Source organism: Medicago sativa, chromosome 4 (assembly GCF_051527215.1).
Source record: "Medicago sativa cultivar Bolivia chromosome 4, Bolivia_mono, whole genome shotgun sequence".
Taxonomy (NCBI): domain Eukaryota; kingdom Viridiplantae; phylum Streptophyta; class Magnoliopsida; order Fabales; family Fabaceae; genus Medicago; species Medicago sativa.
Genome location: NC_140752.1, coordinates 56,689,814 through 56,761,902, shown reverse-complemented (window position 1 = coordinate 56,761,902; position 72,089 = coordinate 56,689,814). Strand labels below are relative to the sequence as shown.

Genomic DNA, 72,089 nt, shown 5'->3' with positions numbered 1-72,089 from the left:
TATTGTCCCGAGAATACTTGTTACAAATACATTTATAATAAAGGTGTTGTTAACAAATATCTTAAGAGTATTGTTTAAAGAATACACAAAAATAAAGTTTGTCTTGAACATACAAGTCAAACCAGCGGCGAAGTTAGCCATTTTTTCATGAGGGGGCCAAATTTAAAAAAAGTAAATAAAGTATATTCTATGTGTTGTTTTGACAATTTTTATTGTTAATAAAACTATATTTGTAGCTATTTAAAGGTGCAAAAATATGATGAAATACATCTATCAAACAAGTGGATATATTTTGGGTTTTCTTTTATACTGGTTTTTGACAAATAAACTTATCCGCGGTAGCTAAATATATATTATTGGGGTAGCTAATTACACAATGCACTAAAATTTTCAAATAAAAAAATATGTTATGGGGTAGCCAAAGCTACCTCATGGTGAAGGCATAGCTTCGCCCCTGAGTCAAACACGTCTAAAAGTTATAATTATACAATTTTCAATTTAAATGTTACTATTTTTACATGTTTACCATAAGAGTATTTGTGAGCATTTTTCTTATAATAATGCACCCAATTCATTATAACATTTTTCAACATTTGTATTGAAAACGATTTTAAGCGTCACGCTTACACATCATACTAGTACATGTTCCAAACAATACGTTATAATGAATTGCCATATATTGTTGCAAGGAAGGAATATGTATTTATGACACTATCTTCATTTAAAAAATTTTGAGGGCGTGTGGTTTTAATCAATTCGGTGTTGGCGGGTATCCTTATCTTCTACCTATCGATCATGAAGATACCTAAACGTATTTGGGAAGAGTTGGCGAATTTGTGTACTCTGGGGAATTTGGAAAGTTTAGCCCCGTCAAAGGTCTTTGTGTTTTTTTTGGTAGGATTTCCGAAATTTAAATTGAGAAAAGGGGGAGTTTTAAGGAGGGTTCTGATTCGAATTGCATTTTGTGTTCGGGAGTTGGGTAATCGGAGGACCATCTTTTCGTAAATGTAAATTTGTAGGAGCGGTTTGGTATCAAGACTTTTAAGTGGTTAGAGATCGTATTAATCTTTCGGAAACTAAGATGACTCTTTTAGACTTTGTTTGGAGTTTTGAGGAGAGAGTTTTGGGGTTGGGAAATATAGAGAAAAATGAAGAATTTTTTGGAAGAGTAGTTTTTTAGAAAGGGTATGCTAATTATTTGGCATGTAGTGTTGTGGAAAATTTGGAAAGCAAAGAATGTGATGATTTTTACTTTGGGGAGGATAGCTTTTTTGCTAGACGATGGTTTTTGTCTTCTAGGTTAAGTATTCTTTGTACTTTGTCTCTTTTGATTAATATAATTTTAATGTGTGAAAAATATAAATTATATAATTAGTGCCTTAACTTATTAAGAACGTGGGTGCGCGAGGTGTGATACAGCATGCATGACACATACATATAACGATATTTAAAAGGAACTCTAATCATAACCAAGGGTATCTCGCTCTCTCTTTGGTGGCTATGGGTTTGAGGAATTAGGGTTTTGTATGCTTCAAACTCCAAAAAATAATAGAATCAATCCACATTTTAATTCACCACTTTATACCTTTCATTATATTTGGTTGATTCAAACACCAAAAATTTGTTAGATTTCTTATCAAAACCACCATTATATTTGGTTTGCATCTTTATTTTCTCAAGTAAGTAGCTACAACATCTTTGTCAGTTGAATTAGAGCATTTTCCTCCAAAAAAAAAAATTTGATTTAGAGCCTTATAAGTTATGATTATAATGCATTTATTTGGTTATTGTTAGATTTAGTTGCTTCTATAATGTAATCTAGTCTTCGGTGCTCAACATCCACTTATTATGGTCCCCTCAAAAAAAAAAAAATCCACATATAATGGTAAAGCTTCGGTTAAGATAATGGTGTGAGATGAATTTATATTGGATTACTATTACTAGTGTAACATCCCGTGCTAAACATATGTGCATTTTATATTAACAAAATACCTAACTTCAAAAAAATTGGTGTTGAAATTGGTACAAAGAGCAAGGATTAGATTGTTGTAATTTGTGACACCAATTTTTAGTTAAAATTGGTGTTGAAATTCTGATGGTAAATCCTGTTCTTTTGCTCTCCTTTGTTTCTTTTCCTCTAATCTTTGTTTTTTTTTTTTTTTCTGAATCTTTTTCTTTGTAATCCTAATTCTCTAATGTTCCTCTTTATATATAGAAGTTATTTAGGTTTTAGTTGTTCTAAAACTCTATCTCTTATCTTCTAACAAATTCAAATTTTATTTATTTTTATTTACTCACATAAACTTTAGACATATTTACTACCTGCACCTTCAGGTTTGTTACTATTCCCTTTATAACTACACAACTATTTTGTTGAAACCTCCCTATGTCCAAATCACTAAAACATTGTAAGGCGTGCTACTTACACCTCTCTTTCTGCTCAGTTTTACAAATGCACCACAATTTGCACCCACTTCCCTATTCTCACCAATAGGGTTGACAATGAACCGAACCAACTCGACAGTAGTTCGGAACTCGGTTCGACAATTAACTCGTTGAACTTGGTTCATGAACCAAATGAGCTAAACTTGAGCTGGAAATTAAATTCGTTAAATCAATGAGCTAAACTTGAGTTGTATATAGTTCAACTCGGTTGGTTCATGAGCTGACTCGATAATATATATATTAGGTTAGTAAAAATTAATAAAGTATAATCTCAAATATTATAAGATAAAATATGTAAGTTACTAGAAGCTTCCTCTAGTATTTATGTATGTACTTGTTTTTAGAGGACTTATCAATGGTTTAATTAACAATAATTATAATAAAAGAGAGAAAGAAGAAGAAAAAACAAAAAAGAAGCTAATGACATAGTTGTGTAGGCTTTTAACCAAGTGTAACAAAATTAGTTCCACATCGGTAACTAAACACATTAGAGAGGAGGAATCCTTATAAAAGAGAGCTCATGTATACAAGGTGGCACTACTCTATTACATAGTGGTGCTAAGATCAACATGGTCCACATTTTTATATTAGTTCAATTTTTGTTTTTCTAAAAAAATAAATTAAAAGGTCAAGATGTAATTTTTTTGACAAAAATAGAAAAAAAAAACTTTTGAATATTAAGTAACTCGAGCAAACGAGTTGAACCTATTGAGTCGAATCGAGTTGTTCGCGAACTTTAAACAAGTCGAACTCGAGTAGGGCTGACAATGATCCGAACCAACTCGACAATAGTTCGAAACTCGATTCGACAATTATCTCGTTGAACTTGGTTCATGAATCAAATGAGCTGAACTTGAGCTGAAAATTAAGTTCGTTAAATAAATGAGTCGAATTTGAGTTGTATATGTTGGAACCAAATGTGTTTAACAATGAACCTTTGAGAGTTTTGATGATAACAAGGTATTAAAAATTGTCAATTGGATTAGCTAATATTTGTTCAAGTGTACAGGACCATAGACAAAATTTTACATCTTAAATAGGGTCTGGATGAACAAAAGAGAGCTAAAGTATCAACAAAAAGGAAGCTTAAAGCGTCTGAAGAGAAGTGCTCCTGAAGTTAAAAGTGCTCCTGAAGACAATGTGCTCCTGAAGTGATGACGTCATCAGAAGCTCAAGTTCATCAGAAGCATCTCATCAGAAGCTGAAGATCACCAGAAGCTGAAGTTCATCAGTAGATGCAAGACTTAAAGCTTCAAGGGTTATTCAATGAATTTAATTCGTTTGAGCATTGCAGAAGACTGGAAATGTAAAGTAACGGTCAATTGGAGAGGATTTGAAAGCATTGGATGCTTATCTTCAAAAAGCGTTGACAAAGTACAATTGTACGAAGTGTACAACCACTACCTCCACTACTCTGATGTTGTGCAGATATATGTTGATGATATAATATTTGGTTATACTAATGCATCTCTTTGCAAGGAATTTTCTAAGTTAATGCAGGATGAGTTTGAAATGAGCATGATGGGAGAGCTAAAGTTCTTCCTTGGAATTCAAATCAATCAAAGCAAAGATGGAGTATATGTTCATCAAACAAAATACACTAAGGAGCTTCTGAAAAAGTTCAAGCTAGAAGATTGTAAAGTGATGAACAATCCAATGCATCCAACCTGCACCTTAAGCAAAGAAGATACTGGAACAAAAGTAGACCAGAAGTTGTACAGAGGTATGATTGGTTCTCTGTTATACCTCACTGCATCTAGGCCAGATATTTTATTCAGTGTATGTTTGTGTGTAAGATTCAAATCAAATCATAGAGAATCTTATTTAACTGCTGTTAAGAGAATCTTCAGGTATTTGAAAGGAACAACTAATCTTGGACTCCTCTATAGGAAATCCTTAGATTATCAGTTGGTTGGATTTTGTGATGCTGATTATGCTGGTGATAGGATTGAAAGAAAGTCAACCAGTGGCAGTTGTCAATTTTTGGGTGATAATCTGATATCCTGGGCTAGCAAAAGACAAGCAACTATTGCTATGTCTACAGCAGAAGCAGAATACATCTCAACTGCAAGTTGTGGTACACAACTACTTTGGATGAAACATCAGTTGGAAGACTATCAGATTACTGCTAACAGTATTCCCATTTATTGTGATAATATTGCTGCTATTTGTTTGTCAAAGAATCCAATTCTACATTCAAGAGCTAAGCATATTGAAATCAAACACCACTTTCTCAGAGACTATGTTCAAAAAGGAATTTTAGATATACAATTCATTGATACTGAGCATCAATGGGCTGATATATTTACTAAGTCTTTAACTGTGGAAAGATTTGATTTTATAAAGAAAAATTTGAACATGCACTCTGTGTCTGATAGAAATTTGCTTGCTCCTGAATAGGAATTTAAGTCCTGAAGTCTATCTAAAAGTTGTGGTCCATCAGAAGCTCTTTATTGAGGTTCTGAGGAAAATGTGCTTCTGAAGTCAGCATCTGAAGTCTAGAAGCTGGGTTTTGTGCTTCTGAATAGCAGAGTTAGTCGAAATGCTGGAAGTTACTTTTTGGTGACACCTGACCCACTAACTTGGCAGGTACTATGAGAACTTCTGACGTGGCTTATGTCTATGGTTGTATAACGTAAGAGGGCAATGATGATTATAGCTTCGAAAATACTATCACGCGCCTAGAGCTGTCAAAACGAACGGCCCGGCCCGATTCGGGCTTGCCGAACGGGCGGCGGGCTTTTCGGGGCCGGGCTAAAAAGCCCGGTTTAAATACGGGCTGGGATATTAGTGCCCGAGCCCTGCCCTATACGGGCTCCCAGGCTATCGGGCCAGCCCGCATGTATCTTTTTTTTTTTCAATTCTTATTGTTGATGTTCTTTACATTATAATAAGTCCTCTCAATGCATGCTATTTACAGTATATTTTTTCCTTTGGTCGTCACAACCACTAAACAAATGAAGTATGAAAAATAGCTCAGCATAACACTACCTAAAGAGTGAACACGTGGAACTTCTCAGCATAATTTTACCAAATTAGAACACTTGAAATTAATGAGAATGAGACTCGATATATATACTTGCATATTTCTGGACAGAGCTTTCAAGAAGAATCATGACAGCTTAATTACATAGCCTATCTAGAATCATGGCAGAATAATCACAGCCATCACACAACTACTCAAACATTACCAAATCCAAAAATGAAAGAACAAGTAAAAACAAATTAAATTGAAATGGTGAGAGGTTGCAGTACTGCATACAGAAAAACAAATTAAATTAACCCATTTGTATTTTTTCGCGGGCTGCCGGGCTACCCGGCCCGTTTCGGGGCTGGCCCGAACGGGCCACAGGCTTTTTTCGGGCCGGGCTAAAAAGCCCTGGAAGAATTCAGGCTGCAATTATTAGGCCCAAGCCCTGCCTTTTATTCGGGCTTTCGAGCCGGCCCATACGGCCCGGCCCATTTTGACAGCTCTACACGCGCCCCCTATGTCATTAATTCTGTGTTTGTTTGTCCCCTTTACTAAATTGCAAACGTTTTACTAAAAACACTTAGACAATTCACACACTACTCACTTCACAACAAACACTTTCCTTTCTCAACCTCTCTTTGCGAAGTAAACGCACTATCTGCAACTCAAAACCTAGAACCCTAAAAACTTCATCATCATCAATGGCATCATCAAGCTCTGTTCCTGAATCAAGCATGTAACAAGGAGAGATTCCAGAATCAACTATGCAAGATGAACCAGCATATGAGATTAAAGGAAGGACTATGTCCTTGGAAGAATGGGATTTAAAGATTCACACTGAAAATCCAGTCGATTTCACTTCTCTGGAATATCATGGTTGCGACATCAGAAGCTACTATGAAGCGCAAGGTTTAATAGATTACTTCAACATGTTGAATGGACCAACATACAAAGCATTGGTAAGGCACTTCTGGGTGAGAGCTTCTGTGTATGACAGAAATGTTGCTAAGCACGAGGAAACAGAGAAAGTACTGATTAATCCAAATCTGGAAGGAAAAAGTAGAGAATAAATGGGTATGGAGCCATTCAAATGCACAGAGATTAAGTCAAGTGTCATGGGCATTCCTGTTTTCATCTCAAAAGAGATCATAGCTTGTATTCTTAGAAGAGATGCAACAGGAAGCTACAAAGGTTGGATAAGCAATCCAAAGACCAGCCCATGGAATAAAACTGTTAACCAATCCATGTTCAATAGCGAGAAGAAGGGAGTTTATGCTAACTTGAGCATGAAGAAGAAAATGCTGCTGAAGATTCAGAATGAGAATCTGTTACCAAAAGGTGGTGGCAAGGAAGGAGAAAGCTAATGTGCCTAATAACATCTTCAGGCGAATGATGAAAGAGTTAAGGGAAAGTCAGTAAAACAAGAGAGTCTGGGTTCCCTATGGAAGACTTATTTCAGAAATCCTTTATCAAGGAGGAATTCTGAGGCTTCTGAGTAATGTAAATGCCTTCACTGATGATATGCTGGGCACTGTAACAGGCAAAGTGATCAATGGCAAGACTCATAGGTATATGTCTCTAATTCCAAGAGATGGCTTCAAAGAACTCAACACAGACCTGAAGGAGTCTGATGCCGTATCAAATTTGAGGGAAGACTTTCCACCAATCTGCAAGCAAGAACCTCTGGATGTTCAAATGTATTACATTCAAGAGCACTTTGCTCTAACTGGTAAGCAGATAAGGCTAGAAGATGTCCCTGAGACCATGTATAGTGGAGCATTACCAGTAGCAAAGGGCAGAAAGTCGAAGAGGAAAGCCATCACTAAGGAAGAATACCTTGAAGATGAAGAGCCTAAGCAGAAGAAGGCAAAGAAAAGTAAGAAGGAGAAGAATGTTGTTGGTGGTTCTGGCTTGCCATCAATTGAAGAAGAGGTTCAGGACCTGAGCACTGATGTGGTTATGGACAAGAAAACTAGGAGTGGGAAAACTGCTGCTTCAACTCAAGCTGTTCCTGAACAACCTCTAGTTCAGAAGAAGAAAAGAAAGCAACCAATCAGGAAGTTGAAGAGTCAACTTATGTGACTGGAGAGGAAGAAGGTGTTGAAGCTGCAATTGGGTTGGTTACAAGAGAAATCAAGAAGAAGAAGGTTGTGGATGCTGCAACGCTAGCCAAGATAGGAGAATTGGCTAAAGGTATTGAAGTTCCTGCTTCAAGCCTTACAAGAGAAGATGCTGGAGTTGTAGCACAACAAGTAATTCAAGCATCTGAAGACTTGCAGGATTTGGCTACTTCAGAAGCTGAAAATTTGCTGATGATTGTGAAAGCTGGTGGAACTAATCAGAAGGATGAAGCTACTGGCTCAGAAACTGCTGCTTCAGAAGCTAATACAGGTATTCCTAAGTCTCCACACTCTCATACTGTAATAGAAGTAGAATCTAACTCAACCCAATCCTCATCCTCCCAATCCACCTCATCTTTATACTCTTCTGAGTTAGATGATTTACCCATAGGTTTAGTCTATCAAACCACTAAAAAAGGACATTCATCAACAACCAAGACCTTCAAAAAGCCCTCTCAGACTATTCCTTTTGAGCCTATGATTCCTAGTGTTGATGAAAGGATAGGTGTCGCGTCATTTTTCGTACGGTCAAAGGCCATTTGATTTGGCGTTCGACCCGCTTTTGATTTCACGACTGAACATTTAATTCTTTTCAAATGAAAGTGGAAAAAGGTTCAAATACCACATTTTTAGGGATTAAGGGTTCGGGGGTTGGTTATATTTAGGGAAGGTGTTAAGCACCCTAAATATTCGTTGTACTCTACGAGAACCTCTTGATTTTATTTAACTTTTTTGCTATGAACTTGCTTGCTTTTAAAAATGGAATTTGCAATGATAAAAGAAAATAGAGACCTAATTTATCTACATTTTTATTGATTTGGAAGGACGTGTGTCCTTTGCCTACGTACCCGTGAAGGATCAAAACCTCGTAGTTCGGGGGTAGAAATTGACGTTTGATTTGTTGAGTGCTTTTTTATGAGTTTTGAAAAAAGTTTGAAATAAAAGCCAAGTGGCAAATTGGAACTTGTTTGTATTTTTTATATTAAAAGAAAATAGACTCAAAGTAGAATTAGAATTGATTTGAAATTTGATTTAAGAAAATAAAATAAAATGACGATCGCTTGATTTGAGATCAAGGTTTGTTTATAAAAATATTTTTGTGATTTTTGATATATTTGCATGTTTTTGTTGTTTTTGAATATTGATATGAAAATTATATAAGCAGAATGAGAAAAATAATATTAAGCTGAAATATGAGGTTATTTTAACACGGACCAGAGTACTCTGGAGAACGATTATATAAGCAGAAATATAATATTAACAGTTGATTTGGGACCAGAGCGCTCTGGATTAATTTTAATTAAACAAGGACCAGATCGTTCTGGAGAATAATATAATATTAACAGTTAAATTAGGACCAGAGCACTCTGGATTGAAGTGTGTATTTAATGACAAAATTTAAATATGCATATGATAATAGTAGATAATAGAATGTAATGCGAAAATAAAATAAAAATGCATGAGAACTAAAATGGACCAGAACACTCCGGATTGAGGTGTGTATTTAATGACAAAATTTAAATATGCATATGATAATAGTAGATAATAGAATGTAATGCGAAAATAAAATAAAAATGCTTGAGATTTAAAATAAAAATGCTAAAGAAATTAAAATGCATGAAAGAAATGAAAAAATGAGATGCAGGGAGTGTGAGCATTATAATGGGGGGGGGGGGGGTGCAGGAATTAAAAAGAAAGATGATTGGGCCTAGAGTGCAGGTCTGGTGCGTTGGGCCTGTGTGGTGGGTTTAGGGTCCGGTTCGGTTCAATGGCTGAAACGGTTTAGCCTAACATTATATATAGGCCATGGCTGGTTTTTCTTTCCTTTTTACCAACATTTTCTCTCTCTTCTTTCCCTTCTCACTCAGTTCTCTCTCTTCCCTCTCTATTTCCTTCTTCTTTCTGGGTTCTTCAAGAACATGAAGAAGATTCCGACGAGTGTTCATCAACACCGCCGTGAATCCCAGTTTCCGGTGCGGTAGGTGGTGGATTCCGGCGGTGGTCGGCCGGCCGGTACGGCGGCGCACCACGCTGGAAACCTAATTTTTTTATATTTTTTTCGATCTCTTATCCTACTCTATTCTTTTTTTACTTCTTTTCATTTTTTTTACACAAACAAGATAACCTAAATCTAAAAAAAACACTATACCTTTTTGAAACTGGATCTGTGGATTGATAGAGTTAAGACTCGGTTTGACAATGGGATTTTGCGATTTGTGTTTGGGTTTGTACGGTTTTAGGTGGTGTGTGTTATTCCGCCTGTGTGTATGTCGTTAGTTTTTGATGTCTTTGGTTCAAAACAGTGGTTGTGTGTGTTATGGTTTATGTGTTGTTGTGAATCGGCTTGTGCTGTGTTAAACTCGTTGGTGATGATGTTTTGATTCGGCTACTGGTTATGGGTTTGTAACAGTTGTCTGTTATGTGCTGGTTTGGATCGGTTTAAATGATGGTTGATGTTGTGATGAATTTTGGCTTTGAAATTGGTTTCTTTGCAGGTTTATGTCTCTCTGTGTGTTTTTGCTTGCTGGAAAATTCTCTTGTGTTGGATCGAATATTTCCTCCCCTTTTTGTTGTGATTACAGGTTCATTTATAGAAAGGATTTGAGACATGTAGATTGTTAAAGCGGTAACAGACACTGCCCTGGCCTGGCTTAAGGGGACATGACACTGTTTGGATGAGCTGTGAACAGCTGTGTGGATGAAGATATTTATCGGACAACACTTTGATTAAAAATAAACAATAATAATAAATAATACAATAGAAAGACTAAAATAAAAAAAACAAAATGAGATAAACAATATAAATGTGAATTTAAAGTTAATTAACTAAAAGGGGTTTAAATAAAAGATGAAAACTAAAAATTAAATAAAAAATGAATATTGAGAGGAGAGGGCCCGATTCGGAACCAAATATGAGGTATTTTAAAATACCTCTCTGCCGAATTTTTGCTGAAAAAGCTGGGACCGGTCGGAGTTTAAAGGACACGTGTCGGTGTAGGAATGCATGATTTTTGGTTAAAATTTGGGGTATGACAATAGGTGAAATGTCTGAGATGAGAAACAAAGTCTGTGAAAGACTACCACTTAACCATCCTTTTCAACCACAGATAATTCCACCCCTCAACATGGTTCCACTTGAAGTGAATCCTAATGCCTCATCATCATTTCAACCACAAATAATCAAACCACTCAATATAGTTGATCCTGATGTAACTATTGAGTCATCATCATCTCAATCACCTTCAACCAACCAAACCCAAGAAACAACTGTCCTACACAATATGGTTAGTCACTACTCTGGTGAGCTACCAGAGGTTAGACAAAACTCAGAGAAAGCCTCTGAAGTAGTTTCTATGGAAATTGCTTCAGAAAGCCCCCATCATCAATCACCAAACCAACAAATGACTACAACAACTAGCCCTGGATAGGTATCTACAACTGTTCTTGAACAAATCATACCTGAATATGTTGTCCCTAAACAATATGTTCCTGGATAGGAATGACTTGGTTCACAGAGAGAGCTATGAGAAGCAATGGAACAGACTGAAGGAAAGAGTTGATTATATCATGTCTGCACTCCAAACAACTTGCGTTGATGCTCAAGATTTAGCTCAGCAAAAGCTTCAAGAATGGCTGAAGGGAGTAGATAACAGTCTGCAGGAAGTCAAGATCCTGAGAACTTGGGTGCAGAATCCTCCAAGCATAAAAGGAAGAGAAGTTACTGACTTCATCCTTTCTGGTGTGCATCCAAGAGAACTAGATCTGACCTTCTTGAACAATGTCAATCTCAAGACAGCTTCTCCTGATCTGGGTCTGATGCAGAGAAATGCATTCTTGGAAAAGGAAGTTAAGAAGCTTCAGAAGGAATTATTAGAGCAGAAGCTACTCATGCTGGAATACAAGTCTTCTACTGAAGCTAAGCTGGAAGAAGCTAGAGCAAGAGAAGAGAACCTGATAAAGAGCAATGAGGATTTTAAGAATGAGATGAAGCAACAATAAGAAGAAATGAAGAAGCAACAAGTACAGACAAATATAATGCTGCAACAGATGATGGAGATGTTTAACAAACAAGCAAAACCATAGTTGCACACAGTTTTTTGCTTGTTTAGTTTAAGTTTCTTTGTTTATCATCTTCTGACTTCAATTTTGCTTCTGAACATCTTTGCGCTCCTGATTGATATATATGCTTCTGAACTCAATTGTTTTGCTCTTTTATACTTATCATATTTATGCACTGATATATTTATTGTGTTATGCTCTGATATATATATATATATATATTTGGTTCATGCTCTGATTATAGAATATTTTCTCACTATCTTTTTCTTACTTCTTTCTTTTTGTCTTTATGTTTTAAAACTTTTTGTTGATGACAAAAGGGGGAGTAGTATGTATAGTATTTATAGGCTCTGAGCCCCATTAATTTAATTTTTAATCATTTTAAATTAATAGGACCAACTTCTTATCTCTTAGTCTATTAATGTGAGAATATTCTGAGTGTTATTGCGCTTTTAAATGATGAATTTAATTAACATGAATAGAACTCAGGGGGAGCTTACAAACCTCACCTTAAGTACTATTAGACTCAGGGGGAGCTTGCAAACCTCAAACCCATACAGTCAACTTGTTAATTGGATTAACAACAATTGCACATTTTAAATACTATTGTTTGTCATCATCAAAAAGGGGGAGATTGTTGGAACAAAATGTGTTTAACAATGAACCTTTGAGAGTTTTGATGATAACAAGGTATTAAAAATTGTCAATTGGACTAGCTAATATTTGTTCAAGTGTACAGGACCATAGACAAAATTTTACATCTTAAATATGGTCTGGATGAACAAAAGAGAGCTAAAGTATCAACAAAAAGGAAGCTTAAAGCGTCTGAAGAGAAGTGCTCCTGAAGTTAAAAGTGCTCCTGAAGACAATGTGCTCCTGAAGTGGTGACGTCATCAGAAGCTCAAGTTCATCAAAAGCATCTCATCAGAAGCTGAAGATCACCAGAAGCTGAAGTTCATCAGGAGATGCAAGACTTAAAGCTTCAAGGGATGTTCAATGAATTTAAATTCGTTTGAACATTGCAGAAGACTGGAAATGTAAAGCAACAATCAATTGGAGAGGATTTGAAAGCATTGGATGCTTATCTTCAAAAAGCGTTGACAAAGTACAATTGTACGAAATGTATAACCACTACCTCCACTACTCTGATATTGTCTCTGCTACAAGACAAGAAAAATAGCTCTGCCTGCAACGATGTTCCTTCACAATGGGAATGGATTTGAAATTGATCCTTCATAGGACAACTACCATATCAGGCAAAAGATCATTGGTGATTGATCAAAGCTTCAAACGACTTTTTTTGATGTGCTGGCAATTTCACATCGTCTCTTTTACACCTCTATATAAAGGAGTGAAGACTTAGAGATTGGTAGAGACTCAACAACAATTTACAAGTGCCAAAACTCTGCTGAAATTGTTCTGCATTCGAAGTTCACTTAGAATTTCTGTTTCAAAGTTCATATCTTAGAAATTCTAGAGTCTTAAGAGTCTGTATCTGATTTGTATTGAGAACACCACTGATTGTATATCAAGTGTTCATCTTCAAACATTTTTCTTTGTAATTCTGTTTGATTAGAAGTCTCTTGCAGTTGTCCTTGAGCATTAGAAGTCTCTTGATTGTGTTCAGGCGCATAGGAAGTCTCTTGCAGTTGTGCTTGAGCAATTTGAAGTCTCTTGCTAGCTGTAGCAGTGAGCAGTTGTAATCAGATATTACATTATAGTGAACTCTCCTTGGAAGTGCAAGGGGGACAGGACTACTTTCGGTTTGTGGAAGGAATCTGTATAATTGCTTTGTGTCTTTCTTCTCTCTTTTTCTCTGTTTTTATCCGCTGCAAGTTAGTCCTGAACATCACTTCATAAGCAGTCTCTATTTGCTTCTCGCCAGTGAGTTTCAGCTTAGGAGAAAATGAAGAAAAAGCTAACACAATTCAACCCCCCTTCTTGTGTTTTTTCTCACCTTCAGTATATAGTTCGACTCGGTTGGTTCATGAGTCGACTCGATAATATATATTACTGATTTAATTAACAATAATTATATTAAAAGAGAGAAAAAAAAAACTAATAACATAGTTGTACAAGATTTTAACTAAACACATATGTATACTAAAATTAGTCCCACATCGGGGAGTTTGAAAACATCTAACAGGAGAAGTAGATATAAAAAGAGAAGTGCGCTACACATTATATGGAGTACGCTACTACATGGACTGTGCTACACTACCGTTGATATAGTTTTCATATAATTATAAAGTTCAACTTTTTTTTTCTTAAGTAGTTTTAAGACCAGCATGGTCTGTAGTTTTATTTTATTCAGTTCAATTTTTGTTTTTTTTAATTAATTAAAAGGTCAAGCTATACATTTTGAAAAAAAAAATTTGTCAAATGAGTTGAACCTAACGAGATGAGCCGAGTGGTTCGTGAACTTTAAATGAGCTGAACTTGAGCTAAAAAAATTTTTGTATGGAACTCGAGTCGAGTTTCGAGCCGAGCCCATTCTTATCGAGTCGAGTAGAGCTCATACGAGTTCGGTTCGACTCGACTCATTTCCAACCCTACTCACCAAAAAGGCTATTCTCTTAAAAATTATTTTCTCATTCTCTTTTTAGTTAAACTACTACTATTAATTAAAACTCTAGTTTATCTATACTACCCTTATTAATCCAACGTCTCTACCCCAATTAACTAAATAACCTCACCCAAACATGTCAAAAATTGATTTAATAATAAAAATAATAATATCAAACAATCAATTCTAATAATAATAATAATAATAATAATAATAATAATAATAATAATAATAATAATAATAATAATAATAATAATAATAATAATAATAATAATAATAATAATAATAATAATAATAATAATAATAATATTATCTAATAATAATACTAATAAATTAATATTTAAAATTTGGGGTGTTACAACTTTCCCCCATTTAAAGAATTTTTGTCCTCGAAAATTACATACCTCAAACAAGTACCGACATTGTTGGTACACATGTCGCATACAAGGAAATAACATAGTTATAAACATGGTTTGACTGGACCGACCTGCTTTGATACCAACTATGTAACACCCTAAAATTCCCAAGGTTTATTTTAAATTAAAATAATATAATTATTAATAAATATTATAAGGTGTCACACATTTTAAAGGTTGTCACATAAATACTTAAATAGAAACTCGTAGCGGAAATAAAATAAAATATTAAATAGATGTCTCCAAATAATCTCATCAATTAAATAATTTCACTTAAGAACATATTCTCAAATATCATGGTAATTGCAATAGAAATTAATTAGGTCTGCCCCCCAGTATTATACTATTAGAGTGACTTGATAATCTAACTGATTGAAACAAAAAAAAACGAAGACAATCAACTACGCCATATTTTACGTCCAGGCAGCTTAAGCTTATTCTTCTACCAGAGTATCGATAAACAAAATAACAAAAGGGTAAGATTATAATTGTCAAGGAACTTGGTGTATGAAACAATAAGGATAGACACGAGATTCAACATAGTTCAAATAAGAAAACACATCATGAAACATCATCAAAAGAGCATACTTGGTCAACATACAATCAATAAAACATTCACAAATTAATCAAGGAATAATGTCATATAAAACAGCAAGAGTAGACTCAAAGAGATAGCATATATGAAACACAATTAACCACATACATTATCATCATCATTTAATAATCACGAGAATAAGAACTCAACAATTAAAACAAAGACAAATATTCATTTATGATCCACAACTCATCTAATCATCATTTAATAATCACAAGTAAGCACTCAACAATTAAAACAAAGACAAGTATTCATTTATGATTCACAACTCATCAATAAAATACAAACATGAATGAAATGCTCCTAAACTTGACCAACTCATCAATAAAACACAAACATGGATGCAATGTTGCTAATCTCGACCAACTCATCAATAAAATACAAACATGGATGCAATGCCCCTAAACTCGACCCTATATGCATGCGGTACTTAACCTATACATCATTCTTGAATATCATAGGCATGTTACTGAATTTATCCAATTCATCTTTAAATACTTGGATATAAGAGGTATGTTATTGAATTTAACCAAATCATCAGTAAATACACATCTTCAAATAAACTCGACAATGAATACATGAATGCCACATAATTACTTATCAATACACATCATTATCAACTCATCATTAAATAGTTCAATGTTACACATCGTTAAATATCTCATCATTTCACTTCCTTAAATATCTCATCAATACTCATCATTTAATATCTCGTCAATTCAATTCATCATCTAAAAACATGTCATTATTCATTTCATTTAACACTTCATTAATACACATCATTAAGAACATCGTTAGACACGTCATTAACACAACACATCGTTAACACATCATTAGACACATTATTAACACATCAATAAACACATCACTATACACATTGTTAACACATCATTATAACACATCATTAGCACATCATTATACACACCTCAGTGACGTAATCACAATACACACCTTTTTTAACTATAATAATCATTAACCAAATAAGGTTAACATGTTCATACATCTCATCTTTATTCTTAATCATAAAGGGTCTAATGTTTATCCTTTCATACATAACTTTTCATTCCAATAGTAACAAGTCATAAAAATATATGAGTTAACATTTTGATACAATTATTTCACTTGAAACCAATATACATAGCTCAAGTCATATTTTTTTTCTAGAATCGACAAAATACTTTAAAATTTTGTAACAGAGCATCTATGTTCACAATATTACTGAGACATGTGGATACATTGTAAAATTATGGAATTTAATATGAATAAACTTATACATGTTCTCTTTCAAACTCAACTAGTCCCACTCAAAAATAAGTTTTCTATCTTAATATATAGACAATTGAAGTTGACTAACTCAGAATAAGTTATAAAATAGTACAATCCACTTCGTAATATCACTAAAAATTCTAGAAGTATTATAAAAGTACATAACTTTTCAGTATCATAGAAATATAAGTTAGTTAGCTTTCGAATCCAATTTGTTTCACTAAAAAATGATCTTTGTAACAAAAGTTATAACTAATTTAGTGATAGAGTATCCAGTTTCGAATTTCGAAATTTTGCCCTTTCCTCTAACTTAGTTTCTACACGAAATTTATACATAGTTGGGTCTTGCATGAACCCTAAGCTTATCCCGACAATCAGAATCATGGAAAACAAGTTCTAATCTATATCAAGTAATTAACTTATAAAACACTCATGCATAACATCATTTATGCATGTTTCATGCTTCTACACATTCATAATCTAAAACCCCCTAAAATCCAATATCATAACCCTAACCCATGCATGAGGGGGAGGACCCACTTACTCATCATTGATCACAAAATTGACACATCAATTGCACGAAATTCATATAAAAGCAGAAACAAATTTCATGCATCAATTAATAACACCTATAACCCTATAATTCACAAAAATAAGGGAGAGAAAAAAACGAGGATAAGAACCCCTCATTACCCTTAGTGTTCATAACACCCGCCATAGTAACCAATCTTACCCCCTTACCTTGAATTCGTAGAATTGGTGTTGGAATTCCGATGGTGAATCCTATTCTCTTGCTCTCCTTTGTTTCTTCTCCTGTCATCCTTGTTTTCTGAATCTTTTTCTTTATAATCCTAATTCTTTAATGTTCATCTCTATTTATAGAAGCCATTCAAGTTTTAGTTGCTTTAAAACTCTATCCCTTATCTTTTAATAAATTCATATTGTATTTATTTTTATTTTCTCACATAAACTTTAGACAGATTTACTATTTGCACCCCTAAGTTTGTTATTATTCCCTTTATAACTACATAACTTTTTTGTTCACACCTGCCTCTGTCCAAATCACTAAAATATTATAAGGTATGCTACTTACATGCCCTATTTCTTCCCAGTTTTACTAATGCACCACTGTTTGCACCCTTTTTCTCTATTCTCACTAAAAATGCTATTTTTTCCTTAAAAATTGTTTCCTCCCATTCTCTTTTTAATTAAACTACTAACATTAATTAAAGTTCTAGTTTATCTATATTACCCTTATTAATCCAACATCTCTATCCCAATTAACTAAATAACCACACCTAATCATGCCAACAATTGATCTAATTTAAATAAAAATAATAGTAAAATAATAATGTCAAACAATCAAATACGAATAATAATACTAATGAATTAATATTAAAAATTCGGGGTGTTACATGTTTAATGTTATTTTTGGTCGGTTTAGGCATAATAAACGTTTCATTTGACTGTAGTTACAGTCTAGGATAGGTTTATGGCTATAAACAGTCTTGCATACTTCAACAATTTCATTCATTCTTCAGTTGTCATCCATTATAATTTTTTTGGCTTAAATGGTCAATTAGTCCCTTAACTTGATTTCAAGTATCGGTTTGGCCTCATAAGTAATAAAAGGTCCGTTTAGGTCCCTTAACTTTATTTAAAGTAACGGTTTGGTCCCTTATGTTAATTTAATTCAAAAAAACGTTAAATTTTGGTCCCTTAACTTATTTAATTAGTATTAGTTGGTCCCTTAACTTATTTAATTAGTATTAGTTTGGTCCCTAAACTTAACGGTTTTTTCGAATTAAATTAACAAAAGAGACCAAATTGATACTTTAAATAAAGTTAAGGGACCTAAACAGACCTTTTATTACTTATGAGACTAAACCGATACTTGAAATCAAGTTAAGGGACCACTTGAGCATTTAAGCTTTTAGCGGCAGCTTATGATATCATGGTCATTGTTGCCCATTACAATCATTGTAATTACTTTGCAGTTTATGTGGGGATTGTATAATGGTCAATAGAGACCTTTAATATCAATTACATAACTATTTTCTTGGTTTCATATGTTTTAGGCAAATACAATCTGAAATGCAATTCAGATTCAATTTTCCGAAGAAATGGTATTTTCGAAAAAAAAATAGAACGCGTGAGAAATCAATAGGATGGGAAAGTAATAACCATTTGATTTAGATAAGGAAAATCAATTCATAAAACAAGTAATATACAAATGTGCTCTGTAACAGCCCGATTATCGCTAGATTTATTTTATTATTTATTTATGTGTGTTATATGTGCTCTTATGTGATTATTTGCTTCTGTGTGTATTTTTGGTTGGGAATTGTAGAATTCGGTGTTAGAAGGGTATTTTAGTCATTTTGGATTTAGGGGCAATTTGGTCATTTTATGAGTGGGGGTAATTTTGTAATTAGGTTGAGAATTATTTTGGTGTTTAGTGAGAGTTGTTATTTTACTAAGTGCTAGGGAGTTGTAGTAATTATTTAATTACCGGTAAGTGACCGTTAGTATTACATTTTACCGATAAGTGAGTAGTAACATTTTGTGGGTTAGAATAGAAATGGGTTAGGCCCTTCAAGACTTTGTGAGTTAATCCCAATTAGGTGAGCCTATATAAACTCTTGTTAGTAGAGAAAATAGGTTTTCACCAACATTTTCATTTGAGAAGAGATAGAGATAGAGAGAAGATAAGGGTTGAAGAGGAAGAACAAGAGAAAGGGGTTGGAGGCTAGAGCTAGAAGAGGAATTCATCATCTAGGAGCTAAATTGAAGCTTGGGTTAGAGATTCTTGGTGCAAGAGGTAAGAGGGTTAGAATTCAACCATAATTCATAACTTTTTCTTTTTACCCATTTGTGAAATTGATGAATTGAACCTAATTGTTATAAATTCGTGCATGATTTTTGTTGATATGTTTGAGAACATGATTTGTATGATAATTGTATGATTGTATGAGAATTAACATGTTGAAATGCATTAATATGGGTATATTGTGTTCTTCAGCAAATTTGTTGAGAAATGAAGTTGTGGTGTTAAATTGTGCATGAATTCATGTTCATTAGTTGTTGTTATTGATTTGGAACATGTGGTTGTTGAATGAATACTTTGGGTATCAAGATTGATGAATTGATGATGAGAATTGTTGTTGTTGTTGTTGTTGAAAGTTGAGAATGTTTGGTGAATTGGTGAATTATTGATGAATTGATGTTGCAATCTCAAAATGGGGTATATGACCTATAAACACGTTTTGGGTTAAGTTTTGGGGTTTGGGAGAATCAAAATGGGGATTTTGGGGTGAAAAGGGTTGGATCCCGTAACTGGTTTTTGCAGTTCTGGCGTTGGACGCTTAAGCATGCTCCAAGCGTGCTCCAAGCGTGCTCTAAGCGTGCAAACCCAGAAGCTACTGGAAGTTGGACGCTTAAGCGTGCAGAGGACGCTTAAGCGCAGTTCAGCCATTTTGAATCTTTGTTTCGTGCACTTGGGGACGAATCCGAGACTTCTAAAATAATTCTTTTAACATGTTAACCTCTGTTTATGCACTTGATCCTACTGGAACATGGTTTGAATCGAATTGGACTTGATTTTGTGAATTTTTCTCTTAACTTTGGAAAAACGGTCCAAACATCGATTTTTCCAAAAACTCGTTTTCTCCGGAAATTGAAGTGGGATTTAAGTTGTATATTGTTTATACGATTTCTAAAAATGGTTGTGATTGGTTTCATCAAGTCTTGACTTGTTTTACCTTGAAAACTTAGAATTTTGGAAAAGTGGCAAAAGTGAGACGAACTTCGTGATTTTTGGGAATTCTTCACATGTGGCCGATGAAATGCTTATGTAACCTCTACTACACGCATATGTGACTCGTGAGAATACATGGCATAGGCAATTGAGCTTGTTTACTTGGTTTTGACTTAAATGCTCAATTATTTTCAATGTTGTGATTTTTGGAGACGAACTTGGTAGAAAATGGTTTTGAGAGCCAATTGCTTATGAATCCTTTATGAATAGATTAATATGATTATGAGATGATGTATGAATGGTTGTTGAGTGATGAATATGATGTTTGTGATCATATGTTGTATTTGTTCCTTTATTTGGATTGTAAGGAATTATGTGAGAATGTGGCAACTATATGTTGATTTATGTGGAGATGATTGATGATGTATATATGTGACAACTATATGTTGCTTGAATCATGAATGTTGTTGGTGATTGTATATATGTTAAGTGGTGGTGAATTATTATTGATTGCATATGTATTGGTGATGTTGAGGTGATTATTGTTTGTGTGAACATATGCATTGAGTCGAGTCATATGTTCATGCATTCATGACTGGTGGTGGCGGATTTTATATCCAATTGAGGTGATTACAATGTTTTTGTTGCATCGAAGGTGACGACCTTGAGGTGATTTGATACCGCATGCATCTAGAAGAGTCTAGAACATTGCATGCATTTGAATAATTGATGAGTTGTGTCATAATTGAATATGAGACTTGGTGAATTTGTGCATTGGTGAACCTATTTGATGATAATTAATTTGATAATAATGATGAGGTGAGAATTGTATATGTATATACATAAGATGTGATGATTTCTTTGATAATGATGATTGCTTGCTTATAACCTTGAAATGATGAATTGTACTTGTTGAGTTAAGTATGCTAAGTGAAGAATAAGGTGAGTAATCCTTCTTTGATTGATAATTGATGAACTTATGTCGATGATTTGTTTAGAGATTGGATATACTTGCTAAGCCATGTTAATAATGTGATAGCTTGAAATTTAAGTGATGGGGGATAATAATCATATGATGCTAGTGTTCTAGGAGAGATGGTTATGTATATGTGATACGCGAATGATATACTTGTTGATACGAACTTGGAATGATGATATTGAATGATATGAGTGTCGTTAATACTTGTGAATACATGTAGGATTTGCTATTCTTCGTCCTTTAATATATCTTTCATTTCCAATGTTCTTGATTAAATCTTATATGGATTATGATGATGTAATGCTAACCCTCAGTGGTTTACCACCTGCCTTTCCGTATGGACGGGTAGATGGAGTGCAGGGTGCTTAGATTGTGTGCTTGATGTTGCCGAGGAGTGGAGTTCCTCTTTTTATGTGCAAGTGTCTAGATTAGGGCTCTGATCTAGGATAGTACTTGCATGTTGGATTTTGTTTTGATTATGTAGTTTTGGAGTTGAGATATTGATTGTATCTGAGAGATGTATTTATTGTCATGAGATTTGAAGATGTTATTCACATGATTATATCTATTCCGCTGCTATGTTTATGAGACATGAAAATTTATACATGTATGTCTTGTTTTGTTTGATGACGTAGCATCTATTTCTAGAATATATTTGTATATTCGCGCGTTTTACCGCTTATTAGAAGTAGGGTGTTACATGCTCCATCCATAGTGCTATAAGTTATCATTTTATTTTATTTTTGACAAATATAAGTTATCATTTTTGAGACCACAATCACCACTCTTTGAGACAAAAATCACCGATTTGTCTGCCAATATCTGAATTAGGACCAAAATTTCAATAACTTGTGAAATGGAAGGCTAAAAATATGTTTTTATAAGTGAGGGAGCTAAAATCTTGTTTCATGTAAAATAAAGAGGAATTAAAAATGTATTTAAACTTAAAAAAAAAAAGCAGGGGGCTTCATTTCTAAAAAGTATTTAGAAAGGGAAGCAAAATATAAAACAGGGAACTTTGGGAGTTATTGTTTGAGTTTTGAATAGTTGAAGGGTTATCTTCTTTGTGTTTTTCTTTTATTTTCTTTGTAACTTCGTTTTGCAGGAGATCTGATGATTATTGTTGAAACTTGTTCATTAGTGGTAATCATGCATGGAAGACAAAAAAGGATTGTCAATCTAAAATTGTAACTAAGAATGTCTCTAGTTCAACTTCCAGATCTTGTTTTTTTTTCTTCATAATTATTTCTCAATTAAATGTTGATTTAAAAAAACTCAATGGGAATCGTATCTGGGACATAATGTTGATATACAACACACATTTATACTAGGCTATAGAATTTATGTGTTTTTTGGTCGAAATAATGGTATGTATAGTAGTATTTAATAACCCAAGATAATGATATACATATAGAGAAATGATATTTGAACAACCATTTTTTACAACTTTTGTGACAACTTTCTCTCTCATGCTCACATTATCTTTTTACTTTCTCTCTCTATTGCATTGGTTTTTGTGCCACTACCTCATTTCCTTTGTAAAATTTTGGTTGTCATAAAAGTTGTCATATATGTGGATGTTCAAATAACACAACTCATACATATATTTGACCATGTCCTCCAATTTGTTAAGTTGTCTGTAGTAGTTAGAAGGTAAATATATTCGCATGAAGTTTTATTTTTATAATATTAATTATAATATGGATTTTTTTGTGTTTGTGGATGTTATTTTCAATTTAAATAGAAGATTGCTCTTTTAATATAGGTGATGCTTCAGTTATATTGTAACTTTTTTTTACAACAGTTATTACTCAAAACATTAACATCATGCATCACATAGGTACGCGCTTGCTGTAACAGCCCGATTTTTCGATTAGATTTATTTTATTTATTTATGTGTGTTATATGTGCTCTTATGTGATTATTTGCCTCTGTGTCTATTTTTGGTCAGGAAATGTAGAATTCAGTGTTAGAAGGGTATTTTATTCATTTTGGACTCAGGGGTATTTTGGTCATTTTGAGGGTAGGGGAAATTTTGTAATTTTGATGAGGATTATTTTAGTGCTTAGTGAGAGTTGTTATTTTACTAAGGGCTAGGGAGTTGTAGTAATTTATTTTATTACCGGTTGTTGACCGTTAGTATTACATTTTACCGTTAAGTGAGTACTAACATTTTGGGTTAAAATAGAAATGGGTTAGACCCATTAAGGCATTGTGAGTTAAGCCCAATTAGTAAAGCCTATATAAACTCTAGTTGGTAGAGGAAATATGGTTTAACCAACATTTTCATTTTCATTAGAGAGAAGAGGTAGAGAGAGAAAGAGCAAGAGAAGAGAAAAGGGTTTGAAGAAGAGGAAGCTAGAGAGAGAGCTAGAGGGAGGTCAAGCTTCAAGGATTAGAGCTAGAGTTGTAGCTAAAGTGAAGCCCTAGTGTTGATTGTGAAGAATTAAGGTAAGAGGGTTAGAATTCAAGCATAATCAATAGTTGTAGTTTATCCCTAATTCTTTGTTTAAGTAGTTAATTGAGATTTTGTTGTAGAAATTCGTGCTTAATTTTGATGACATGATTATGTGCATGAATTGAATGTTAATTGTGTTGTTGTTGAATTTGTAGGTCAAAATGGGTTTATATGCATATGTCATGTTTTTGAATGATTATGATGAATAATGAAGTTGTGGTTGTTATATTGTTGATGGAATCATGATTAGATGTTGTTGTTGTTGTTAGATGTGTTGTTGATGAATTGATGCTTTGAGTATCATGTATTGGTGAATTATGATAAGAATTGAATGGTTGTTGAAGGTTTTGTAAAAATGGGTTGATTTGCTAAATTGTGTTGGAATGGTGTTTGATTTCATGTTTGGTTGTGTTTTTCAAACCTTTTGAGTACATATACCTGTAGACAACCTTTGGGACGAGTTTGGGCATTTGGAAGATCAAAAATTGGGTTTTTGGGGTAAAAAATGGTGCCAAACCCGTAACTACAGGGGAATTTCGCTAAGAAACTCGCTAATAGCGAAACTGTCTGGAACTTTTTCGCTCATAGCTAAAATTTCGCTATTAGCGAAATTACCTAGAGACAGCTTTTTCTGTTTCGCGTTCTTTCGTCTTATTCCCTCGTTTCTGTTTTGAATTGACTTTCGGTGTAAACATGAAAGTTGTAGATAATTTTGTTAGCTTTCCAATGGCTTGGTTTGACTTAAAAATGATTTTTGGTTTTTGAGTTATGATGAAAATACTCCAAGGAGGTCTTAGGGAAATTTTACGAAAATTCCGCATAATTATTTCTAAGTCGACCCAAACCTTATGGATTGTTTCCAATCTTCGAAACTTGAGTTTTATGAGTTCAATTTAAATTATAATGGTATTTAAACTATGATGTGCTGAATCTAACTTGTTTTGATTTGAAAATGGAAATTTTTGTGAAAAGTGATAAAGGGAGACGAACTTTGTGATTTTTATGAATTCGTCGTATTTGGCCGGTGAAACGCCAAGGTATCCTCTACTGCACTCATATGTGGCCTAGAGGTATGCTTAGTTGAGGCATTGGAACTTGTTTACTTGGTTTTGGTTAGATGACTAAATTATTTTCAATGTTGTGATTTTTGGAGACGAACTTGGTAGAAAATGATTTTTGAGAGCCAATTGCTTATGAACCCTTTATGAATAGATTAATATGATTATGAGATGATGTATGAATGGTTGTTGAGTGATGAATATGATGTTTGTGATCATATGTTGTATTTGTTCCTTTATTTGGATTGTAAGGAATTATGTGAGAATGTGGCAACTATATGTTGATTTATGTGGAGATGATTGATGATGTATATATGTGACAACTATATGTTGCTTGGATCATGAATGTTGTTGGTGATTGTATATATGTTAAGTGGTGGTGAATTATTATTGATTGCATATATACAAGTATTGGTGATGTTGAGGTGATTATTGTTTGTGTGAACATATGCATTGAATCGAGCCATATGTTCATGCATTCATGACTGATGGTGGCGGATTTTATATCCAATTGAGGTGATTACGATGTTTTTGTTGCATCGAAGGTGACGACCTTGAGGTGATTTGGTACCACATGCATCTAGAAGAGTCTAGAACATTGCATGCATTTGAATAATTGATGAGTTTGTGATCATATGTTGTATTTGTTCCTTTATTTGGATTGTAAGGAATTATGTGGAAATGTGGCAACTATATGTTGATTTATGTGGAAATGATTGATGATGTATATATGTGACAACTATATGTTGATTGAATTGTGGATGTTGTTGGTGATTGTATGTATATCAAGTGGTGGTGAATTGTTGTCGATGCATATATACTAATTGAATGGTGATGAACATGTTTATGTTATGTTGTTTGTTGAACATGTTAAATGTTGATTGTTGGTGGTGAATTCATACATGCTAATATTGATGGTGATCTTGTTGGTGAATGCATGTATGCAAAATGATGGTGATGGTGAGGTGATTATTGTTTGTGTGAACATATGCATTGAGTCGAGTCATATGTTCATGCATTCATGACTGATGGTGGTGGATTTTATATCCAATTGAGGTGATAATGATGTTTTTGTTCATCATGGGTGACGACCTTGAGGTGATCTGGTACCGCATGCATCTAGAAGAGTCTAGAACATCCATTGCATTTGAATGGTTGATGAGTTGTGTCATAATTGAATATGTGACTTGATGAATTGTGCATTGGTGAAATTTGGCAAATGTATTGATTGTGTAGATTGGTGTATATGTACATTAGTGAATTTTGTTGATGGTTGTGAATAATTGGACTATGCTCTAATTTCATGTCTTAGTTGTTTGTACTTATACACTTGGTGAACCTATTTGATGATAATTAATTTGATAATAATGATGAGGTGAGAATTGTATATGTATATACATAAGATGTGGTGATTTCTTTGATAATGATGATTGCTTGCTTATAACTTTGAAATGATGAATTGTACTTGTTGAGTTAAGTATGCTAAGTGAAGAATAAGGTGAGTAATCCTTTCATTGATTGATAATTGATGAACTTATGTCGAGGATTTGTTTAGAGATTGGATATACTTGCTATGCCATGTTAATAATGTGATAGCTTGAAATGTAAGTGATGGGGGATAATAATCATGTGATGTTAGTGTTCTATGAGGGATGGTTATGTATATGTGATATGTATGAATCCGTGAATGCTATATCTTAATATGTGGATTATGTTTGATGTAATGCTTACCCCCAGTGGTTTCGACCGCCTACCTGTCTGTATGGATGGGTAGACGTTGTGCAGGATTAGTCGCCTTGGTGAGTTGCTTGGTGGTTGCTTGGATAGTGGGAGCTATCTCCGCTATCGTGTCTGTAGAGTCTAGGATAGACTCTGATCTAGGTGTCTGTTTATGTTTACTTTAGATTATCTGTTTTGGATTTATTCATGGCATGTATATGTTGGAGTTATTTGATTTGTATCCGCTGCGACTGTTGAGATATGTTTTATCTTGGTTTTCAGGTGTCAAACATTGATTACGTTTGAACCTTTCTAACCGGTGATATCTTATTTTTTCTTGGGAAGGGAAAAAGTAAGCAAAACCCTTGAGAATCGAGGTCCGGGAGTTGTTTTCGCTACGGGAAGGTGTTAGGCACCCATAACGACTATAGTAACCTATAGGAACCGTCTTTAATTTCTACGCGCGCGCTTTATTTTTAAATGCTATTTTGAAAAATGTTTATTTAAACCTAAGAGTTTCTAAGTGAAGAATTGGAGGGAGAAGAATGTTTTTGGATTTTTATTTTAGTTGAATTGAAGGAATTTTGTTCCTTGCCTACGTACCCGTTTAAGGGATCAAATCCACCGTAGTTCTCTTCCAAAAATGTTTTTGTTTTTGTTGGTTGATTTTAAGTTTGAAAATGGGAATTTTCGAGAATGAGAGAAAGAGGCCTCAAGGGCATGAGATTTATGAAATTGTGAGGTTGGATTAGTGATTTGCAAAAGAAAGTCAAAGTATGATTATTTTCATTGGATTTTTGATTAAGAAAATAAAAGGAAAATTCAATGGGATTTTGATCCCAAGGTTTATTAAGAAAAGCATTTGAGTGAAGTTTGTTCATATATTTTTTTGGAAAATGATTTTTTCTAAGGGTAAATCCTAAGCATTCATCTAAACATACAATCCTAAACATACATCTAAACATGCATATTCTAGCCATATACCTAAAGTGAGGTGTGTGCATGTGTCGGTGCTTGTGTCGGTGTACATTATTAGAGTCCATTGTCCTTTACATCATTGGCCTAGATACATTCTATGTTCTTGCAAGAAATTAAAAAAAATTGCATGAAAGTAAAGTACAAAAATTCCTAAGTTTTACATTCTAATCCTTGGTGAAAATTAATATGCAAGAAATTGCGAGGAAAATAAAGCTAGAGACACAAGAAGGAAACAAGGGGGTTAGTGAAAAAAAAATGCATGAAATGATGGAAATATTGCATAAAAAAAATGGTAGGAAAAAAAAACTAACAAAATGCACTAGAAGTATATACAATCACATAGAGTTTTTTTGGAGAGTTTTTATAAGCACTTGAAATGGGAAAAAGCATAGAAACATGGAACATGCAAGAGGCAAATTCACATATGGCATTTCACACATCTTGGAAGCAAGAATTTCAGCCAAGTCATAGGACAAGAAAATTGCAATTAAGCACATATTTGAAGTATTTTTAAGGCAAGAAAAGTATCAAAGCATAGGGTAGAAAAGTTCCATCATAACATTCATTTAGAATTATTTTCGAGTGCAAGAAAAATTAACCAAATCACAAGTAAAAGATAGAACGAATTTACAAGGCAAGAAACCTATTTTTTTGGAGCGTTTTTTATAGGCAAGAAAATCAAACAAAGTGCAAGTAAAAAAAGAATCATTATTAACAAACTTGCAAAGAAAATTGTGACTAACAAAAGATAGTACACACATTTTTTACGTTTTCAAGAACAAGATTCAATCCTAAAAATGATCAAGAGACAATCAAAAGGATCAAAGCATATGGAATTTTTATCTACATTTTAACAAAACATTCAACAAGAACTAAAAAAAACTAACGATATCAATTACGCTTTACACATATATTTTCCTAAGCAATTTTAACATATAAAACACATCAAGAATTAACAAAAATATCAAGAAGAACAACTAGAAAAAAATTAGTAATTTTACCAATCAATTTGGAGCAAACAGGGGTGTACCTGGCAAGAAGTAGGGTGCAGATAGCAAAAACGCAGCAGTGTGTAAGAATAAAGCCCAGGCCCACGCAGCACTCTTCTTCTTCTTTTCTTCTGGTTCAGATTCGTTCTCCCTATCCACGTTCAGCTTCATGCTCTTTTTCTAATTCTTTACTTCTCTCCTTATGTAGTTTTTTCCTTCTTTCACTAATAATTTGCCTAAGTTCATGCACATCTTTTGTGATAAGATCCAAAGGTTGTAACAAGGCAAAATCTTCATCCAGGTCTGCATCACAATTATTCAAATTGGCTTCCATCTCAAAGTACTGCAGTCCCTTTTGAACAAATGTCACAAGAGCACCTGATTCGTTGAGGTAAACGAAAAAATGAGAAAGTTGAGTTCGACGGAAGTGATGGAGGCCGTGATGTGAAAGCAAGAAGCCTCGCTCGCCGCTTGAGAGAATGGTTTACGTCGCAACCATGGATGAGTGAATGAAGTGTCGTCGTACAGAGGTTTTGTGAGTTTCTAATCCTCTTTTTCCTCTGTTTCGCAGATTGCAGCATTGTTTACGGCGAATTGCGAACTCACGTTTGAATTCGTTGTTGGATTCTGTTTCAAAGCTGTTGATTCCGTTCCAATTCAACCTCGAACTCGTCACCGTTTCTTTTGTGCGTCCCCTTCGTTTCAGACCTGAAGAAGCTTGTAATGGACCAATCTGTACCGTGAATTGCAACGTTGAAACTTGGATTCCGTTTGAATGTTTGTGTGAAAATGGATGCGTTAGTGATGACGATGATCGTGATTGTGGTACGATCCAAACAGAATACGGCACAAAAGAAATTGTTGGTGTTAGGAATGGATTGTACCGAAAGTGAAAAGAAAGGGTTTATGGTTTTTGAGGTGTTAGTAATGGAGGTTTTTGGTGAAATTGTGGTGGTTTTGTGGTGGTTAGAGGTGGTTATGGAGGTTAGGGATGAAGATTGGAGGTTGTTAGGGTGGTGGAAGTGGTGGTTGAAGGTGGTTATGGAGGTTGTTATGGTGGTGAAAGAGGTTGTTAGAGTTTGTTAGGGGAGAGAGAAAGTGAAAAAAATGATTGAAAAATAATTAGTGTGTAAAAATAATTAGTGTGTAAAAATGATTAGTTGTGAAATTTTGACTAGGGGTTTGACTTATATAGGTGATGTGGTAAGCCTTGGACCAATTGGAGTGGGACATGTGGCACTAGACTTGTAACAAACTCTTGTGGACTAATAGCATTTGGACACGTGGCACTTGGACTTAACACACCTAAAAAGGATTAAAATGCAAATAACAAAAGTACAAGAACAAATACGAAAATTAAAACTAAAATTGAATTGAAAAAGTAAATTGAAAATAAACGTAAAGCGAGACGATTAACAACAACAAAGCAGATTAAAACGAATCAGAAACATTATGTGAAATGACCAAAACGCCCCTAGGGCTTAAAACAACTAAAAATGACTCAGATGCAATTTTGAAATGGATTTTTAACAGGAAATTAAAGCAAGAACTCATACAAGCAGAATTAAAAAACTCAGAGACAATTTTTAGAATTTTAAACAGGGTTTTAACACATGAAAAGACTAAAATGCCCCTAGGGGCAAAACTGACTCAAAATGACTTCAAATGCAATTTTAAAATGGATTTTGACATGGAATGAAACAGAGACTTATTCTAACCAAATGAAAAGACTCAAACAAATTTTTAAAAGACTGAAAAGAAATTTTATCACATGAAATGACTAAGATGCCCCTAGGGGCTAAACTGACTTAAAAAATGACTCAACTGATGTTTTCTGAAATGAATTTTGACATGAGGTTGAAACAAGGATTTATACAAACCAATTTAAAAGACCCAAAAAATTTTCAAGGATTAAAATGAGTTGAATGCAGGAAATGACTAAAATACCCTTTTTCATGAATTTTGCAAATAAAATTGAAATAAAATGCAGAGAAAGATGCAATTGATCAGAGACAGTTCAAATGACTTATAATGCAAGAAAAGAAGAATTGAGTTAGTATTTTTAGGTCCAAAATTAGGGTATAACAAGATATTCTATATATATACATGTATGTTTGGATTTTGGATTTTGTGTTAGACGTAGCATCTATTTCTTGAATATTGGTTATTTTCGCGTGTTTTATCGCTTTAATAGAAATAGGGCGTTACAAGTTGGTATCACAGCCGTGGTCAGTCTTGTCCGGACTAGTATTCATTGAATTTTCCTGTTTGTACGCGAATGGTATTAGGTTACCTTCGATACTTGTTTTGCTGTTCCGTTCTGTTAGGTGGGTTTGACCGTAGTGGGGGAGTAGCAGGTTGCTTCAGGTTTGTTTGGTCTGGCAAGGGAAGGTATCTTTGGCTGCGGAGGCTCAGTTGGTTGTGGTTTGAGTTAAGATCCCTTTTGATTTTGAGTTGGATCTTGTGTGTCATCCGTTGAAGCAAATGGGCGTGATTTTCGGTATGGATTGGATGTTATCTTTTGGTGTTAACATTAATTGTTTGACTAAGAGTATAACGTTTTCTAAGCCGGTAGCTGAGGAAGGTGGGAAGTTCTTGACCGCGGAACAAGTGAAGAAGTCCTTGGATGGTGAAGCGAGTGTTTTCATGATGTTTGCTTCCTTGAAGGAGATTAGTGAGAAAGGAGTTGGTGATTTTCTGGTAGTGCAAGAGTATCAAGAAGTTTTTCCGGACGACATTACCGAGTTACCGCCGGAGAGGGAAGTTGAGTTTGCAATTGATTTGGTACCAAGAACGAGTCCTATTTCGATTGCGCCGTATCAGATGTCTGCATCAGAGTTGGGTGAATTGAAGAAGCAGTTGGAAGAGTTGCTTGAGAAGCAGTTTATCAGGCTGAGTGTTTTTTCGTGGGGTGCTCCAGTGTTGTTGGTTAAGAAAAAGGATGGAAGCATGAGGTTGTGTGTGGATTATCGGCAGTTGAACAAGGTGACGATTAAGAATCGGTATCCGCTTCCGAGGATTGATGATTTGATGGATCAGTTAGTTGGTGCGGAAGTGTTCAGCAAGATTGATTTGAGGTCAGGATATCATCAGATTAGAGTGAAGGCAGAAGATATATCCAAAACTGCGTTCCGAACGAGGTATGGACACTATGAGTATTCTGTGATGCCATTTGGAGTATCTAATGCGCCAGGTGTTTTCATGGAATATATGAATAGAATATTTCATCCTTTTCTGGACCGTTTTGGGGTGGTGTTTATAGATGATATTTTGGTGTATTCGAAGTCGGAAGAAGAGCATGCCGAGCATCTGAGGATTGTGTTGGGAGTCTTGAAGTTGAAGAAGTTGTTTGCTAAGTTGTAGAAGTGTGAGTTTTGGTTACAGGAAGTGAGTTTCCTTGGTCATGTGATTTCTAAAGGTGGTATTGTCGTGGATCCGTCGAAGGTTGATGCAGTGTTGGAGTGGGAATCACCTAAATCTGTTTTTGAAGTTAGAAGCTTTCTTGGATTGGCAGGTTATTATCGGAGGTTCATTGAGGGATTCTCTAAGTTGGCGTTGCCATTGACGCAGTTGACTCGGAAAGGGCAAGCTTATGTTTGGGATGCTAAGTGTGAGAAGAGTTTCCAAGAGTTGAAGAAGAGGCTGACTTCAGCTCCAGTGTTGATTTTGCCGAATCCGAAGGAATCTTTTGTTGTGTATTGTGATGCTTCTAAGATGGGTCTTGGTGGTGTGCTTATGCAGAATCGTCAGGTTGCGGCTTATGCTTCGAGGCAGTTGAAAGTGCATGAGAAGAATTATCCAACTCATGATCTGGAATTGGCAGCCGTAGTGTATGTGTTGAAGATTTGGAGGCATTATCTGTATGGTTCTAAGTTTGAAGTGTTCAGTGATCACAAGAGTTTGAAGTACTTGTTTGATCAGAATGAGTTGAATACGAGGCAAAGAAGATGGTTGGAGTATCTTAAGGATTTCGATTTTCAGTTGAGTTATCATCATGGAAAGGCGAATGTGGTGGCAGATGCTTTGAGTAGGAAGTCGTTGCATATGCCTGCTTTGATGGTTAAGGAGTTGGAGTTGATTGAGCAGTTTCGAAATTTGAGTTTGGTTAGCGAGTTGACACCGGATGGTGTGAGGTTGGGAATGTTGAAGCTAACGAGTAATATTTTGGAAGAGATTAAGAATGGTCAGAAGGAAGATTTGGAACTTGTAGATCGTGTGGTGTTGGTTAATCAAGGCAATGGTGGAGACTTTAGGTTGGATGAGAATGGTGTTTTGATGTTTCGTGATCGTGTTTGTGTACCAGATGTTCTTGAGCTTAAGAGAAGGAATTTGGATGAAGGTCACAGAAGTAGTTTGAGTATTCATCCAGGAGCGACTAAGATGTATCAGGATTTGAAGAGGTTGTTTTGGTGGCCTGGAATGAAGAAAGAGATCGCAGAGTTTGTGTATGCTTGTTTGGTTTGTCAGAAGTCTAAGATTGAACATCAGAGACTGTGAGGTTTGATGCAACCGTTGTTTATGCCAGAGTGGAAGTGGGATAGTATCTCTATGGATTTTGTTGGAGCTTTGCCGAAGACTATTAAGGGTTTTGATTCGATTTGGGTGATTGTTGATCGGTTGACGAAGTCGGCACATTTTGTTCCTATCAAGACTGGTATGTCTGTGGCGAAGTTGATTGAGATCTACATTGAGCAGATTATTAGATTGCATGGTATTCCTTCTAGTATTGTGTCGGATCGGGATCCGAGGTTTACTTCTAAGTTTTGGGAAAGTTTGCAAGTTGCTTTAGGAACTAAGTTGAGGTTGAGTTCTGCTTATCATCCGCAGACGGATGGTCAGACGGAGAAGACTATTCGGAGTTAGGACGATTTGTTGAGAACATGTGTATTGGAACAAGGTGTCTGTTGGGTTGAATGTTTACCGTTGATTGAATTTACTTACAACAACAGTTTTCATTCTAGTATCGGAATGACACCGTTTGAGGCTTTGTATGGTAGAAGGTGTAGAACTCCTTTGTGTTGGTATGAGTCAGGTGAAAGTGCTTTGTTAGGACCGAAAGTTTTGCAAGAGACTACGGAAAAGGTTAAGATGATTCAAGAGAAGATGAAAGCGTCTCAGAGTAAGCAGAAGAGTTATCATGATAAGAGGAGGAAGGACATTGAGTTTCAGGTTGGAGATCATGTGTTTTTGAGGGTGAATCCTGTAACCGGTGTTGGTCGTGCTTTGAAGTGTCGGAAGTTGACTCCTCGTTTTGTTGGACCGTTTGAGATTGTTGAGAAGGTTGGGGTTGTAGCGTATTGGATTGCGTTACCACAATCTTTGTCGAATCTTCATGATGTGTTTCATGTGTCTCAGTTACGGAAGTATGTGTATGATGCGTCTCATGTGATTCAAGTGGATGATTTGGAAGTAAGAGACAATTTGACCGTTGAGACTTGGCCAGTTAGGAGTGAGGATCGTGAAGTGAAGTGTTTGCGTGGCAAGGAGATCGTTTTGGTTAAAGTGATTTGGGTTGGACCAACTGGTGAGAGTGCCACTTGGGAATCAGAGAGAAGGATGAAGGTTGCGTATCCGGAGTTGTTTCCTTCAAGTAATTTTCGAGGGCGAAAATTCTTTTTAGTGGGGGAGAGTTGTAACAGCTCGATTTTTCGAGTAGTTTTATTTTATTTATTTATGTGTGTTATATGTGCTCTTATGTGATTATTTGCCTCTGTATGTATTTTTGGTCGGCAATTGTAGAATTCTGTGTTAGAAGGGTATTTTAGTCATTTTGGACTCAAGGGTATTTTGGTCATTTTGAGGATAGGGGTAATTTAGTAATTTCGATGAGGATTATTTTAGTGATTAGTGAGAGTTGTTATTTTACTAAGTGCTAGGGAGTTGTAGTAATTTATTTTATTACCGGTAGTTGACCGTTAGTATTACATTTTACCGTTAAGTGAGTAGTAACATTTTGGGTTAAAATAGAAATGGGTTAAGCCCATTAAGGCATTGTTAGTTAAGCCCAATTAGTAAAGCCTATATAAACTCTAGTTGGTAGAGGAAATAAGGTTTTACCGACATTTTCATTTTCATTAGAGAGAAGAGGTAGAGAGAGAAAGAGCAAGAGAAGAGAAAAGGGTTTGAAGAAGAGGAAGCTAGAGAGAGAGCTAGAGGGAGGTCAAGCTTCAAGGATTGGAGCTAGAGTTGGAGCTAAAGTGAAGCCCTAGTGTTGATTGTGAAGAATTAAGGTAAGGGGGTTAGAATTCAAGCATAATCAATAGTTGTAGTTTATCCCTAATTCTTTGTTTAAGTAGTTAACTGAGATTTTGTTGTAGAAATTCGTGCTTAATTTTGATGCATGATTATGTGCATGAATCGAATGTTAATTGTGTTGTTGTTGTTGAATTTGTATGTCAAAATGAGTTTATATGCATAAGTCATGTTTTTGAATGATTATGATGAAGAATGAAGTTGTGGTTGTTATATTGTTGATGGAATCATGATTAGATGTTGTTGTTGTTGTTAGATGTGTTGTTGATGAATTGATGCTTTGGGTATCATGTATTGGTGAATTATGATGAGAATTGAATGGTTGTTGAAGGTTTTGTAAAAATGGGTTGATTGACTAAATTGTGTTGGAATGGTGTTTAATTTCATGTTTGGTTGTGTTTTTCAAACCTTTTGAGTACATATACCTGTAGACAACCTTTGGGACGAGTTTGGGCATTTGGGAGATCAAAAATTGGGTTTTTGGGGTGAAAAATGGTGCCAAACCCGTAACTACAGGGGAATTTCGCTAAGAAACTCGCTAATAGCGAAACTGTCTGGAACTTTTTCGCTAATATCGAAAATTTCTCTATCAGCGAAATTGCCCAGAGACAGCTTTTTCTGTTTTGCATTCTTGCGTCTTATTCCCTCGTTTCTGTTTTGAATTGGCTTTCGGTGTAAACATGGAAGTTGTAGATAATTTTGTTAGCTTTCCAATGGCTTTGATTTGACTTGAAAATGATTTTTGGTTTTTGAGTTATGATGAAAATACTCCAAAGAGGTCTTAGGGAAATTTTACGAAAATTCCGCATAACTATTTCTAAGTCGACCCAAACCTTATGGATTGTTTCCAATCTTCGAAACTTGAGTTTTATGACTTCAATTTAGGTGTTTAATGGTATTTAAACTATGATGTGGTGAATCTAACTTGTTTTGATTTGAAAATGGAATTTTTGTGAAAAGTGATAAAAGGAGACGAACTTTGTGATTTTTATGAATTCGTGGTATTTGGCCGGTGAAACGCCAAGGTATCCTCTACTGCACTCATATGTGGCCTAGAGGTATGCTTAGTTGAGGCATTGGAACTTGTTTACCTGGTTTTGGTTAGATGACTCAATTATTTTCAATGTTGTGATTTTTGGAAACGAACTTGGTAGAAAATGATTTTTGAGAGCCAATTGCTTATGAACCCTTTATGAATAGATTAATATGATTATGAGATGATGTATGAATGGTTGTTGAGTGATGAATATGATGTTTGTGAACATATGTTGTATTTGTTCCTTTATTTGGATTGTAAGGAATTATGTGGAAATGTGGCAACTATATGTTGATTTATGTGGAAATGATTGATGATGTATATATGTGACAACTATATGTTGAATTGTGGATGTTGTTGGCGATTGTATATATGTCAAGTGGTGGTGAATTGTTGTCGATGCATATATACTAATTGAATGATGATGAACATGTTTATGTTATGTTATTTGTTGAACATGTTAAATGTTGATTGTTGGTGGTGAATTCATACATGCTAATATTGATGGTGATCTTGTTGGTGAATGCATGTATGCAAAATGATGGTGATGGTGAGGTGATTATTGTTTGCGTGAACATATGCATTGAGTCGAGTCATATGTTCATGCATTCAAGACTGATGGTTGTGGATTTTATATCCAATTGAGGTGATAATGATGTTTTTGTTGCATCATGTGTGTCGACCTTGAGGTGATCTGGTACCGCATGCATCTAGAAGAGTCTAGAACATCGCATGCATTTGAATGGTTGATGAGTTGTGTCATAATTGAATATGTGACTTGATGAATTATGCATTGGTGAAATTTAGCGAATGTTGTGATTGTGTAGATTGGTGTATATGTACATTGACGAATTTTGTTGATGGTTGTGAATAATTGGACTATGCTCTAATTTCATGTCTTAGTTGTTTGTGTTATACACTTGGTGGACCTATTTGATGATAATTAATTTGATAATAATGATGAGGTGAGAATTATATATGTATATACATAAGATGTGGTGATTTCTTTGATAATGATGATTGCTTGCTTATAACTTTTAAATGATGAATTCTACTTGTTGAGTTAAGTATGCTAAGTGAAGAATAAGGTGAGTAATCCTTTCATTGACTGATAATTGATGAACTTATGTCGATGATTTGTTTAGAGATTGGATATACTTGCTATGTCATGTTAATAATGTGATAGCTTGAAATGTAAGTGATGGGGGATAATAATCATGTGATGCTAGTGTTCTAGGAGGGATGGTTATATATATGTGATATGTATGAATCTGTGAATGCTATGTCTTCATATGTGGATTATGTTTGATGTAATGCTTACCCCCAATGGTTTCGACCGCCTACCTGTCTGTATGGATGGGTAGACGTTGTGCAGGATTAGTCGCCTTGGTGAGTTGCTCGGTGGTTGCTTGGATAGTGGAAGCTATCTCCGCTATCGTGTCTGTAGAGGCTAGGATAGGCTCTGATCTAGGTGTTTGTTTATGTTTACTTTAGATTATCTGTTTTGGATTTATTCATGTTGGAGATTTACCCATTTGTCGGGATCTGGAGGATTTTTATGTTGACGTTATTTGACCATGGCATGTATATGTTTGAGTTATTTGATTTGTATTCGCTGCAACTGTTGAGATATTATATATATATATATATATATATATATATATATATATACACACACACACACACATATACACATATATACATATATACATGTATGTTTGGATTTTGGATTTTGAGTTAGACGTAGCGTCTATTTTTTGAATATTGGTTATATTCGCGTGTTTTATCGCTTTAATAGAAATAGGGTGTTACACCTGCCCTGGTTATCATCAATATGTGTGTTTTTATGGTGGTGGTCGGGGTTTGAACCTCGGACCTTGTATATATTATGCATTGTCCCTACCAAATGAGCTAAGCTCACAAGGACAATCAATAGTGTGTGTAAATATATAGAGTAAGGTTTAATTATTTAATCATAATTCACATTTAATTAATATTATTTTGTTTTTTTTTATCTATGTGTGTTACTCCCATGTAAATTTTATTTGAACTTTTTTCTATTTATCAAAAATTATTTTCTATTTAGCATTGATATATTAACAAAATAAATATATTAATTTTATATTATCCGCCGAATATTCCATTTAATTGACATTTGGTGACAACAAAAGTCGTAGGTAAATGTCATTTTACTGCAGATATAGAACTAAAAGCCTATGCAGATTTGTTCCATCACTATATCCTATGGTGACAGATTTTGCCTACAGATTTAGCCGTAGGTATAGAGCATGTTAGTGTAATTTAATTGCCCATACTGAGAATCAAGAGAGATAACAGTGGGTCCAAATGTCCTTTATTTTAATTATTATGATCAAAATACATAGTAGAGAGATCCCTAGTTGGGATTTGGTTACAGTCGGAGAAATTAAGTCATCTCCTTTATTCTGTTTTGGTTATTACCACAAACCAAATATTCTTTCATTCATCAAGTGCAAGCCCTGCTAGTTTATCCTGCAACGAGCAAAGTGAATATGACATTAGTTTCCTTTGCATATCAATTACTTATTATGAATTTAAGTTTGATAGCTGTATGTGTAATATTTTAGACGGTCAATATATTACATCTAATATAATGTTTGATTTTAGTTTTAGTCCCAAGGGTATTTAATTTATGTTGAATTTGTTATTATCAAATTTTAAAGTCATATTTAAGAAATTAAAAGCAAAAGTTTATATTTTGAATGAATTTTCAATTTATTTTCTCAAATATCATATCATATTCTTCTCCTTCCTAAATTAAGTGGTGACTTGAGGGTGTCAACTTAGTTGATGCCATTTCTGTTATATAACAATGCCTATGCAATCTATTTTTGCTTTTAAAAATGGATTTTGTTAACGAGTGTCCCCGTAACACTATTTAAGCATTCTATATTAAGAAATTATTCTTTAAAAAAGTCAAATAGTTTAATTTCAAATACATTGAATGCACATGTTTTTTATAAAAAGTTATCATTTAAGACCCTTGCAGAGTGCCGCCAGGGCATTCGTTAATATTTCCTTTTAAATATAGTTTCTAAACATATTAAAATAATATTAAAAACTTTTTGTAAATAGCTCATAAAACAAATGATATATCTTTTGTTTAGTCCATATAACAGATTGTAAATATATAAAAACTTGATAGATTTGCAGTTTTTGATGGACTATCTATAAGACTTTAGGGAATGCAGTTTATTTTCATGCATATGCTTTGTTGAAAATTAATTTAAGGGTTTTATTTTAAAAAATTTATAACTAGAGGCTATTTATTCAACAAAATATAATATATATATATATATATATATATATATATATATATATTATATGTGTGTGTATGAAATTGAAAAAAGAGGGTTGATTGAGAGAGATGTACTTGTCACAGTCCATATGAGGACCAATCGAGAAGGGTAAGTTTACACCACACTTATCAGGGAGGGTAGCAAAGTTATCAGGATCGAGTCCAGGTAAGATGGGCACAACCGGTTTGAGGCACTTGCAAACACTTTGACGATCAGGGGTAGTTGTAGCTTCGTCATGTATACGCTTAATCCCATCGCAGCATGGTGAAGAGGGATCAGAGATACCGGAGCTCGTAATAAACTCAACGCATGGATATAAAGTTTCTAGCAGGTCTTTACAAGAAATGGTAGCATTGGTTAATGGAATGGCCAAAACCAAGCATATCACAGACAAACAAGTAATCTTAATGAGCATTGAGCTAGCCATGATTTGAAAATTTTGATAGAGAAAATGCAACTCAAGTGTTTTAGTGAGTGTGTGTTTATGAAGATGATTGATTGATTACGTTATGGTGTCTCTCTTCAATGACTATTTATAGTGAGAATATACGTCTAATTCAACTTTGGTGTGTTCTACATTTATTGTTCTATAATGAATTGAAGGAAGCATGTTGCATGCCTCCTCTTCACCAATCTCAATTTCTGCACTCCAAGAATTGACAACACAAATTCAATTCAATTAAATGGTTTTCAATTTCATTAAATTCAAGTTCATCAAAACCAAGAAATTGGTTTTGTGTATCCATGTATCATGAATTTGATATGTTACTATTGTCATTGAATTTTTGTTTTTAAATTGAATTGATCTGTAAAGGTAGACGAGTGTGTCAGATTACCACAGCTGGACTCTGCATTCTCTTTCAATTAGGTTTATATAACTACCTCTTTCTTCAATTAGAAGATCTTTTGAGTTTTTTCTTTGTTCCTTTTTATAAAATCATTTTCAAATTTCAATGTACATTAATTACTTTATCACTATACCTTTATTTATCTTAAATATTTTTCGTAAAAAAAAAATCTTAAATATTTTTCTGCAATATATGTAATAACTGCTCCTTGCGTCCATATATACAAACACTTATTTGACTAAAAATTTGTCTCTAACTATAAACCACTTTTTAATTTACTAATTGCATTTATTATTATTTTTCTTAAGAATACTTCTAATTAATATTAGAGGAATGCTTCTTATCGCGAAAGCATTTAACACGAATTATCCCGACTAGTTGTATTCCATTCACCGGTTACTGTAGTTGAACCTTCTTTAATATCCCGACCATCCGTTTTTTCAATCAAAGGACAATCTAATGTGGGAAATTCTCCGCGGTAAATTTGCTATATTGTAATTCTAGATATATAGCACTGCTGTTAATATTATTAACTTGTCTTGAAATGTGAAAACTCAATTTTAATACACATACAAACAAAAGACATTTTGATAATATTAACATAGAAAATAGACACATTAATTGCACTAAATTTTTTTCGTAAAATATATGAAAAATACAAAGGGGGCTTATATATGGGAACGGAGGGAGTAATAACTACTCCATGAAAACATTAACTAATTATCTCTCATAAAGGGTTAACATGTAACACAATAGCAATTATGAGCAAAATTAATTCAACAATCAACTTTTTTAATTCATCTATTTTTCTGGAAATAGTCTTATATTTAGAGATGGAGGTAGTATATATGTTTACAAATACTGTCAATTTTGTATATTTTTATACCAAATGTAAAAATCAATGAATTTAATATAGTGTAATGAGTTTTAACATCAAAGACAAGGATCATAAGCTGAGCGATTTCAGAGAGAGAGAGAGAGAGAGAGAGAGAGAGAGAGTAATCAGGAAGAGGTTTAGTTACATGAGTGTTTTTAGACATAACTTGATGTCAATGAATCTTGGCTCTTAAATAAATTGTGAAATGAATGACGAGGTCATACAAAATCTACTTAAGCACCCAAAATTAAGAGCTCTTTTGTGAATGGTCTTGTAATTTTTCATTTCAATATATAATAGAAAAAAAATGTTTTTGTGCATAGTTGGATCCCGATTTAGCAACTTTGGTGAAAAAGAAGTTATCATCATCATTTAATAATCACGAGAATAAGAACTGAACAATTAAAACAAAGACAAATATTCATATATGATCCACAACTCATCTAATCATCATTTAATAATTACAAGTAAGCACTCAACAATTAAAACAAAGACAAGTATTCATTTATGATTCACAACTCATCAACAAAATACAAACATGAATGAAATGCTCCTAAACTTGACCAACTCATCAATAAAACACAAACATGGATGCAATGTTGCTAATCTCGACCAACTCATCAATAAAAATACAAACATGGATGCAATGCCCCTAAACTCGACCCTATATGCATGTGGTACTTAACCTATACATCATTCTTGAATATCAGAGGCATGTTACTGAATTTATCCAATTCATCTTTAAAGAATTGGATATCAGAGGTGTGTTATTGAATTTAACCAACTCATTATTAAATACACATCTTCAAATGGACTCGACAATGAATACATGAATGCCACATAATTACTCATCAATACACATCATTATCAACTCATCATTAAATAGTTCAATGTTACACATCCTTAAATATCTCATCATTTCACATCCTTAAATATCTCATCAATACGCATCATTTAATATCTCGTCAATTCAATTCATCATCTAAAAACATGTCATTATTCATTTCATTTAACACTTCATTAATACACATCATTAAGCATATCGTTAGACACGTCATTAACACATTATTAAACACATCGTTAACACATCATTAGACACATTATTAACACATCAATAAACACATCATTAGACACATCATTATACACATTGTTAACACATCATTAGCAAATCATTATACACACCTCAGTGACGTAATCACAATACACACCTTTTTTAACTATAATAATCATTAATCAAATAAGGTTAACATGTTCATACATCTCATCTTTATTCTTAATCATAAAGGGTCTAATGTTTATCCTTTCATACAAAACTTATCATTCCAATAGCAACAAGTCATAAAAATATATGAGTTAACATTTTGATACAATTATTTCACTTGAAACCAATATACATAGCTCAAGTCATATTTTTTTCTAGAATCGACAAAATGCTTTAAAATTTTGTAACAGAGCAGCTATGTTCACAATATTACTGAGACATGTGGATACATTGTAAAATCATGGAATTTAATATGAATATACTTATACATGTTCTCTTTCAAACTCAACTGGTCCCACTCAAAAATAAGTTTTCTATCTTAATATATAGACAATTGAAGTTGACTAACTCAGAATAAGTTATAAAATAGAACAATCCACTTCATAATATCACTAAAAATTCTAGAAGTATTATAAAAGAACATAACTTTCCAGTATCATAAAAATATAAGTTAGTTAGCTTTCGAATCCAATTGGTTTCACTAAAAAATGATCTTTGTAACAAAAGTTATAACTAATTTAGTGATAGAGTATCCAGTTACGAATTTCGAAATTTTGCCATTTTCTCTAACTTAGTTTCTACACGAAATTTATATATATTTGGGTCTTGCATGAACCCTAAGCTTATCCCGACAATCAGGAACATGGAAAACAAGATCTAATCTATATCAAGTAATTAACTTACAAAACACTCATGCATAACATCATTTATGCATGTTTCATGCTTCTACACATTCATAATCTAAAACCCCCTAAAATCCAATATCATAACCCTAACCCACGCATGAGGGGGAGGACCCACTTAATCATCATTGATCACAAAATTGACACATCAATTGCACGAAATTCATATAAAAACAGAAACAAATTTCATGCATCAATTAATAACACCTATAACCCTATAATTCACAAAAATAAGGGAGAGAAAAAAACGAGGATAAGAACCCCTCATTGCCCTTAGTGTTCATAACACCCGTCATAGTAACCAATCTTACCCCCTTACCTTGAATTCGCAGAATTGGTGTTGGAATTCCGATGGTGAATCCTATTCTCTTGCTCTCCTTTGTTTTTACTCCCGTAATCCTTGTTTTCTAAATCTTTCTCTTTGTAATCCTAATTCTTTAATGTTCATCTCTATTTATAAAAGCCATTTAAGTTTTAAATGTTTTAGAACTCTATCCCTTATCTTTTAATAAATTCATACTGTATTTATTTTTATTTTCTCACATAAACTTTACACAGATTTACTATTTGCACCCCTAAGTTTGTTAGTATTCCCTTTATAACTACATAACTTTTTTGTTCACACCTGCCTCTATCCAAATCACTAAAATATTATAAGGTATGCTACTTACATGCCCTCTTTCTTCCCAGTTTTACTAATGCACCAGTGTTTGCACCCCTTTTCTCTATTCTCACTAAAAATGCTATTTTCTTCTTAAAAATTGTTTCCTCCCATTCTCTTTTTAATTAAACTACTACCATTAATTAAAGTTCTAGTTTATCTATATTACCCTTATTAATCCAATGTCTCTATCCCAATTAACTAAATAACCACACCTAATCATGCCAAAAATTGATCTAATTCAAATAAAAATAATAGTAAAATAATAATGTCAAACAATCAATACTAAAAATAATACTAATGAATTAATATTAAAAATTCGGGGCGTTACATGTTTAATGTTATTTTTGGTCGGTTTAGGCATAATAAACGTTTCATTTGACTGTAGTTACAGTCTAGGATAGGTTTATGGCTATAAATAGTCTTGCATACTTCAACAATTTCATTCATTCTTCACTTGTCATCCATAATAATTTTTTGGCTTAAATGCTCAATTAGTCCCTTAACTTGATTTCAAGTATCGGTTTGGCCTCATAAGTAATAAAAGGTCCGTTTAGGTCCCTTAACTTTATTTAAAGTAACGGTTTGGTCCCTTCTGTTAATTTAATTCAAAAAAACGTTAAATTTTGGTCCCTTAACTTATTTAATTAGTATTAGTTTGGTCCCTAAACTTAACGGTTTTTTGAATTAAATTAACAAAAGAGACCAAACTGATACTTTAAATAAAGTTAAGGGACCTAAACGGACCTTTTATTACTTATGAGACCAAACTGATACTTGAAATCAAGTTAAGGGAGCAATTGAGCATTTAAGCTTTTAGCGGCAGCTTATGATATCATGGTCATTGTTGCCCATTACAATCATTGTAATTACTTTGCAGTTTATGTGGGGATTGTATAATGGTCAATAGAAACCTTTAATATCAATTACATAGCTATTTTCTTGGTTTCATATGTTTTAGGCAAATACAATCTGAAATGCAATTCAGATTCAATTTTCCGAAGAAATGGTATTTTCGAAAAAAAAAACCGAACGCGTGAGAAATCAATAGGACGGGAAAGTAATAACCATTTGATTTAGATAAGGAAAATCAATTCATAAAACAAGTAATATACAAATGTGCTCCATCCATAGTGCTATAAGTTATTATTTTATTTTTTTGACAAATATAAGTTATCATTTTTGAGACCACAATCACCACTCTTTGAGACAAAAATCACCGATTTGTCTGCCAATAATCTGAATTAGGACCAAAATTTCAATAACGTGTGAAATGGAAGGCTAAAAATATGTTTTTATAAGTGAGGGAGCTAAAATCTTTTTTCATGTAAAATAAAGAGGAATTAAAAATGTATTTAAACTTAAAAAAAAAAAAAAACGGGGCTTCATTTCTAAAAATGTATTTAGAAAGGGAAGCAAAATATAAAACAGGGAACTTTGGGAGTTATTGTTTGAGTTTTGAATAGTTGAAGGGTTATCTTCTTTGTGTTTTTCTTTTATTTTCTTTGTAACTTCGTTTTGCAGGAGATCTGATGATTATTGTTGAAACTTGTTCATTAGTGGTAATCATGCATGGAAGACAAAAATGATTGTCAATATAAAATACTCCCTCCGTTTCAAAATACATGTCCAATTTTTGCAATGTGCACTATTCACTTGACTTACTTTGACCATACTTTTTAACTAATGTATAAATACAAATATTAGCATGTAAGATGTTGTTTGATTTGTCTCGACAAATATTTTCAAAATATTAAATTTTTATAATTTTTTACTTTAGATAATTAAAGATATTAACGGTCAAAATTGTGCATTGGCATATGTGAAGTGGTTGACTTAGACATGTATTTTGAAACGGAGGGAGTAGTAACTAATTTGGTTTGAATTAATTCCGAATTTATTGTTTAGTGTTAATTTATATGCATCCACTCATCTTTATATTTTCAATTATGATTTTAATTTTGAGGACATGATTATGCTTCATCTATTTCTCATTATACTCCATATTTATTTATTGAGAAAATTATCTCCATATTTTTTTGCGTTGTGGTTAAGTGGTACACAATATAATCTTGAGAATTATGTAAATCCAACACAACATTCATAAAATAAAATAAAAAAGGTACACACTATGACCAAAATAAAAAGGTACACCTAAAAATGTGATCCATATATATGTTACAAGCAATAAGATGTACATAAACATAATATAAATATATATCATTTGTATTAATTTGACAAAAAAATTTGATTATTCGCCACACGTAATAAGAAGTTTAAATTAGAAACTTAATAATACACCACCAAATATTATTAATCTCTCTAGCATAACTTTGAACTCAATTGAGTTTCAAGTTTTGGAAAGACAAATTCTGCAAACAAGTTGAAATTTCAGAATATAGTTTCACTTGAAGGAATATTTGACAATGCCAGGAATATGAATGTTCATGAAATAGTCCTCCCAGTTAATCATTTTTGGGTCAAAGTAAAATAAATCCATCTCTACTCCACTTTGTCTTGCTGCTATTTGCAACTTCTCTGCATTCATATTATCAAATCTGTGTACAAAACAAACTCATCTAATTAAATCAATGATAAACACTTCATCTAAAAATTAGTCACCAAAATTTCAAATGAATAATAATGTAAATTTCATCACTAATTTTCTTGTCACTAAATTTTATCTTGTATAACTTACACGCCATTGAAGAACACATAAGGCCTGTAAAGTTCAACCAAACGCATCACAGTATGGACCTTTCTGCTGATATCAAAACATGTACTTTGAAAATAGCGGCAAAATGCTGCATTGACTAGCTCTAACCCCTGTTAAAACACAAATTAATTAGTAAGCACGTTTTTGTTTATGATTGTCAATAATAAAAGAGTTTAATCAATGCGTGAAAACTTCGTATTAATATCATAATAACAAAAATAAAAAGAGTGTAATTTTCTTCACCTAAAAAACAAGTTTAATTTTCTTTCGTAGGTACAATTCATACGGTAAAAAGCGACAACTAAATTTTTTAATATGCTAAGATCCAGGTAAAAACCCTACCACTTTTATGTACTCCCTCCGGTCACATTTATAAGCAAATATTCCTTTTTCAAGTTCATTGAATAATTGATGTATTTGGATAATAATGAAGTCTAGATACATTGGTTATTTAATGAATGTGGAAAAGTAAAAGTTGCTTATAAATGTGACCAGAGGGAGTACTTACGATGCAAGTCCGTTTTGCGAGTATACGCTTAGAAAAGAATTCAATATTTTTTAAAGATTTTTTTAATAGATAACGAGTACAACGGGCACCCAAACCCTAGAGTTTAATTTTGATACATTGTCGGTGTAACAAAGTTTTCATTTGTCTACAAATGACAAATAATTATGTGTTAACTTTGGACATAGTTATAATAAAAGTCAATTGTTTTGCTTGAGGAAAAATAGAAGTAATTGAGGATTAGAAATTGAATAACCTTTAAAGGAAGCAAGTAACGAATGTACATGTATCTTTGGAAGCTATTCATATTTTCCAATACGGTAACTTTGCCAACTTTGATGGCTTTTCCTTCCTTATCAAAACATGGTTTTGCCAACAGATGAACCCACGTGATATATGCTATCATCACAAGGTTGATTTGCATGACTCACCATGGCCACTAGCATTGCATTCACCACCATATCAGCAGGGATCTGCTTCAAATTAACACATGCATAATTAAATCAATTTTGTCTAGGCCTAATTATACATTTAGTTATGTTATTTTTTTTCTAATACACAATTTTGGTCCCTTTTTTTTTAATTCAAGAAGATTTAGTCCCCATTTCAAAAAAGTGTGACGTTTTGCCAATGACGTGCAAGTAAAATATTTATGTGACAAATGATTATGACATATAGGTAGGTGGATGGGTATATTATAGGTATTTGTCTGCTAACCAAAAATCATATTAATATTTTTTAGGTATTTAAAAAATTAACATGGTTTTCTGTTAGTTTATGGTAGGAGATGATGTTGATAAGTAACATATTTATCCTATTATCAAAACTTTACCCAAATTCTTTGGATAAAATATCACACTTTTTTTTTTAAATAAAGAAAATTACAATTGTGAATTTTATAAAAAGTGATCAAAATTGTGGATGAGTCAAAAATATGAAGACCAAAAGGGTAATAATATCAACTAATTCATTTCCTTTTAAAGAAGATAAACTAAAATCCTTCTCACCACATCAAAAACTGCCTCTAAGTCTGCAAGGAAGCATGTTAATTTTCCTTTACCATATGCAACAATTAAACTGTCTATGGTTCTGCAAAAAGAGATGAAAAAATCTAGTTATTATCTGCTAATAATTAAAGAAAATTAAAGGAACACATAATAAAGGTAAATGAACATAATTAACTACAATAAAAAATTTGGTAATTAATTTACCTTACTCCTTCGACCCAACCAGGGAAAGGTTCTTTGTAAGTGCTGGTAATGATTGTAGGTCTCACAATAACAATGGACAATTTTTCCTTCATAGTTCCCACTAGCATTTCTCCCATTGCCTTTGTAAAGACATATGTGTTTGGCCATCCATATAACTTTGCTCTGAAAATTTTATTAAAATGAAATCAAACACATCAAGATTTGTTGTTAATTTGTTTATTGGTTATAACTATTTTTTATTGAATTGAAAATAACTAATTTTAAAAAATAATTATTTTCATATATAGTTATAGAAGTAGATGCTAATTATAACCTCTCCATTCCCAAATCCTTCATGGCAATTTTAGTATCCTTTTCAGTAGCTCCCTCTTGTTGAAGCATGTTCAATTTCTCCTCAACTACTCTCTTTTCCTCATCAATGTCTAGTCCTTGCACTCCATTTAGTGAAACACCAAGTTGGTATGGATCCTCTACTATCAGTCCTCCTCTCTCTCCACATACGTATGCTACATGTAATCAATCATATACATTATATTAATTAATTTCAATAAGCATAGTGTACCTACATTGATTGATACTAAATGCCACATATTAAGTTCACCAACTAAACTTTTGTGGTATTCTCTCAAAAAATAAAAAGTCAACTTGTCTATTACTCCATTTAAGGTATGTGTTGCAGTATTATGTTCATATGTTGAGCTTGGTTCTAGGTTAATCTTACGTGCTAGTAGGCCTACCATATTTTATTTTATTGGTTCTAGGTTAATATCACATTCATGCAACCACATTGAATTGCGAAAAATAGTTTGTCAGAAGTGGACCTAATAACCACTTTTCTACACTCCACGTAATTGAAAAATTCATCTAAGTAAAAAATTTCTAAATTTGTTGGATATAAATATAGGCAAATATCAGATGATTGTTGTTTACCTATATTGCTCAAGCTCAAAAAAAGAGAAGAAAAAAAAAAGCCTAACAAAACCTAGAATCCGAGAGATTATAGTGGAAAAGATGCATATTGGAATTTAGGTTCTATATATTTGTTCCATCAAAAACTATCTTTCCGATAAATGAGAGCTTTTCAAACAATCTTGGGATTCAATTATCAACCAATATTATATATATATATATATATATATATATATATATATATATATATATATATATATATATATATATGGGATTTGCTAGAACGCACCCACTAGTTTTTATGTGGGAGTGTTTTAGCAAGCTACACCTTAGGGTGTATTTAACTACTTTTTAGTTATAACTTGCTAAAACACACCTTCTAAAAAATAAGTGGGTGTATCCTAGCAAATGCCTATAGGAGTTGCTAACATACACTCACTTATTTTTTAGAAGGTGTGTTTTAGCAACATTCACCTTAAGGTGTATTTAACAACTTTTTAGTTATATTTTTGCTAAAACACACCTTAATAAAATCTAGTAGGTGTATCCTAGCAAACCCCTATATATATATATATATATATATATATATATATATATATATATATATATATATCATTTTCCTTAAAAAAAGACTAATATAACTCATTTATTTATACAACGTATTGAAATACAAACCTGTTGATACGTGGACAAGCACCCTGAGGTTAATACAAGTTTTGGCAAAGTTTAAGACATGCTTGACTCCAAATGTATTTAAACCCAATGCTACATCATATCTGCATGCAATAGAATAAGAGTTAAGAGATTTATTAACACTGATTAAATATAAATAAATACTAATATTATTAAATTACATGTAGCTGTTAGTATCTAATTAATTATAATTATATATATTAACATTATTTCTTTTGAATGGGAAAAAAAAATATAAGAATGAATTAAAAAATTACAATATAAGAGAAGTTTTTTTGGCCAGATACAAATAACTATACCTTTCATCAAAGTTAGTTGTTGCAGCTAAATTCACAATGACATCAGTTTGATTGTATAACTCTTGAAGTAGATTGGAGTCCTTCAAATTGAAATTTTCTTGGGAAATGTCCCCAGGCACTAGAGTCACTTTTTCAGAGATAAAACTATTGAACTTTGCTCCATGATTTTCCTTCAGCAATTTGAACAAGTCCTTTCGCAAAATCTACATATGAAAATATAACGTTATTCTAAGTAGAGAAATATTTGCGTAAAAAAAAAAAGTAGTAGAGATAAATTATTAGCCAAGCCTCCCCACGTGAGGTGGGTGTGAAAATTAATGGTATATTGCAATTATTCTCAAAAGTCACCATCACAAATATACTTTAGGATAATTACTCAAAAAAAAAAATATATATTTAGGATAACTTTTTTGAGCAATGCTAAACATCAATAATTCTTCAAGAATAATAAGCAACCAATCACAATGCACTATTTGCCACAATTCAAGGAGGTGTGGCTGAAAAATAGGAAGTGAAACTTGCCACATGTGTCTTGAAAAATTCTTGAGGCTATTTTTCTAGATAAATAGCATTTTCCAACTTTTTTTTTGGTCAAGTAGCCTAGCGGCTAGAGAAATTCACCTTAAAAGTGAATAAGTGGGGTGTCCGGGGTTCGAACCCCGACCCCTGCATATATATGCATTATTCCTTACCAAGTGAGCTAAGCTCACGGGGACTTCCAACTTTTTTTATTGAGGAAAAGAAGTCACCGTCTTATATTTAAGATAACTTAAATACTCATTAATTTTGTCATAAACAAAAGAACTCAATAATTGAATGAAAATTATAATTAGTGGAACCACTCACCAATTATGATATTCTCAAAAAGTCACTATCAGACAAAGATCCTCATAATTAATTTCATGAATTAGATTAGACAAGTGGGAAATTGATTCTTTGAATAGAAGCCAACCGTTTAAACTGCTATTTTCGGGAAGATGAAGACGGTAACAATTTTTTATAGGTGTCAAAATTCAACAGTATATATATGTAAGCTTATCTATTTTTTTCTCTCTAAAGCATAAGAGAAATGATATTTGTACAACCATTTTCTAACAACTTTTTGACAACTTTCTCTCTCATACTCACATTATCTTCTTATTTTCTCTCTTCTTTTTTCTCTCTCTATTATTTTTGACCAATCAAAAGAGAGAAAATCAAAGTTGTCATAAAAGTTGTACCAAAGAGTTGTACAAATATCACTACTCAAAACATAACTACTGAGTCTGCACAAACAGTTCCAAAAAATTGAATGTAGTCATTACTCCTATAATAAATAGACTGCTACAATAAATAGAAGCCTTAAAATGTTACTCCCTCCATCCCATAATACTTGACACAATTGACCTTATTAATCATGTCAATGCATAACTTTGAGCTTAAATATCTTGAATAATATATTGGAAAAAATTATGAAAATTTAATATTTTGAAAATACTCATCGAGATGAATCTAACGATATCTTATATGATATTATTTATCTTTGTATATTAATAGAAAAATACGGTCAAAGTAAGTTAGGTCAAAATTGTATATTTTCAAATGGGTCATCTATTGCGGAACGGATGGAGTAGTACTAATATTTTATGAGAATTTTATTTAATATTTCTTTTGTTTAGATGTAAAATATTTTAGTTAAATATGTTAATTGGTGTCTTTTTCACCATTAGGGTTTTTTTTCTTCTTTTTTATGCCTAAATTTACATCATAAAAGTTGAATTATTGAGCTATATCAAGTTAACATTAAGATTAGTACACAAAAGACGGATTTTTGGTTATGTTTGTCTGCTATAGAGTTAACGCACGAAATCACACGACAAGTTCTACAACATGCAATTTATTTTAGTAATGGATTTCTTGCTAATTTATTTATGCTTTTGTATAGAATATATATTAAAAAACCATGTTACCAAAGAAAGAGCATATGCATGATCCACCGTTCTACATGACATTGGTGAGGCAAGACACCGACAACAACAGTAGATTTGGAGAAGCACCACCGATAAGATATTTTTGTGATTTCTCATAAGATATATCCAAGAGACGTAACGTTTGTCACTTTGTGTCAAAGTAAAATTAAGATGAAAAACTAAATGACAAGCATACACTTGAGTATACACTTGTTCGTGCAAATATGACGACAAATGTTATCGTGTGTTTCAGCATTTCTGATTAGATTTTTATGTAATTTTACGGATCCAAAAAGAATGTTAAGAGTTTTCTCTTGGATCATGAGAGGAGTAAAAAAAAAAGGACTTATACCGAGAGTAACCCGACAAGGGTGGACACCATCTTTACTCACTTATAGTACTCAACATAATTTTTTCCATCCAACGTGAGATATTTACCACACTTAAGATACCAACATAATCATCATTAATTACTTATAGTATTACTTAATAAATTGAGAGTTTTGGATTCAAACGTTACAATGTCTCATGAAGAAACACAAGGACAAAAAGAGAGGGCATAACAAATTAGATGAATCACCGTACCTTATACACAAATAATTTTTTTTGGTAGTGACCTTATACACAAATTTAATAAACTTTATAACCTTTTAATGTCTATACATACCTCATTGTGCAGTCTTCTAGTGGCAGATTCAGCATCCGTAGCTCTCAAAAGAAGATAAAGTTTCTTCACATTTGGTTGAACTCTTAATATCTTCTCCACAAAAACTACAAATATACACTATAGTAAGTATACACATATTAATTTGAATTAAATACATTTAACTATTTACTTATTTGTATATGTATATCATATATGCACACAAGTAAGTAAGCTTAGAAAGAGAGTTACTCTTTGCAAGGAAGCCAGCAGCACCAAGTACCAAAACATTCTTATGCTCAAGGAAGTGAGCAATACTGCCAAATTGATCCATTGGTGAAAAAGTTAAAGTATAGATGAAGACAAAGATATATTAAGCAAGACTAATATTTTCAATTTTCAAGAAACTTTTAGTTTGATTGAAAAATATCACAAATGACCAAATATATATATAGAGAGAAATGACAAAGGCATTTATTTTGCATAGTGTGTATGATGCATGAATGTGGTGGTCCCTAGCTAATTAACAAGTGTGTAATGGTATCATATGCATTCTCCCAACTGTTCGTTGAGCTAACCTAACCACACTGTGCAAATATTAATGCCAACATGTCGTGCTTCTGCAACACTTTGTTGACTTCATCAGCCTCAATACTTTTAGAGGTAATATGAACTGTATTTGAAGAGTCGAAGGAACTACGAAAGAAACATATTGGACTAAACACTATTACCGAAAATGTGTCCTTCCTGTCTTTAACACCAAGTTGAATGGACTTGAAAATTGACTTCCCAATGCTACAGATCTTGGCCATACTATATTGTAGGTATGAATCTCGACCGTTTGATTTTAAAGCGATGATCTTATTCTTTTGTTAAGTAATCTAGTGACTAAACTCATACGATGTAAGTTTGAAGAAGCGAGAAATTTAGGGTTTGAAGTTTGACCACTGCATACCAATATCCGTGGAGTTATCAAGCAAGTTGTACTTGGAGAACAAAAATTCAAAATTTGGGATAGTTTAAAAATAATTTTATGACATTGTAATTTAAGTGTCCAATTTTAAATCATCATTCAGGATTTTGATAACACATGTAACTTAGTAATATTTGTATTTGATTGAATTTGGCTCTAATGATATCAGTTGCCTAGTTTTTTTTTTTTTTTTTGTGGTGCACGAGGTTTGAACCCCGGACTTTGCATATATTATACATTGTTCTTATCAACTGAGTTAAGCTCACAAGGACATTTGCTTAGCTATTTGACGAGCCTGGATTGTCTGTTGTAAAAACAATATGTAGTAAAATATGGTTTTGTATCCTTGATCGAAAATCAGACCATTCAGATTATGCACTAAGAAAATCAATTGTAAATGATTTCAGATGTAGATTTATATCATATGGCTAAAACAAGTAATTTTAAGACGTATAATAACGAGTGACGTTGACGCACACTTTTATTGCATATAATCCAAATCTCTATTGAGAGACATGTTTGGCAACTTTGGCTAACACATACTTTAGAGTTAAAGACATTCACTCTTAATTTTTGTAGATTTTTTTTTTTGGCAAATTTATTTTCAGTCTTTTTTTAAGGGTCATTTTTACAGGTCTTATTCAGTAATTATATCCGTTGTTTAATCCTCGTGAGCTTAACTCAGTTGGTAAAAACAATGCATAACATATGCGACCACCATAAAAAAAAAATCCGTTGTTTGTTGGATATTTTTAAAGCAGCTAGTTAAAAAAATGTACTAGGTGCTAATAACTTTAAAATTAAGAAAGAATTATAGGTACATATACAGTTTACTTTAGTGACATTCATTTGAAGGTGCTCTATGGTCTATTATTGTAAGAAACTTATAAAACACTACATGATCTTCAAAATATCTAGACATAAAGTATAGTAGTATTTAACTTTCTAACTAGGGACATGTTTGGTATAAAGAAAACAAGGACACGTTGTGTCAAAGAAAAAAAGCAAGGACACGTGGCAATGGATTAATGTAAACATAGGTCATAGGTGGCAATATTATACATTAAGGAAATCAATGCATTTTAGTACTCTCATGACCGACCAATTAACATGCAGCAACCGATCATATAAGTCAAATTATAAGACCTTCTTAAATTTGACGTGTTGTTAGGGTGAACCAACAAATGGGCATATGACAATAATTCACTATCATTAATCTCCAAGTGTACACACTTACGTACTCCCTCCGTCTCACAATAATTGTCACTTTAGCATTTTTTCCTTGTCTCAAAATAATAGTCACTTTAGAATACCAATGCATCATTTATTACTTTTTTCCACTACCATACCCTTATTTATTGAATTTCATCTAACTTAACTACTCCACTAACTACAATTAATAAGGGTATATTAGTAAATAATATTGATTTTACCATTGAAATCAACACAATTAATCATTTCCTTAATTACCGCGCACAAACCTTAAACGACTATTATTGTGAGACGGAGGGAGTATATCGATTCAAGGGAAAATGCTGGCAAATTAAATAGGCCCTGCTGATCGACCAAAGAATAGGACAACTATCCAAAAAAAGCAATTTTTCGATTAAACCCTAATTTTCATGAAAAATGATAAAATTAATGTATCCTCGACCTCGCGCAAAACTTGGAACATTTTCCCATGTAGACCCTAATTTAGGCATTTGTTTGGAGGTGACAGTTACAATATAATGGTCTTACGCTTCAATGTGTCCATCATGGTCCCATGATTGACAACCATTGATTTAGAGCTACTTGACATACGTTAATACTTCGAAATTTATTTATCCTAAAAAAAATAAAAAATAACATTTCATTACTTAAAATGTGTCTAATACATTCTTCGTGGATCAATCAAAATTTGAAAACTACTCCCTCCGTTTCAAAATATAAGCAAAATTCACTTTTTAGGTTCATTCATTTAATGATGTATGTGGTCCATATTATGAACCACATACATCATTAAATGAATGAACCTAAAAAGTGAATTTTGCTTATATTTTGAAACGGATGGAGTAGTTGATAACGTAGCCGTCTTATTTAAACTATGAACGACCTCATTTGCTAGTCTCCATATAAACTTAACGCTAAAATTTTCATAATATTGACTAAACAGATTAGTTTTACAATTTTGAATAATAGCTTCAAACTCTGTTGCATCGTGTTTTCTGGACATCAAACTATCTATCACCTTCTTTGAGCCAAGTTCATATTTGATGGGTCCTAAATTTAACTCATGAAACCCATTTGAGTGTCGATAGAAGTCACAACGCTTATCCATTACGTGCATCACAAGTAGGCTGAAACAATTAAGTTTTCACCACAACAAAAGTGGATTACTCATCCCTAATACAAACTCCTATACCAACCTTATTATCATGATTAGGAAAAGATGCGTCAATGTTACATTTCATTCTTCCTACATATGGTTTGGTCCATTTGATGGGTCATGTTGGGTTACCTTGATTGCCATGAGTGTTAAGGGCCTGACATGTTGCTTTCCATTCAAACAACATTGATGATGTTCGCTCTAACACGAAACGTTATGCATCAACCGTGTCATTGCAAACTGTGTTATTTCTTTGTTTCCATATACTCCATAGTAAACATGCAAAAAGCATCGATTCACCAGTTGATATTGTCTGCAAATGAGAGAAAATGCTCGTAATATCTAGCCCTTAATTCATCACCGAGTTAATACTTGAGGACAACACAGAGGTATGCCAGATATTATAGCTACTTGGACATGTGAAGAATAGGAGAATGAGGACGGAGCATCATGTGATATTTTGGCTATGTTTTTAGTACTTTTCTTTACATTTGAAGACAAATGAGATGAGAGTTAGAGGAGTTATCAATGGTTTGAGGAACATACTGTATTGTTTTCACTTGAGTCGTTATGATTCACTTTTATCCTAAATCATGCAACTCCATAGGTGTTTTGAGTGTTTTGTAGTGAGAAATCATGTAAATCGACAAATCAAGTCATCACGTTAGGGATCAAGGATATGAAGTTTGAAGACCAATGGTTCTTAGAAGGTTTTTGAAGACAATACAAAGTGAAGAAAATTCATTTCAAGTTCCTAGGAGTTTCCAGACGGAAGAACAATCGAAGACGAGATGAAAACGTGAGAAATCGCATAGGAGAGGCTGCCCGATGTACCCCTATGTCTGGCATATGCGCCCCTGCCCATGAGGAAGAATTTGCTACTACCTCATGCACCCCTGCGCCTTAGGGTTTGCGCCCCTGCGCCAAGACACACTCATAATTGACAGTTTGTGATGGACGAAATTGACAAGTGCACAAAATCTTAAAAAGTAATAAAGTAGTAAGTTTATTGTTCTCTACAAGGATTGTCGTTCAACTTAGCAATTAGCAAAACTAATTTTATAGGGTGAAATTAAAAAATATTTGAATAGGTTTGTAGGGTTTAATTGCCCTGTCCAATGCAAGATTAGGTTTGTGATTCAAATGATTAACGACGACTAGGGAATCCTTGAATCCCCCTTCGTCTTTGTTAGAATTAACTTAGAAAACAATCAATTATGTGGTGTCTACTTATGATTGAAGAAACTAAATTTAGAAATCCTTATTAATGCTAACAACAACATGTGCGGTAAGATAACCTAGTTATAATTGCAGTGTTACCGGAAGGAAAATTTAAAAATTACGAAGTTTCATAGTTAATTTCATTAACTATAATTAAGAAATAAGCAATTGGAATTGCCTTGATCGTCGGAGTGCTAACGTGCCTGCATACACCTTTCGTCGGGGTGCTAAGACCTTCCTCTCAGTTCCATTACTGAATTTATCAAGGTACACAACACTTTTCACAAATTTCCTAAGACTTTTCTCTCAGTTCCATTACTGACTTGATCGTCGGAGTGCTAACGTGCCTGCAGACACCTTTCGTTCCACCACAAAAGACGCTTTGCCGCCGCACCGGAAACCGTTACCGATCATCGGAGCATACTCAACAACCGTTGCGACTTAACCGTTCTCACCAAACATATCACAAATCTACGTCTTGAAATGTGAAATCTGAAGGAAAAAAAAATACATAAAAAATATTTATCTCTAGATAAGTGATAAACTTTAGAAACATTAGTTGCTAAGGTAATAAGTTAATGAAAAGAGAAATGATATTTGTACAACCACTTTTGTACAACTTTTATACAACTTTCTCTCTCATACTCACATTATCTTCTTATTCTCTCTCTTCCTTTTTCTCTCTCTATTGTTTTTGACCAATGAGAAGAGATAACAACAAGGTTGTCCCAAAAGTTGTATCAAAATAGCTGTTCAAATATCATTACTTTAATGAAAAACCTTTCAAATGAAAGTTAAAACCTGCTCCTGTAGATCAAACATGCCTTTGTCAAACATAAATAACAAAAAAATAAAAAATCAGAAGAAAAAAGTAGAAATCAAAATTTCAAAAGCAAAGATAGATTGTGAATATAGCAAGGAGCGCTTGTAAATATAAGATGGAAATGCATTTGAAAGAGGGCAGAGAGTGAGAATGGAGAAGAAAGAAGAGATAAGACCACCATATTGCAAGACATTGGAAAAAGTGAAGTAAATCACTATGAGTTCAAAAATATTTTAAAGTTACTACTTCCAATTCCATCATGTCTTGTTTTATGAAACAATTTTCGGTAAATGAACGGGTCTGTTTGGTAAGCCCACTAAATGAGCTTATAGCTTATAAGTTCGTTTGACAAAAAAAACTCTGTTTGGTAATGGTCTTTTACCACGAGCTTATAGCTTATTTCACGAGCTTATAAGCTATTTTTCAAAAGCTATTTCAAGTAGCGTTTGAGCTTATAGCTTATAGCTTATCATTTTTTCTTCCATCCTTACCCTTGCTATTTTCTCTAAAAACCAATTCTACCCTTATAGTTTTAAATAAAATATCTATGTTTTAAATGCTCACAAATGAAAGATCTTTTTTTAAAAAAAAAAATATTCGTTTTTACTGTTACATTTCATTTTACATTTTTCTAAGGACATTTAATTGTATATAATTACATTAATTTTTTTCGAAGGACGTAATTTTTTTTTTGTTCTGTTAAATTCTTTGCTCATAAATTGTGTCCATTATATTAAACTTGCTCGCATCTAGTTTTATTTTTTTTTTCAGAAAGACTCGCGTCTAGTTTAATTGTTTTTTTTTTACAAATAGTTTTATTGTTATTTTTTACGTCTATATAATTTACTTTTGTGTTATATTTTATCATTATATTTATTTTTTCACAAAGTATACTGAAATGAAAATAAATACTAAAATATAAAATAAAGATATATTAAATTAATAATTTAAATTAGCAAATTTTAAATACTTAAATATTAATGGATGCTAATTTTGTTATAAATTAATAATGTCTTTTTATGTCATTTTACACTTATCAGCTAATTGAACCGCTAATTTTACCAAACACTTCAATTAGCTTATCAGCTATAAGTCATCAGCTAACAGCTATAAGCTATCAGCTATCAGTCATCAGCTATAAGCTATAAGCTATCAGCTAGCTTATCAGCTATCCGCTATTTTTACCAAACAGACCCGAAATGAAACAATTGACCAACTTGAAAGAATGTGGCTACCTGTAACATCCCAGACTGCTTTTAGGATTGCCGACTAACCCCACAAACCAACATGAGTCTTTTCAGCATGCTTTGTCCTCACTCACATGCTTACCGGGAAACTTCCCGGTAGGTCACGTCACCCATCCTAGTACTACTCCAAGCCAAGCACGCTTAACTGTGGAGTTCTTATGGAATGAGCTACCGAAAAGAAGATGCATCTTGTTGATATGGGTAGTACCTAACAATTCTTATAAGCCTTCCTTCAACCATGTAGTCTCATACCTACACGGCCTCCGGATCCCTCTCATTCCGATGTGATTCGGTTCCTCTTATTAACGTGGGGTCATCATTACGGATAGTGCCCGTTCCAACTGGCGGGAACCTTTCGTATCCAACTGGAGGGATATCGAAAGCCACGTCGTGGGTGTTACATGCCCACCAGCTTCCGCCTGGTTCGTCCCCGAACCACACCGTACTGGGAGAGGTCTGCTCTGATATCATTTGTAACATCCCAGACTGCTTTTAGGATTGCCGACTAACCCCACAAACCAACATGAGTCTTTTCAGCATGCTTTGTCCTCACTCACATGCTTACCGGGAAACTTCCCGGTAGGTCACGTCACCCATCCTAGTACTACTCCAAGCCAAGCACGCTTAACTGTGGAGTTCTTATGGAATGAGCTACCGAAAAGAAGATGCATCTTGTTGATATGGGTAGTACCTAACAATTCTTATAAGCCTTCCTTCAACCATGTAGTCCCATACCTACACGGCCTCCGGATCCCTCTCATTCCGATGTGATTCGGTTCCTCTTATTAACGTGGAGTCATCCTTACGGATAGTGCCCGTTCCAACTGGCGGGAACCTTTCGTATCCAACTGGAGGGATATCGAAAGCCACGTCGTGGGTGTTACACTACCCATGTGTTCGCAGTTGCTTTGCCGTTTCACAATCCCTTCATGCGTCTCATTATAAGTAGTCCGCATAATTAATTAAAATAAAAATAATTAATCAGTTAGTGTGTGTTTGGTAAAAATAAGTTATAAGCTAGCTGATAGTTGATAAGTTAGCTGATAGCTGAAAGGCTAGCTTATAGCTGATGTATAGCTTATAGCGGAAAACCTGGTTTATTAAAATTGAATTGTTTGATAAAATTAGCTGGTGAAGTGGCTAATAAGTATAAAATGACATAAAAGGAGATGTTTTTTAAGTTATATATATATATATATATATATATATATATATATATATATATATATATAGACACACATTTTTTTCTAATGTATATATTTTTAATATTTTAATTTATGGTTAACTATGTTTTGGGTCCCTATAAATATTCAAACTTTTGGTCTTAGTCCCCAAAAAAAATTCACTAACAATTTTGATCTCTACGTTTTTTATTTTTGGGTATAAAAGAGAGCAAAAGCTCATTGATATCTACTTTTATGAATCCCAAAAATAAGAGGAAGGTTGAAAAAAATGTAAGCAAGAATATATAAAATTTTACAACGTACAGTAGGCTAGTTATAACAAAATATAAAGCATTTCTCTATTATATATATATATATATATATATATATATATATATATATATATATAAAGCGTTCTTTAAAAAATGAAATAAAGCATGGCAGTTTTGTTTAAGGAAAAAATGTGGCGGTTGTTTTATTAAAAAATAAGCTATGAACTGCTATAGGGTTGTTTTATTAAAAAAATGTGGCGGTTGTTTTATTAAAAAAATAATTAAATTAAATCAATAGGGTTAAAATTGGAAGAAAATATAAAAAAACTACCAGTTATAAGTTCAAAAGCTACTTGAAATAGCTTCTCAAAAAACGCTATAAGCTAGTGGAAAAAACTTTTTACCAAACACATCTTATTATATCAAAACAAGTTTATAACATGGTTCAACAAGTTATAAGCTAGCTTATTCGTGTTACCAAACACAACCTTAGTCTCAAAAATTCTTGAAAACACGCATGATTGACTACTTCAGATACCATAAAAAACCCTTCCAACTTGATACTAAATTTTTTTTTAAAAATCAATAATTCATAAATAAAATAAATAAAAACAATTAAAAGGCAATTAGAGAAATATTACCAACAATAGCAAGTTTAAAAGAAGCAAGCATTTTTAGAAGATGACAAATGTCAAACTTGTCAAAATACTTAGCTTGCTTTATTACTCTATCCGTCCCTTATTAGATGACCTGTTTGACAATGTACACTTTTGATTTGACATACTTTGACCGTATTTTTATACTAATATACATAGATAAATAATGTCATATAAGATGTTGTTGGATTCGTCTCGATGAATATTTTCAAAATATTAAATTTTCATAATTTTTTTAAATAGATAATTAAAGATAAAAAATATGCATTGATATATGTGTCAGAGTCAACTAGGTCATCTAATAAGGGACGGATGGAGTATTATGTATTGATAGATTGTGCTGCTACACGAAACAAATTGATAGTTCATGTAAGGTCAAAACCTTAGTAAAATGGTGGCAGCTTCGTTATCAAAAAAAAGAAAAAATGCAAAGATTGATGTAATATACAGTTTGTTTTGGTGGTTCATCTGGTGTGTGTGAGTGAACCTATTGGCACCAGGACCGTTCTTTGGGGAGTGCAAAGAGCTCAACCGAGTTGGGCCTCTTAAAGTGATGGGCTTCAAGAAAAAAATTATTGCTCAATATCCCCACCCCCACTCAAAAAAGAAAAATAAACATGTTTCATGTTTCAATTTCTAAGTAAAAAATCGTGTTTCATGTTTTTATTTCTAAGTTAAAAAACATGTCCTTAGTAAAAATAAGGCTTAATAGCAGTTTTTGACCCCTAACTTTCACGAAGTTGCGATTTTGGCCTCCTAAGAAAAAAAACTACAAAACCGCCCCCTAAGTTTTGCAACTGTAGCAGTTTTGTCCCCCCAAGGCCAAAAAATAACACGTGACACCTCACTTAAGGTGCCACGTCAGCGTAGACCCAGTCAAAATTGGCCTTAGGGGCTAAAACTGCCACAGTTGCAAAACTTAGGGGGCGGTTTTGTAGTTTTTTTTTTCGTAGGGGGCCAAAATCGCAACTTTGGAAAAGTTAGGGGGCTAAACTGCTATTAAGCCTAAAAATAATTGCTAATTTTGATTTCGGTGGCTAATAATCATTATACGAGTGTTATTTTCAATTTAAATAGAAGATTGATCTTTTAAAAAAATTGTACGTTTATTAGAGGCCTATTTTTACTATGAGAGTCAAGTCTCTAGTTTCATAGGGACGGCCCTGATTGCCACACATTGTATGCAAGCTTTTCAAGTCGTTAAATCAAGCACAAAATCAAAATTCAAAGCACAAAGGAAGAAATGGACCTTCCATTGGAGATGCAAATGAATCTATAAAAAAAAAAAAAAAAAAATAAAAAAAAAAAAATAAAAAAAAAAAAAGAGGAAAGAGAGAAAAGTTTCTCTTCAAAAAAGCTGTTACATTTATGTTAATATGTCTAATAAATTGTCTAAAAAGAAAAATATTCATATTTTCGGTAAAAAACACCAAACGAATACGATTGAAATCTTAGAGCTCATTCAGATTTCCATTCTTCGTCAAGCTACTACCAAAAAATATATTATTACTACAATACAAAAAATAAAATAAACAGTTAGAACTGAAGGAAAAGAATATTTGTAAAAAGGAGGGAGCTGGATTTCTAAACGAGAGTGAGATCAATTCAACTTCTTCATTCATTTAAATCTAGAATGAAAAAGCAGCATATATATTAGATTACTTAAATGTTGATTTCATTCATAGAATTATAGTAGAATAACATATGATTACTACTTTAACAACACACAGAAAGAATGGCGATTTACGGATAATGAGAGAAAAACTGATGTTATCCAACAAACCAAGCTGAAATAGTATATATATGGATAGTTATATATAAGAGAAAATAAACATATATACGATATTTGATAATACACTTGATCAATATTGATCAAACCTTTTAAATTAACATAATTGGCAGCTTGCTAACACAATTTAGACTACCATCAAGCAACAAATAACACTAATGTAATTCTTCCGGCACAAATTTGAACTTAATAACATTCTTCCAGTGAGAAATGCTAATAACATTCTATTTTGAACACTCTCTCTAGCACTTGCTATTTAATTGGGTTAAATTAACGTGAGACTTACAATTTAGAAATGAAACTCATATAAAGTGGCAGGACATACATTGATTTCACCTAATAAAATAATAAATGATAGAGAGTGCTCAGACGAAAGTATTGTTAACATTCCTCTTCTTCGAGCATAAATGTGTATGTCATCGTTTTATATGGTATCACTTTAGAATGTATTTAACCACACCAGGGAGGTGAATGTTCAAGAAATAATCATCCCATTTGATCACCTTGGGATCAAAATAAAACAAATCAGTCTCCACCGCACCTTGTCTTGCTGCCATTCTTAACTTCTCTGTATTCATGTCATCAAATCTGCATGCCACAAACAATATGTTTAAGCTTACAAATATATGCTTAAATAATAGTCGCTCAAGATAGATAACCTTTTAATACCTAGACAAATATTATAAATAGTTAACTACTTACAATTTAAATTAACCCTAATTAATCAACTCCTCATAACCGACTTGTAATGATAATACATGAATCATATTTATCACCTAATACTAGGTGACCCAATGGATCTGAGATATACGTTTTTAGAATTCTTGTTGGATTTAACTCAACTCGTACAAAATCATTGAACCTTTAAAAACATCAATTTGCAAGACGAGGGATGTGTCTCATAGTTCGAGACTAGACATCTGAAGTATGCCCTGAGTGACATGACAACAGGTAGTCTAATGAATCTTGGATGGTATCTGATATCAGGGGTGTAACCCTTCATGTGAACGGGGTAACCTTGGCTACCCCAAAAACAATATTATTCTTGAGTTGGCAGGTATGTATTTATATTGAGCTACCCCAAATAAGTTGAGTTGCCGAAAATTAGCATAGATAAGAAAGTTAAAAAATTACTACATGATTGATAGATTTATTTGTATTGGTTTGGAACTTCCGGTCTCAATAACAACTATAGATAACTTTTTCAACAATAAAAAATTATCAAGACAATAATCATAAACATATTAAATGGGCAATGAGTTTCTTGCAAATAACGTATTTGTTTACATTGAAAAAAAACATTATTAATCTATTTTGTAAACAATCAATTATGGATAAAATTGGCTTCTTGAAACGCATTTTGTCCAACTTTTCTAAGTAGCTATTGTCAATTTTTATCATTTGTTGCTGCTATAAGCTAACTTTCATGTCCGATATCATCTCATAATTTGGGTTGGGTACATGCCACTTGGGTCAAATTCTATCCTTGCTAAATTGGCTTATATGGTGAGGGATGCCTCTTACTTTTTAACATATTTTCAAGTCATATCTCATTAAATATGAGACTCTTAACAAACTTAACTATTGTCTTGAAATTTATGTTGGTCTAACTCAACTCTATGAAATTGACTTGTTAGATGACAAATGGCCACCACTTAAAAGTAAGGCTTATAGTCAAATATTTGATTCAAAACATAGATGAAGCATATAGTCATTCTAATAATACTTACACGCCCTTGAAGAACAAGTAAGGCTTGTAGAGGTCTACCAACCGCATAACAATTTGGATCTTCCTTTTGAGATCAAGATATGTCCCTTGGAAATACTGGCAAAGTGCAGTATTAGCTAGCTCAAGTCCCTACCAAATACAAAAAGTACATATGAGACAAATTAACTACTTTTTATCCTTGTAAAAATTTCAAAAAGGAAAAAAAATTAGTGATGGTGAATTAGTGATCATGGCTTTAAATCACATTCTGCAATCGTAATATAAATGATTTTGTGATCTTCATAACGGTATCCGACTGCAAATTTGAGTGTATTAGGTTGCATTCTTTCCGTATTTTTCCACAATATAATAACTTGACCCATAATTATGACCGCAATTTAAAACCATGTAAGTCATTATAAAAAATAAAGATATAGAATTGACTCTAGCTAGAAACCTTTAACATAAGAAGGTAGCGAATGAACATGAATCTTCTGAAGCTGTCCATGTTGCTAAACACGGTAACTTTACCAACTTTAACAGGCTTTCCATCTTTGTTTATCCATGGTTTTGCTGTGAAATGTCTAAAGCCAAATTCTTGAAGATCACTATACATAAGAGGTTTTCTAACAGAGGAACCAACATGATATATAGCATCGTTATTAGGATGATTTGCATGAGCTACAATGGCCACTAGTATTGAATTCACCACCATGTCAGCTGGTATCTGATTATTGAATGAGTAGTATTTAAGATGAGACTAGAAAATTAATGTAGAAATATAATTAGGAATAAATACTATTATTTTCATGGAGAACCTTACCACATCAACAATTGCATTAAGATCTCCAAGGAAGCATGTTAATTTTCCTTTCCCATAAGCTACGGCTAAACTATCAATAGTCCTGTAAATAACAAGCACAAACATCAATAAAAGTTAGGTATGTATTTTTTCAATCAAGTCTTACTATTAATATTTAAAGTTGGTCCTCAAATTTTTAGGTAAATAAAAATTAATAGTAGCACTTGATTGAAATAAGGATTTCGCTAACAAGAGTCCTTGTTAATGATTCAAAAATGGAAACAATTGATAACTTTCAAGTGGAAAAATTGCTTTTTGATGTTTCAATGTGTTGAATACACAAATTCTAAGATAAAATTTCTACTTTAAATAAGGGCACTTGTTAGCAATTCCCTTGAAATAATTTTCAAATTTGGTTCTCTTGATTGAAAAGAAAAAAAAAATTAAAGAGAATAATATTGGTCATCGAATAAATTCATTTTGGTCGTTTCCTAATGGGTAAATAGGCCACAAATCAAAATCTAGAGCAAAAACTTATGCACCTCTAGCACAATCCAGCGAATCCACATATAGACACGAAATTAAATTGTAAAAAAATAAATTAGGTGTGGGAGTTGACGAGCATTGGACCTAGGTTTTGATAACGACGAATGGAACCGACCGCCAAGACATTAACAAATTCACCTACCACCAATTTACTTTGAATTTATTGTGACAAACATAGATTGTTGAGTTGATTGAAGATATTTTAGGTAAAAACAAGATGCTTTAAGTAATTTTTAATCGAGGAAATTTATTTATTTTACTAAATTCAGAAAAATTATTGAGTGACCAAAATAAATATGACTATCTAAAATAAAGATTAAATTGTGAAAAGAAAAAGTTTATACAAAAATTTATGAAAATAGATAATTAAGTGACCAAAATTATTCATCCAAAGGAAAGGTCAAGACAGACAATGAGATTAAGTTTTAAAAGTAAATTTAAACTAAAAGAAAATTATACCTTACACCTTCAGACCAACCAGGGAAAGGTTCTTTGAATGTACTAGTGACAATGGCTGGACGAACAATAACAACAGACAAGTTTCCCTTCAATTGCCCCACAAGCATTTCTCCCATTGCCTTTGTGAATACGTATGTGTTTGGCCATCCATATAATTTTGCCCTGATTTGATTGTTCATAAAGTAAACTAAAATTGTTGTCCCAAAAACATAAACCAGTATTAATTGAAATTTAAGGTGGTGTACGTGCCAAATATCTAAACATTGTTTAGTAGAGTTTAAGGCATTGTTTTTTTGTTTGGCCCATAAAAACACTTTTTCGAATTCCTAAATTGCTTTCTTCTATTTATAATGAATTAATAATAATTTCAGAAGCCTGATATTAACTACTCAATGAATCTAAAAAAGTAATCTTTTCTTATATTTGAGACCGGAGGGAGTAATTCCTAATGTTCGTTTCATTTATAAGAGTCCACCACTTGTTTTTATTTTATCGATACAACAAGAGTCCCACATATTTGTGTGATCCTAAATAAAAATCATAATATGTAACATTCCAATAATAGATTTGCAATAACCTTCTTTTTTTGTTACATTTGCTATAACGTTTTTTCCCATGGCACATACAAATTAAGAAAACGATTTCATGCTAACTAAAGTTGAACATCAACTACATGGACCATAGAAGACTGGATTGTATATATGTTGGAATTAAGAAAACGATTTCATGCTAATTAAAGTTGAACATCAATCACATGGACCATAATTATAAAAAATAAAAAATAAAAAATCTTAATAATATTTCACAAACCTGCTAATACCCAAGTTCTTCATGACCATTTTAATTTCATCCTCTGTTGCTCCCAGCTGTTGTAACTCATACAATTTGTCTCGCACCACTTTCTCTTCTACGTCAACATCTAATCCATTCACACCATTTAAGGAGTGGCCCAAGTGATATGGTTTCTCTAATATGAGCCCTTCTCCCTCCCCACACACATATGCTGAAATTAATTTGTTAAGGTACAATAATTATTGTGAGACCCTTTCAAAATAAAAATATTGCAAGGCAAATTAATATTTTTCCTAACTTTTGGGATTGATATTGACATAAATTTATTACTTAGTACGTACTGACCTGTTGATACATGCACAAGAACCTTGAGTTTACTGCATTTTTTTGCAAAGTTTATAATATTCTTAATCCCAAATGTATTTAGGCCCAAAGATATATCATACCTGCATAGAGGTGAAAACAAAAGGTAAAATTGAATATTAAATAAAATGAAAGAATAAAAAAAATCTACTTTGGTAGAGTAATAAAAGCCTGATATTTTTTGTACCTTTCATCAAAGTTTGTATTTGCAGCTAAATTAACAATAACATCTATTTGATTGAGAATTTCTTCCTTTAGAATAGAATCTTCCAATCCCAAGTCTTCAAGAGAAATGTCCCCTGGTACTAGAGTCAACTTTTCCGAAAGAAATGGAATAAAATTTGCCCCTAATTTTTCCTTTAGACATTTAAACAAGTCCTTCCCTATTATCTACATAACAAAATACATACTTTAGTTAGCTTCAATGACTGAGAAAAATAGAAAAAAAATGAGACAATACCTTAGTTAATATATAAGCTGGTTTATTTATTTTCACGTATATTATGAAGAATATTTACCTCTGTTGATATAGTTTCATTGATATATAAGGGTTAAAGTTTGAACTTCGAATTTATTCAGTTTTAGATATACATACTAAAAAGATCTCATATATTAAAATTTATTTTAAATCTCACTTAAAATTATTGGGCCTACTTGAGTTAATGAGAGATTACGAGGCTAAATAGTACAAAGAAGCAAGAAATGAAATTTCACGACAGTGCAATATAGGTAACTATGCATGGATAATATGGTAAATAGAAAATGGCCTACGGGATAAACAAGTAATTACAAGGATTATGTGGTAAATAGAAAATGATTTGTGGGACAAACAAGTAGTTACAATTCATTCCCTCAAAAAAAAAAAATAGTTACAATTCATTAATAGTTTAATTCTTGGCTTGCAAAATAAGGGTGAATCACTATACTGACATACCTATTGTGATATCAAACATATTGTACACTTTATATTCCAAAAGATAAAGGCTTAGTCATCGGCTAAAACAAAACGTTCATCTTATTTTTTTCTACAACAAAATGATATATAGGGCTAGAAACCAAACAAAACAAAAAAAGCAAACAAAAGAACACAACCCACCCTACAAACAAAAGGAAACAAAAAAGACTCCCACCACCTACAACAACACCAGCAAAACCGCACCCAGAGCTCAATCCCAAGTGGACATGGACAAAGCCTACTATCCCAAAATCTTAGAAAACGTTCATCCAAATACATTTACGCCTAACTATTGCTAGCATGGTAATTTGGTACGATGAATAAAGAAAAGTTGATATTGTATTATGACACTGTATAAAACAACACCATATATAAATATGGCGTTCCTTTCAAAAATAAATAAATAAATAAATATTGTGTTGATCAGAAAACTTATTTCCACCTTCCCTCAAAAAAAAAAAAAAAAAAAAACACTTATTTCCACCTAACATTTCTCTTTCTCAAATTTAAGTTAGACTTTTAGTTCTGAAAATTTTAGATTCAAATTTAAATTAGACTTTTAGGTTTAGACTAAAAAAATCAATTTAGTTATAAATATATAATATAATAATATAATGTGCTAGTTATGAATGTTTGTCCGGTTTAATCAGTCAAGATGAGGATTTCATATCCTCTATGACTTAGGTTTGAACCTAAAACTTAGCCAAACATAATTATTTTATTTTTATAAGTCATGTGCTATATATATTTTATAATAAATGAAAAAGGTTTTATTATTAAATTTGATTTAGACCTCTAAACATGTTAAGTCAACTTTGCTTTTTTGAGGGAATGATCGACTTTGCTTAGTAATAAGAATGTAAACATTAAACTTCAAGAGATGAAATTCAAATCTCATCTGAAACGGTTAAAAAATGGTTATTAGTGTGATTATTATTAATTAAAATTTCTGCTTTACCAATTTTTTTAAAAATTACTGTATAATAATAATAATAATAATAATAATAATAATAATAATAATAATAATAATAATAATAATAATAATAATAATAATAATAATAATAATAATATATACCTTTATATAAATGGAATACATGATTTTGTGATACCTTTTTCATGTCAATTTTTATCCTTGAGTTAAACTACGTTATATTTACAATTTTATCCATTTTAATTTATGACTTAAATAATTAATAAAAAATATCAAATCTCATTAAAAAAAACAACACCATTATGATATGAATTTAAATTATTAATTAAAGAAAATTAAATCACATTAAACTATGAATAACACCACTTAAATAGAAATAATATTTGAGACTGTTAAAGAGCTTATTTTAATTTGTGTCGCCAAAAATATTTGATCAGTAGAAAAGCAGATAGACGAACACATTAATGTCCATCTTTCACCGATAATAACCATAGACGTAGTAATTTCTTAATACTAATGGATACAAAGGGAAGAGTAAATGCCATGACTACATGCAGTCAGCAAACATGTTTTGTTTCAAAAGAGAAAATGAAAGAAAGTACAAAATATAAATTTGGCCTGGCAGAAAGCACTGAGTTATCAATTTTATACCTCATTGTGAAAGCGATGAGAAGCAGATTTTGTATCTGCAGCTCTTAAAAGAAGATAAAGCTTCTTAACATTTGGTTGAACTCTCAATATCTTCTCCAACAAAACTGTCAAAAATTCAAAGCCAAGTACATAAGTGCACATATTATAGTACCATCTTTAAGGTACATAAAGTAGAAGAAGAAAAAACATAGAGGAATTAGAGGGTACTCATTCATACTTTTAGCAAGAAAGCCAGTGGCACCAGTGATTAAAATGGTCTTATCTTGGAGAAAATGGAGTACACTTCCCAACTCCATTGTAGCAGTATAGTAGTACTTGTAAATAAAAACAGAAAAGAGAAGAATAGAGTGCGTCAAATTAACTATTTAATGAGAGGAAAAGGTTGAACAGTGATTTTTTCAGACAAAACCGACACAAGAGAGTGGAGAAGTATAAGCCCATTTGGCCATTTCATATAAAGAGAAATCAGCTGGGAACAGCAATTACGAGATAGAGTATACGCAAGCTATTGGAATAGTGTTGATAGTTTAAATTAAGGGATGTTAGGCACTTTAGTTCTTGAATAGAAAATGAGTCGTCCCTTTAGTCCCTGAATACGATAAATTGCAAAATAATTCATGAATGTAGACTCTGTTAGTCAATTTAGTCCTTGAATGCAGACTTTGTTAGTCAATTTAGTCCCTGAATGTAGACTCTGTTAGTCACTTTAGTCCCTGAAATTTTTTTTAAACAAGCAAAAATGGAATTATATTAACACTGCAATAGTAATCTCCCCAGCACAAGATGTGCCAAAAAGACCTTTAGAAAAGTGACTGTTTTGCAATTTCTTTGCATTCATGAACTAAAGTGACTACTCCTTTCTCATTGACTAAAGTGACTAATTCCTCTTTAATTAATATCTTAGGTACACTGAAGTAATTACTATCGCAATAATTTCATTTCTATAATCTTTCTTGTGTTTTGTGGTTCGGGGATAATATTTAACCAATAAAAAACCAAATGTAATTTATTTTTTATTAAGTTGAACATAATCATATCTTAAAAAAATTATGTTGATGTCAACTGTGTTGTAGAATTGATTCAATTGCTATTATTATTTTCTTATATGGTGTATTTAGCTGATTTTCAAGTTTTTTTTTTTTTGCTACTGTACACAATTTTACCTATAAAATGCAGGTCAACAATGATATTATAAGATGCAATTAGTAAGAGTCTCATATTTGATTAAACATAGCATGAACATAAGTTTATAATTAGGGCAATCTTTATTTACAATTCGTTTGTGTAGGGTTTTTTCATATCAAATACTATTCGAAATTCATCAGACTATTTGCTATCAAATTATCTTTATTGAGCTATAAATGTCTAATTCTAAACGTGAGGGATATGTTAAGAGCACCAAATTAAAAAATTATAATCTTCATTTACAATTCGTTTGTGTAAGGTTTCTCCATATCAAATACTATTCAAAATTCAACACACTATACTATTCAAAATTCAACACACTACTTGCTATCATAGTATCTTTATTGAACTACTCAGTTTACACTACAAATGTCTAATCCTAGACGTGAAGGATGTGTTAAGAACACCATATTAAAGAATTATAATATTCATCTTGCAAAATCTAATTACGTCAACCAAAATTTCAAGAGTAAAGTTGTAACATTTCAATATTTGTATACGCTATATATGTCTTTAATAATTTTTTTGATATATTAAGAAAAATGATATTTGTACAACTATTTTGTGATAACTTTTTATTGCATATTAACACTATGTTTATACTTTATCTCTCTATTGTTTTGATTTTCGTGTTAATACCTATTTTTTTAAAAGAAATGATATTTGAACAACCATTTTTTGACAACTTTCTCTATCATACTCACATTATGTTTTTACTTTTTCTCTCTTACTGCTTTGTTTTTGTCAATAGTTCATTTTCTTTGCAAAATTTTGGTTGTCTCAAAAGTTGTCATATAAATGTATGTTGAAATAACACAACTCTTTTTTCTATAAATTTATGGTTGTCACATAAGTTGTCGACCAAATGGTTGTTCAAATAACACACATCAAATATTATGTATTCAACAACTTATCATATTTGTAAAGA

General features: G+C 32.6%; 2 protein-coding genes and 1 pseudogene across 4 annotated transcripts; all 3 read right to left on the bottom strand.

The window, feature by feature from the left end:
- Nucleotides 1-38,001: 38,001 nt before the first annotated feature.
- LOC146930091 (non-specific lipid-transfer protein 1-like) lies at nucleotides 38,002-39,485 on the bottom strand. The gene is made up of 2 exons (XM_085708274.1): nucleotides 39,077-39,485; nucleotides 38,002-38,175 (listed from the first exon to the last, which is right to left on the bottom strand). The coding sequence occupies exons 1-2, from the start codon at nucleotides 39,427-39,429 to the stop codon at nucleotides 38,166-38,168; spliced, it is 363 nt and encodes a 120-aa protein (XP_085564400.1). The 5' UTR covers nucleotides 39,430-39,485; the 3' UTR covers nucleotides 38,002-38,165.
- A 5,996-nt stretch (nucleotides 39,486-45,481) lies between these two features.
- LOC146930090 (fatty acyl-CoA reductase 3-like) lies at nucleotides 45,482-52,678 on the bottom strand (annotated as a pseudogene). Its single transcript, XR_015006274.1, has 10 exons — nucleotides 52,510-52,678; nucleotides 52,282-52,385; nucleotides 49,666-49,868; nucleotides 49,349-49,449; nucleotides 48,078-48,270; nucleotides 47,765-47,926; nucleotides 47,561-47,642; nucleotides 46,810-47,026; nucleotides 46,031-46,158; nucleotides 45,482-45,890 (listed from the first exon to the last, which is right to left on the bottom strand). The product of XR_015006274.1 is annotated as a fatty acyl-CoA reductase 3-like (transcript).
- Nucleotides 52,679-62,750: 10,072 nt separating this feature from the next.
- Nucleotides 62,751-70,399, bottom strand: LOC146930089 (fatty acyl-CoA reductase 3-like). 2 transcript variants are annotated; one of them, XM_085701742.1, is made up of 10 exons: nucleotides 70,194-70,399; nucleotides 69,977-70,080; nucleotides 67,627-67,829; nucleotides 67,422-67,522; nucleotides 67,095-67,287; nucleotides 66,285-66,446; nucleotides 65,301-65,382; nucleotides 64,935-65,204; nucleotides 64,500-64,627; nucleotides 62,751-63,357 (listed from the first exon to the last, which is right to left on the bottom strand). In XM_085701742.1, the coding sequence occupies exons 1-10, from the start codon at nucleotides 70,270-70,272 to the stop codon at nucleotides 63,204-63,206; spliced, it is 1,476 nt and encodes a 491-aa protein (XP_085557868.1). In that variant the 5' UTR covers nucleotides 70,273-70,399; the 3' UTR covers nucleotides 62,751-63,203. The 2 variants fall into 2 exon arrangements, with proteins under 2 accessions (XP_085557868.1, XP_085557869.1); XM_085701743.1 differs by lacking the exon at nucleotides 64,935-65,204.
- Nucleotides 70,400-72,089: the final 1,690 nt, after the last annotated feature.

Coding starts and splice junctions, on each gene's coding strand:
- LOC146930091 (XM_085708274.1), bottom strand. CDS start 39,429: ATGGCTAGCTCAATGCTCATTAAGATTACTTGTTTGTCTGTGATATGC.
- LOC146930089 (XM_085701742.1), bottom strand. CDS start 70,272: ATGGAGTTGGGAAGTGTACTCCATTTTCTCCAAGATAAGACCATTTTA. Junction 67,288..67,421: donor TCTTGTGCATGTATCAACAG/GTCAGTACGTAC, acceptor AATTAATTTCAG/CATATGTGTGTGGGGAGGGA. Junction 65,383..66,284: donor GGTTGGTCTGAAGGTGTAAG/GTATAATTTTCT, acceptor TGTTATTTACAG/GACTATTGATAGTTTAGCCG.